The 72,089-nt window shown below is 37.3% G+C and overlaps 5 protein-coding genes and 1 pseudogene across 5 annotated transcripts; all 6 read left to right on the plus strand.

The window, feature by feature from the left end:
• The first annotated feature begins 5,774 nt into the window (after nucleotides 1–5,774).
• Nucleotides 5,775–6,719, plus strand: LOC100026991 (olfactory receptor 5B12-like). The gene has a single exon (XM_001377388.3). The coding sequence runs from the start codon at nucleotides 5,775–5,777 to the stop codon at nucleotides 6,717–6,719; it is 945 nt and encodes a 314-aa protein (XP_001377425.2).
• An 8,679-nt stretch (nucleotides 6,720–15,398) lies between these two features.
• LOC100618816 (olfactory receptor 5B12-like) lies at nucleotides 15,399–16,440 on the plus strand. The gene has a single exon (XM_007497688.2). It carries the CDS (start codon nucleotides 15,399–15,401, stop codon nucleotides 16,341–16,343), a length of 945 nt encoding a protein of 314 aa, XP_007497750.1. The 3' UTR covers nucleotides 16,344–16,440.
• Nucleotides 16,441–28,948: 12,508 nt separating this feature from the next.
• LOC100618433 (olfactory receptor 5B12-like) lies at nucleotides 28,949–29,908 on the plus strand. The gene has a single exon (XM_016423551.2). It carries the CDS (start codon nucleotides 28,976–28,978, stop codon nucleotides 29,906–29,908), a length of 933 nt encoding a protein of 310 aa, XP_016279037.2. The 5' UTR covers nucleotides 28,949–28,975.
• Nucleotides 29,909–37,457: 7,549 nt separating this feature from the next.
• On the plus strand, nucleotides 37,458–38,393 carry LOC100026938 (olfactory receptor 5B12-like). The gene has a single exon (XM_001377354.3). It carries the CDS (start codon nucleotides 37,464–37,466, stop codon nucleotides 38,391–38,393), a length of 930 nt encoding a protein of 309 aa, XP_001377391.2. The 5' UTR covers nucleotides 37,458–37,463.
• Nucleotides 38,394–50,031: 11,638 nt separating this feature from the next.
• On the plus strand, nucleotides 50,032–50,961 carry LOC100026919 (olfactory receptor 5B12-like). Its single transcript, XM_001377341.3, has one exon. The coding sequence runs from the start codon at nucleotides 50,032–50,034 to the stop codon at nucleotides 50,959–50,961; it is 930 nt and encodes a 309-aa protein (XP_001377378.3).
• An 11,782-nt stretch (nucleotides 50,962–62,743) lies between these two features.
• Nucleotides 62,744–69,153, plus strand: LOC130455204 (olfactory receptor 5B12-like; annotated as a pseudogene).
• The last annotated feature ends 2,936 nt before the right edge of the window (nucleotides 69,154–72,089 follow it).

Here is a 72,089-nt window from a genome sequence, read left to right on the forward strand (position 1 = left end):
AAATTCAAGGGATCAGCCTCTTTCAGCGGCAGTTGTTCTTTTGCTTTCTTGTATTGATCATCTAAAGCTGTCAGGCTTCTTCTATTTTTAGGGCAAGGGAAATGTAGGAAAGACTTTGTCCCCACAGGTTGGCATCCGGAGCTTGGTTCCTACCTCCTGACTCTCCAGAGATCGCAGGGTAAAAGATCCCTTTCTCAGCTTTTTCTCCCACAAGCCTTTTCTCCTGCTTCATCTGCTGCTCCCCCTTCCATCAACATTCTAAATGATGGTTCCTCAGTCTCCGTTTTCCTTTCCACACATCTCCCTGGCACAAAACTAGTTTATTTGGAACACGGTTAGATGGCATCTAGGGAGTGTGGTGAATAGAGGACTTGACTTGAATTCCCAAGAAAGGTTGATTTACAATCTGGCTTCAGATACTAGTTATAGGACCCAGCACATTCCTTAACTCCCAAGTTTGTTAAAATGAGGAAAATAATAATACCTATCTCCCAGGCTTATTGTGAGGACCAAATGATATAATACTTGAAAAGCATATAGGACACTGTCTGGCACATAGTAGGCACTTAATAATAAATATTTTTCTCTTTTTCCCTATGGAATTTATGTGAGCAAACATTTATTCATTCTGTTATTTAAAATTTTATTTTATATGATGGATTCAAGAAGCATGAATAATTTAAAATACAAAGAAAAGAGTAAAAGATTGCAAAGGAAGTTGTTAATTAATATTATCTATATCTTTTAAATGTTTATTACTTTTAATCAATAGTAAAATTGCCTTGCTTATCTGTGTCTCTTTCTAAAGTTTCCTTTGTTCTTTTTAAATGGTTCATTAGTTCTATTTCATTTCTTTTATCACAAAGATTTCATTGTTTTAGAATTCACCAAACTCCCTTCATTATCAGTCCACCTCTTGAAATCTGATGCTACTTTTCAAAATGGCAGATGAATTCAAGACGCATTATTGGAAGCCAGTGTGCCTGAGGCTTAGGATTTGGCTCATCTGCCATCTATTGATTTGTTTTCTATCTTGTTCTTCCAACCAGTCTCTGCCTCTGAGCTCAAGGCCTTGACTCTCTTGATTTCTGAGAGCCATCAGGTCTTCAGAGTATTGGGGAGAATTCCTGACAACAGCTGAGAATCCTTGTGACTTCCCTTAGTGAGGTGGCATGAGTCCCCACAGACCCTGGGGTGTTTACATGTTTTACAGAGAAGAGCTCTGGTGGTCCTCAGAGGACTCTGGGTCCCTTAATGCCACTGATGCTCCAGTGGTTATAAGACCCCTCCAGGCCTTGGCCACAAGACACAGAAAGCCTTTTTGGACCTCCTTGGTCCTAGAGTACTTGTGACAAGCTTGAAATCAAGGGCCATCAGTCACTTATTGATTTGCTCATTAATAGTTCTCCTGGGCTTTAGTTCATCTAGTTACTGAGATGTAGGCAGCAATAGAGACGAAAGAGAACCATCCATGTCCTGAAGGACTCTCTGAATTTGGTGTCAGACACTGGGAAAGGTTTCTTCAAAAATGCTCTTCCCAATTTTCTGGCTTGGGTATAACTGAAGATCTCTGAGGGAATGTTCTTGGTCAGTCTTCCTCCTCTGCGTCTTGTGACAGAACTAAAGGATTCAGGTAGGTGTCATATCTGGTATCTCGGTTGTGTGTGGACAGAAGGCTGGGCCTGACTTGTCTGATTGAGTTCAGATCTGTTCTCAGACACTTAGAAGGTGTTTGACCCTGGGCAAGTCACTTAATGCTTTTGCCTCAGTTTCCTCAACTGTATAATGGTTGAAGCATGAAATGGGAAACCACTCTAGTAGGTTTGCCATGAAAAGTCCACCAGGGGTTATGAAGAGATGGACATGGCTGAAATGACTGAAGAACAACAGCAAAGTCTCCTATATTAGAATACTTGTAACAGGTCCTACTTAGATCTACAATATGAGTATCTTGGGGAAAAGAAGGGAATCTGTCTCTTCAAGGAAAGGGGAGATACAGCATTCCAAAAGAAAGTACTGTAGCTGCCATTTTCACAATGCAACGTGTTTATAGTAAAAACAATGATATTAATAACTAACATTTATTTGACAATTTAAAGTTTACTAAGCACTTTACATTATTATTTTTTCAAGTCCTTACCTTCCATCTTAGAAACATTCTGGGTATGGGTTCCAAGGCAGAAGATCAGGAAGGGTTAGGCAATGGGGGTTAAGTGACTTGCCCAGGGACACACAGCTGAGAAGTGTCTGAGGCCAGATTTGAACTGAAACCCTCCCATCTTTGGGCTCTCAATCCACTGAGCCACCTAGCTGTCCTCTTTACATTATTTTTTTCTTATTTATCCATAATATAAGCTTGTGAGACAGGGTGACTATTGTCCCCATTTTACAGATCAGAAAACTAGGAATGTGAGAGGTTAAGTAATACCTGGAGTAGACTTCGAACCCAAGTCTTCCTACCTCCATATCCTTTGCTCTTTTTACCTTGATGCCAGGATTTAAGTATATTGCATTAGAGAAAATTACATTTGAAGAATAGGCAGTTTTGCAGATGTGGAATGGAGAGCCTGAGAGAGTATTTTATCATATTGTTACATGTAGTAAATTGGAAAACCAGAATTGGGACCCAGGTCTTCTCCCCATAATTTGAATTGTGTCACTACTCCACCAGCAGACCTTTGTGAATATACTTGGTGCTTCATGTATTTCTAAGCACCAGATTGAGGGTTGTTCTCGATGGATTTTCAAAATGTTCTGCAGACTTCTCTAACTTTTGCCTGAGATGTTTTCAGTTTTATTGTTAGGAATCCTCCTGACCGATAACTCCATGATGAAATAGTTGTAACTATATGGCTCCAAGTATACAGTTTTTCACATGGTGAAGATTATTTCTGCTCCTTCATTTTACAGCTATTGTAACAGAGGCTCTGGGGTGACTTGGCTGATGTCCCAGAGTAATTTATGAGAAGAGGGAAGAGTAGTAATTCAGTAGTAGGACCCTCCTTCATAAAAGTCTATGAGATAGTCCAACAGATTGACTAAATTCCATGTAAGCTACATTCAAAGCATTTTCCTCTTCTATGAAAAACAAAACAAAACAAAATATCCCTTACATCCTATCCTAGAATTGATACTAAATATTGGTTCAAAGGCAGAAGAATCATAAGGACCAGACAAGGGGACATAGAGTTGGGGGTTAAGCGACTCTCCCAGGGTCATTCAGGAAGTGTCTGAGGCCAGATTTGAACTTAAGACTTCCCATCTCCAGCCTTGGCTCCTTCTCCTCTGATCTACCTAGTTGGCCCTCTCCTCTCTTATTTTTGTATCCCTGGCAAAACGAGGAAATTATCTGAATCCAGCATAACTTCTTGATATATTTTTTTACATATTGCTTTCCTTTCCCTATATTTGCTACCCATCTCTCAAGTGATCTTTTCAAGAATATCCCTAGAAGTTATCATGCTTACTGGCTTGTAGTCTTCACATTTTGTTCTCTTCTGTTTTTTGAAAATAAAAAAAAAATTGCTCTTTTCCACTCTTGTGGTACGTCTCCCAGTTTCCATGATGTTTCAGACATCACTGGCAGTGACTCAGACATGACATTTGCCAGTTCTTTCAGAAGCCAAGGATGTAGATCAGTGGGGCCAGCTGACTTGGATTTATCGAGGTCAGCCAAATGTTCCCTTAAAGTTTGCTTTCTTATCTTAGGTCTCAAGCCTTTCCATTGTCGTATTTGTTTCATCATTTCCACTGTAAATTCTCTTTTGCTGAGAAAACAGAAAAATCCTAGAAATTGAGCAGCTTTGCCTGAACTCCTCCTGCTTGTCATTTCTTATAGAATAATAGTGTTCTGTCATGATTATATAGCACAGCTTGTTCAACCGTTCCCCAAGTGATGGAAATCCCTTCAATGTCCAAATCTTTGCTACCACAAAGACCTGCAATGAGGATTCTTGATTCTTTTAAACCCTTACCTTCCATCTTGGAGTCAATACTGTGTATTGGCTCCAAGGCAGAAGAGTTGTAAGGGCTAGGAAATGGGGGTCAAGTGATTTGCCCAGGGTCACACAGGTGGGAATTGTCTGAGGCCAGATTTGAACCTAGGACCTCCCATCTCTAGGGCTAGCTCTCAATCCACTGAGCAACCCAGCTGCCCCCGAGGATTCTTGATTCTTAAAGAACCACACCTTCTGTTAAATTATATGACCTTGTTCCCATATTCCACACATTTCTGCTTAAAAATCTAAGTTAGTGAGAGTCTTGTGTATACATATTGGTCTCTTCATGTAATCATATATTTCCTTTTTAATTATTTGCCTTTGTGTCTTCTGATAGCACTCATCTCTCCAGGAATGATTTCTTCTTATTTATTTTTATTTTAAAAATTTTATTTAATTAGTTAATTTTGAACATTATTACTTGATTACAGGAATCATATTCTTTCCCTCACCCCTTCCCATAGCCAGTGCAAAGTTCCATTGTGTTTTATATGTGTCCTTGAGCAGAACCTATTTCCATATTATTTATATTTTAACTAAAATGATCATTTAGAGTCTACATTCCCAAACACACCCCATCAGCCCATGTAATCAAGCAGTTGTTTTTCTTCTGTTTTTCTACTCCTCTGGATGTGGATAGCATCTTTCTCATAGATCCCTCTGAGTTGTTCAAGATCACTGCATTGCCACAAATGGAGAAGTCCATTACATATGATTGTACCACAGTGTATCAGTCTCTGTGTGCAATGTTCTCAGGGATGATTTCTTCTAAAATATTTTAATCTATAGCATACCACTTTTCTTTTCTTCGAACCCACAGATACTAGCTTTTCAAAAAAAACCCTAAAGTATATGTCAACTATGCTATGTTTTCTCTCTCCTCAATTATATATTCTAGGATGGAGTGATTTACAGGTTTCCATTATTCCTTCCCAGAAATAAATACATCTCTCTTAGTGAGTGAGAATCAGATCCAGAATCAAACTTCTTATTGGTTCCTACTTTTTTTGAAGGATGAAACATCCTTAAGGTAAATTAAAATATCAGAGAGGATTTGCCTTTGGAAGAGGGTCTAACAAGTTTCAGGATAACTGAATCCCCTTATATAATTTTACATGTTCTGCCAGGCTTGTGATCCATTTTTCAATTCTAAAAATAAATCACTTCTAATTCTCCTGTATTTCAGTCAAAATCTAACTATTTTCTACACTGCTCTGTTTTTTTTGAAGCTGTGTATATAGACTTATTAATGATAATTGGACTGCTAGAAATTGATGACTACCAAAAGGGAACTCATAACACTCAAAAAGAGAACCCAGGCTTAGGGCCACGTAAAATTAGCCAGCTCAAGAGAAGGCGAAGTGAGAATATAACATAGGTAGAAAAACTAGGAGAGAGTAGTGCCAGAAAAACCCATCGAGCAGGGATAGTCAATGACCTTTGCCTTGTGTGGCTGAGTAGGAAGAAAGATGAAGTTCCCTGAGGTGGAAGAATGTTGACAAACCATTCAGAAATGTGAGTTCATTAATGAGTTTAATAATGTATAATGATATTTTGCATCTTAGTATATGTGTTGAAAATTCAAAATTGTAGTCTTGATATTATATTTAGTTTAAACTACATGAAAAGCAATTTTTATGTCATAGAAGTTCAATTTCCTAATTCAACAGGATTCTATACATTTCACAAAATATTACCATCAGCTATAATGTATTTTGCTCTCTGTTTTTCTCTTGACACAGGTGATGTTTATAAAGTCCCTTAAGATACATATCTATGGAGAATAGCTCAGAGGTGAAAGAATTCATCCTTGTGGGATTAACAGATGCCCCAGAGCTCCAAGTGCCCCTCTTCATAATGTTCACGGTCATCTATGTCATCACTGTGGTGGGGAACCTGGGAATGGTGGTGATTATCTCTTGGGACTCTCGTCTCCACACCCCCATGTACTTTTTCCTCAGTAACCTCTCTCTGGTGGACTTTGGCTATTCTACAGCTATTACTCCTAAAGTGATGGCTGGCTTCCTCACAGGCAACAAAATCATCTCTTTCAATGAATGTGCTGTACAAATATTTTTTTTTGGTGCATTTGCCACAGTTGAAAATTATCTCTTGGCTGTTATGGCCTATGATCGCCATGCAGCTGTGTGTAAGCCCCTCCATTACACCACCACCATGACGTCCAGTGTGTGTGCCAGTCTGGTCATTGGCTCCTATGTCTGTGGTTTTGTGAATTCCTCCATCCACACAGGGGACATATTCAGCCTCCACTTTTGTAATTCCAATGTCATTCCTCACTTTTTCTGTGATATTCCACCCCTTTTAGCTCTTTCTTGCTCTGACACACACATTACTGAATTAGTTATTTTCTTTGTTGTGGGATTTAATGTCTTTTTTGCCATTTTCACCATTTTGGTATCCTATTTATTCATCTTTGTAGCTATCCTGAGAATGCGCTCAGCTGAGGGTCGCCAGAAAGCCTTCTCTACCTGTGCTTCCCACCTCACAGCAGTGTCCATATTCTATGGGACTGTAATATTTATGTACTTACAACCCAGTTCTAGTCATTCCATGGACACAGACAAAATGGCTTCAGTTTTCTACACTATGGTCATCCCCATGTTGAACCCTCTTGTCTATAGCCTGAGGAATAAAGATGTCAAGAGTGCTTTTACTAAAATTTTTCAGGGTGCAAAGTCTTCCTTAGGCTTATCCTTTTAATTAGGGCATAAACTAATGCATCTTTTGTATTCATACCTTTTTTGTACCAACTCTCTCTTCATTGTTCATGGAATAGACAATCTGGATTCCTTTTTCTTCTTGAATCTGGGAAGTAACTACCTGGAAGGTTTCTAACTTCTAAATGTCTACTCTGCCATTTATTGAATTTAGGAGAATTGGCCCCTTTTATCTCAATTCCAATCCTCATTCCAAGACAATTTCTGAAATTCAGAAAATTTCGCTTTAAATTTGTATACAACTCTAGCATAATTCTTGCTGTTGAGCAGGATGTGATGCCAAGTAATGAAAATAGTCCCTGTGAATATATCATTTGTCCAGTGGGTTCCTTAGTCCAAATAATTAATGAATGTGTTGAGGATTTCCACCCACAGTGAGCTATTGCAGTTATGAGAAAATGCTACAGAAAAGTTAGTTACTATTATTCTCAATCTGAATTTTTGTCTATAATATTATTTTTTTGGCATGAGGTGCTTCCATTTGTAAGGATAATTTTAGGTTTGTGACCTAATCTTAATTAATTTTTGGTCGCCAGAGATATCCCAATAAAGTACCCACATTAGCTTGCAAATTTATGATGGTTTATTTATTAAAGATGAAAGGAATTAAGGAGAGGAGAGAGGGAAGGTTATAGGATTACTCCCTTCTGGCCTATGCCAGGGGGAGTTCAAAGTTCTTGGCCAAAGAGGAAGACCAGAGCTTGCTAGAGAAGAATGTTGGAAGGTATGAAGGAAAACTCACAGCTAACCTTGGACAAATAGCAGACATGCTAAGATGCCAACACACTCAGCAAGCTGCTGCCAACCACTTATATGCTGTCACAGAGGACAGAGAGAGGAAGTGAATAGATATATAGATGGTTTTAAATTAGTTTCCTGCATCTCACATGTACCAATGGTATCTTAGTCTTGACTTTGGACAGCCCAGGGATCTGTCAGTTGTTTCTGATTTGTCATTTGCTATCACATGTCTGTCATAGGCCATATTTCTCAACACTTAATCCTTAAGTATGGGGTTAGACATTCCTGATTTTGGTAGGCTAAGTAGGGTGGAGTAATCTAAAGTTCACAATTTCCTGATTTTGTTAGACTAAAGTTCACACAGTGTGACATTTTCTTTTACCCAGACAAATCTACCACTCATTTATAATCTTCACTGATATAGAGGGTTGTCTAGGGCACTGACAGGTTAAGTGAATATTTCATGATCATACAACCAGTCAGAAGCAAGAATTATCTTAAAATTTCCTCATTCCAAGATCACTGTTCTGCATTGTTCCATGCTGTTATCAACATGTTTTATTTTAAACAGTTGAAATAAATGATCTAGTTAGCTGGGTGATCCTTCAGAGGCCACAACAATGAATTAGAAACTCAGGGGATGCCCATCAACTGGGGAATGGTTGAGCAAGTTGTGGTATATGATTGTGATTGAGTACTATTGTACTAGAAAAAATGATGACCAAGAGGCTTTCAGAGAAACCTGGGGAACTTACATGAACTAATGCAAAATGAAATGAGCAGAACCAGGAGAACATAGTACACAGTAAGAGCAACATTATATGTGGATTAACTGAAAAATTTAGCTATTCTCAGCAATACAATGATCTGAGACAATTCTGAAGGACTTGTGATGACAAATGCTATGCGCCTGCAGACAAAGAACTGATGGAGTCTGAATGGTGATCAAAGCATACATTAAAAATATTATTCATGTTTTCATGTGGATTTTTCTTTGAAATATGGAACATATGAAAATATTGTGGATTATGGCAAATGTGTAATCTATATCAAATTGTTTGCAATCTCAAAGGAACAAAAGGGAAAGAGAAAGAAAGAATTTGAAACTCAAAGTTTTAAAAAATTGTGTAAAGGATGCTTACATGGAATTAGAAAAACAAAAATACACTAAAAATAAGGCCACAAGTCTTTTTGGTGGATTTCTATTCTTCTGTTTTCCGTAACAAAGAATTAAAATGATTTCCTTTGTCTTAAAGATCTTTCCTCATGTCTTTAATGCCAAACTTCTATTTTGGTTTATTTATTCATTCAGTTTAGCTGAAGTGGAGACAGCAGCCTCTTCTCACCACCCTGAGACAGGGCTGTCTCTGTGATCTCCTCCATATTGCAAAAGAGACTCTTGTTCAAGTACTGGCAGGATAGAGGGTCTCATAGGTCTTTTACACCTCTTAAAGGCTCTGTTTCTGGAGTTGAATGTTTGAACTTTCCTGTTTGCAGGAAGCTACAGAAGTCAAAGTAAACAGCTCTTCATCTCATCAGAATACAGACTGAACTGCTACAAATAGAGTCATTGGCCTTAAAATGGACTCACCAACTCTTGCAAGGCATAATTGGGGATTCTGGTGAATGTTTCTAAGTAGGGCAGAAGCTCTCCTTTAGGTTTGGTTGGCTGAATTAGGGAAACCTTGGAGAAATGTGTTGATGTGGATGAACAGAAGTATGCCATTGTGTCATCTTCTGTAAGGATTGGGTGAAAGGGAATATGAAAGGTTTGTAACAGGGAATGGAGGAGGTGAAAGGACAGAAGGGATAAGGAGGGTGGATGAGGTAAAAAGAGAGATAACCACTGGGGTTTAGAGACCATCTGTGAAATTCTCTCTTTCCCTCACCCTTCAATCCAAGGAGATGTACCACTGAGCTGATGTTAGGAAAGGATGAACAGGGGCTGTGTCTCAATGAGTAGGTTTCTGAGGAATGATCGAGTTTACTTCCCTCAATGCTTGGCTGGTACTTGAAATCCCAGAATTCCCACTTGTCTGGCAGGCTGGTTGTCCCTATTGACTTTATTGTTTAGCCAAGGCTAAATGGCTAGCCTAGCCCATCACCTTCTCTCTTTAGTCCTTCTATGATTTGAATCTGACTGAGAGTTATTCCAATATACGTTATTTAATAGTTTAAGTAATAAAATGGGCAGGGAAGTAGTACATTTGTGGTAATAGGAGACCCTCTCTACAGGTTGTCTTTGTCCTCTCTGAGCCAAATGGCTCAGGCTTCAACTTCTCTATCTTCTTTCTTTCTATTCACTGTCATTATCCTAAACTAAAGAGATATCAAGTATCCTTCTTGGGAAAGTCAAGAGTAGGAAGAGTCTTTGAGGGTGACCCCATGAAGTTCAAGGGATCAGCCTCTTTCTGCAGCAGTTGTTCTTTTGCTTTCTTGTATTGATCATCTAAAGCTGTCAGGCTTCTTCTATTTTTATGGCAAGGGAAATGGAAGGAAGGCTTTGTCACCACAGGCTGAGGCCTCAAGCTTGGGTCCCAGCTCATGACTCTTCAGAGTTCCCAGGGTAAAAGATACCTTTCTCAGTAAAAGATCCCACAAGCCTTTTCTCCTGCTCCAACTGCTGCTCCCCCTCCTGGCCACATTCTAAATGATGGTTCCTCAGTCTCAGTTTTCCTTTCCACACATCTCCCTGGCACAAAACTAGTTTATTTGGAGCATGGTTAGATGGTATCTAGGGAGTGTGGTGAATAGAAGACTTGACTTGGATTCCCAAGAAAGGCTAAGTTAAAATCTGGCCTCAGATACTAGTTATAGGACCCAACACATCCCTTAACTCCTAAGTTTGTTAAAATGAGAAAAATAATAGCACCTATCTCCCAGGGTTATTGTAAGGATCAAATGATATAATATTTTAAAAGCATTTAGCACACTGTCTGGCACATTGTAGGCACTTACTAATGAATAATTTTCTCTTTCTCCCCTATGTCAATTCATGTGAGCAAACATTTATTAATTCTATTATTTAAAATTTTATTATATATGATGGATTCAACAAGCATTAATATTATGAATATTTTAAAACACAAAGAAAAGAGGAAAAGATTGCATAGGAAACTCTTAATTAATATTACTTATAGATTTTAATTTTTTATTGCTTTTAACCAATAATAAAATTGATCTGCTTATATGTGTCTCTTTCTAAAATTTCCCTTGTTCTTTTTAAATGGCTCTTTAGTTCTCTTTTATTTCTTATATCACAAAGATTTCATTGTCAAAGAATTCACAAACTCCCTTCATCATCAGCCCACCTCTTCAAATCAGATGCTACTTTTCAAAATGGCAGATGAATTCAAGCTGCATTATTGGAAGCCACTGTGCCTGAGGCTTAGGATTTGACTCAATTCCCAGCTATTGTTCTGTTTTCTTCCATCAGGTCTCTGCATTTGACCTCATGGTCTTGCCTCTCTTCATTTCTGAGAGCCATCAGGTCTTCAGAGTATTGGGGAGAATCCCTCACAATAGCTGAGAATCCTTGTGACTTCCCTTAGTGAGGTGTCATGAGTCCCCACAGACCCTGGTGTGTTTACATGTTTTACAAAGAAGAGCTCTGGTGGTCCTCAGAGGACTCTGAGTCCCTTAATGCCACTGATGCTCCAGTGGTTAAAAGACCCCTCCAGGTCTTGGCCACAAGCCACAGAAAGCCTTTTTGGACCTCCTTGGTCCTACTGTACTTGAGACAAGCTTGAAATCAAGGGCCATCAGTCACTTATTGATTTGCTCATTAATAGTTCTCCTGGGCTTTAGTTCATCTAGTTACTGAGATGTAGGCAGCAATAGAGACGAAAGAGAACCATCCATGTCCTGAAGGACTCTCTGAATTTGGTGTCAGACACTGGGAAAGGTTTCTTCAAAAATGTTCTTCCCACTTCTCTGGTTTGGCTTTATAATTGAAGACCTCTAAGGGAATGTTCTTGGTCAGTCTTCCTCCTCTGAGTCTTGTGACAGAACTAAAGGATTCAGGTAGGTGTCATGTCTAGTATCTCAGTGGTGTGTGGACAGAGGGCTGGGCTTGACTTGTCTTCTTGAGTTCAAATCTGTTCTCAGACACTTAGAAGGTGTGTGACCCTGAGTAAGTCACTTAACCCTGTTTGCCTCAGTTTCCATGGGAAACCACTCTAGTAGCTTTGCCAAGAAAACTGCACCAGGGTTTATGAAGAGATGGACATGATTGAAATGACTGAAGAACAACAGTAAAGTCTCCTATATTAGAACTCTTGTGACAGGTCCTACTTAGGTCTACAATATGAATATCTTGGGGAAAAGAAGGGAATCTCTCTTCAAGGAATGGGAAGATACAAGACTCTGAAAGAAAGGTCTGTAGCTGCCATTTTCACAATGCGAAACATGTTTATAGTAAAAACAATGATATTAATAACTAATATTTATTTGACAATTTAAAGTTTACTAAGCACTTTACATTATTATTTTTTCAATTCTTTACCTTCCATCTTAGAAACAATACTGGGTATGGGTTCCAAGGCAGAAGATCAGGAAGGGTTAGGCAATGGGGGTTAAGTGACTTGCCCAGGGACACAGAGTAAGGAAGTGTCTGAGGCCAGATTTGAACTCAAACCCTCCCATCTCTGGGCCTGTCTCTCTATCCACTGAGCCACCCAGCTTCCCTCTTTACATTATTTTTCTCTCATTTTTACTCTCAGTATAACCTTTTGAGACAGGGTGTCTATTGTCCCCATTTGACAGATCAGAAAACTAAGGATGAGAGAGGTTAAATAATACCTAGAGTAGACTTCGAACCCAAGTCTTCCTACCTCCATATCCTTTGTTCTTTCTACCTTGATGCCAGGATTTCAATACATTGAATTAGGAGAAAAATACGTTTGGAGAATAGGTAATTTTGCAGATGTGGAATGGAGAGCCTGAGAGAGTATTTTATCATATTGTTTCATCTAGTAAATTGGAAAACCAGAATTGGAACCCAGGTCTTCTCCCCATAATTTGAATTGTGTCACTACTCCACCAGCAGACCTTTGTGAATATACTTGGTGCTTCATGTATTTCAAAGCACCAGATTGAGGGTTGTTTCCCATGGATTTATCAAAATGTTCTGCAGACTTCTCTAAATTTTGCCTGAGATGTTTTCAGTTTTATTGTTAGGAATCCTCCTGACTGATAACTCCATGATTAAATATTGTAACTATATGGCTCCAAGTATACAGTTTTTCACATGGTGAAGACTATTTCTGCTCCCTCATTTTACAGCTGTTGTAAAGGAGGCTCTGGGGTGACTTGGCTGATGTCCTGGAGTAATTTATGAGAAGAGGGAAGAGTAGTAATTCAGTAGTAGGACCCTTCTTCATAAGAAGTCTATGAGATAGTCCAACAGATTGACTAAATTCCATGTAAGCTACATTCAAAACATTTTCCTCTTCTATGAAAAACAAAACAACACAAAAAATCCCTTACATTCTATCCTAGAAGTGATACTAAGTACTGGTTCCAAGGCAAAAGCATCATAAGGACCAGACAAAGGGATATGGAGTTGGGGCTTAAGCCATTCTCCCAGGGTCATTCAGGAAGTGTCTGAGGCCAAATTTGAACTCAAGACCTGCCATCCCCAGCCTTGGCTCTTTCTCCTCTGATCCACCTGGTTGGCCCTCTCCTCTCTTTTTTTTGAATTCCTGTTAAAAAGAGGAAACTGTCTGAATCCAGGATAACTTCTTGATATATTATTTACTATAATACTTGATATATTATTGCTTTCCTTTCCCTATATTTGCTACCCATCTCTCAAGTGATCTTTTCAAGAATATCCCTAGAAGGTATCATGTTTACTGGCTTGTAGTCTTCACATTTTGTTCTCTTCTGTTTTTTGAAAATAAAAAAAAATTGCTTTTTTCCACTCTTGTGGTACATCTCCCAGTTTCCATGATGTTTCAGACATCACTGGCAGTGACTCAGACATGACATTTGCCAGTTCTTTCAGAAGCCAAGGATGTAGATCAGTGGGGCCAGCTGACTTGAATTTATCGAGGTCAGCCAAATGTTCCCTTAAAGTTTGCTTTCTTATCTTAGGTCTCAAGCCTTTCCATTGTCGTATTTGTTTCATCATTTCCACTGTAAATTCTCTTTTCCTGAGAAAACAAAAAAAATCCTAGAAATTGATCAGCTTTGCCTGAACTCCTCCTGCTTGTCATTTCTTATAGAATATTAGTGTTCTGTCATGATTATATAGCACAGCTTGTTCAACCATTCCCCAAGTGATGGAGATCCCTTCAATGTCCAATTCTTTGGTACCACAAAGACCTGCAATAAGGATTCTTGATTCTTGAAGAACCACACCTTCTATTGTGCTATATGCCTTTGTTCCAGTATTCCACACATTTCTGCTTAAAAATCTAAGTTAGTGAGAGTCCTGTGTAGAAATATTGGTCTCTTCATCTAATCACATCTTTCCTTCTTTAATTATTTGCCTTTGTTTTTTCTGATAGCTCTTATCTCTCCAGGAATGATTTCTTCTTATTTATTTTTATTTTTCAAAATTTTATTTAATTAGTTAATTTTGAACATTATTACTTGATTACAAGAATCATATTCTTTCCCTCACCTCCCCCACCCCATCCCATAGCCACTGCAAAATTCCACTGGGTGTTACATATGTCCTTGATCAGAATCTATTTCCATATTATTTATATTTGAACTAAAATGATCATTTAGAGTCTACATTCCCAAACATATCCCCATTGACCCAGGAAATCAAGCAATTGTTTTTCTTCTGTGTTTCTGCTCTTCTGAATGTGGATAGTAGATAACTGCATTGCCACAAATGGAGAAGTCTATTACATACGATTGTACCACAGTGTATCAGTCTCTGTGTATAATGTTCTCAGGGATGATGTCTTCTAAAGTATTTTCATCTATAGGATACCTCTTTTCTTTTCTTTGAACCCATGGACACTATCTTTTCAAAAAAACCCTAGAGTATATGTCAACTATGCTATGTTTTCTCTCTCCTCAACTATACATTCTAGGATGGAGTGATCCATAGGTTTCCATTATTCCTTCTCAGAAATAAATACATCTCTCTTAGTGAGTGAGAATCAGATCCAGAATCAAACTTCGTCTTATTGGTTCCTACATTTTTTGAAGGATGAAACATCCCTAAATAAATTAAAATATCAGAGGGGATTTGCCTTTGGAAGAGGAGTCTAACAAGTTTCTGGGTAACTGAATCCCCTTATATAACTTTACATGTTTGTGCCAAGGTTGTGATCCATTTTTCAATTCTAAACAGTAAATCACTTCTAATTCTCCCATATTTCACTCAAATTCTCACTATTTTCTCCACTGCTCTCTTTTCTGAGGCTGTGTATATAGACTTATTAATGATAATTGAACTGCTAGAAATTGATGACTACCAAAAGTGAACTCATAACACTCAAAAGAGAACCCAGGCATAGGGCCACGTAAAATTATCCAGCTCAATAGAATGTGAAGGGAGAATATACGGTAGGTATAAGAACCAGGAGAGAGTAGTGCCAGAAAAATCCATTGAGTCTTTGGTCATTGCCATGTATGGCTGAGGAGGAAGAAAGATGAAGTTCACTGCGTTGGAAGAATGTTGAGAAACCATTTAGAAATGTGAGTTCATTAATGAGTTTCTTAAAGTATAATGATATTTTGCATCTTAGTATATGTATTGAAAATTCAAAATTGTAGCCTTCATATTATTGTATTTAGTTTAACCTAATTAAAACAATTTTAGGTCATCAAAATTCAATTTCCTAATTCAAAAGGATTCTATACATTTCACAAAATATTGTCATCAGCTATAATGTATTTTGCTCTGTTTTTCTCTTGACACAGGTGATGTTTACAAAGTCCCTTAAAATACATATCTATGGAGAATAGCTCAGAGGTGAAAGAGTTCATCCTTGTGGGATTAACAGATGCCCCAGAGCTTCAAGTGCCTCTCTTCCTGATGTTCATGGTCATCTATGTCATCACTGTGGTGGGGAACCTGGGAATGGTGGTGATTATCTCTTGGGACTCTCCTCTCCACACCCCCATGTACTTTTTCCTCAGTAACCTCTCTCTGGTGGACTTTGGCTATTCTACAGCTATTACTCCTAAAGTGATGGCTGGCTTCCTCACAGGCAACAAAATCATCTCTTTCAACGAATGTGCTGTACAAGTATTCTTTTTTGGTGCATTTGCCACTGTTGAAAGTTATCTCCTGGCTGCTATGGCCTTTGATCGCCATGCAGCTGTGTGTAAGCCCCTCCATTACACCACCACCATGACGTCCAGTGTGTGTGCCAGTCTGGTCATTGGCTCCTATGTCTGTGGTTTTCTGAATTCCTCCATCCACACAGGAGACACATTCAGCCTCCACTTTTGCAATTCCAATGTCATTCCTCACTTTTTCTGTGATATTCCACCCCTTTTAGCTCTTTCTTGCTCTGACACACACATTACTGAATTAGTTATTTTCTTTGCTGTGGGATTCAATGTCTTTTTTGCCATTTTCACCATATTGGTATCCTATTTATTCATCTTTGTAGCTATCCTGAGAATGCGCTCAGCTGAGGGTCGCCAGAAAGCTTTCTCTACCTGTGCTTCCCACCTCACAGCAGTGTCTATATTCTATGGGACCATCATCTTCATGTACTTACAACCCAGTGCTAGTCATTCTATGGACACAGACAAAATGGCCTCAGTTTTCTACACTATGGTCATTCCCATGTTGAACCCTCTGGTCTATAGCTTGAGGAATAAAGATGTCAAGAGTGCTTTTATTAAACTTTCTCAGGGTGCAAAGTCTTCCTTAGGCTTATCCTTTTAATTAGGGCATCACCTAATGCATCTTTTGTATTCATACCTTCTTTGTACCAACACTCTCTTCATCTTAGACAGTCTGGATTCCTTTTTCTTCTTGAACCTGGGAAGTACCTTCCTGGAAGGTTTCTAACTACTACATGTCTACTCTGCCATTTATTGAATTTAGGAGAATTGGCCCCTTTTATCTCAATTCCAATCCTCATTCCAAGACAATTTCTGAAATTAAGAAAATTTCCCTTCAAATTTGTATAGAACTCTAGCTTTAACTCTTGCTGTTGAGCAGGATGTGATGCCAAGTAATGAAAATAGTCCCTGTGAATAATTCATTTGTTCAGTGGGTTCCTTAGCCTTAATTATTATTAAGTGTGTTGAGGATTTCCACCCAGAGTGACTTATTGTAGTTATGAGAAAATGCTACAGAAAAGTTAGTTATTATTATCCTCAATCTGAATTTTTGTCTGTAATACTATTTCTTTGGCATGAGGTGCTTCCAGTTGTAAGGATAATTTTAGGGTTGTGACCTAATCTTAATTAATTTTTGGTCGCCAGGTATATCCCAATAAAATACCCAAGTCAGCTTGCAAATTTATGATGGTTATTTATTATAGATGAAAGGAATTGAGGAGAATACATAGAGAATTGTTTAGCATTCCTCCCATTTGGCCTGTGCCAGGGGGAGTTCAATGTCCTATGCTGAAGTGGTCTCTGAGAAAGACCAGGGGCTTTCTTGAGAATAATGTTCGAAGGTATCAAGGAAAACTCACTGTTAAACTTGGACAAATAGCACCCATGCCTGAGGCCAACATGCTCAGCCACTTCACTGTCAAAGAGGTCAGAGAGAGAAGTGATGGGAAATATATAGATGGTTTTACATCACTTTCCTGCATCTCACATGTACCAATGGTATCTTAGGCTCTACTTAGGACAGCCCAGGGATCTGTCAGTTGTTTCTGATTTGTCATTTGCTATCACATGTCTGTCATAGGCCATCCTCCTCAACACTTAATCCTTAAGTATGGGGTTAGACATTCTTGATTTTGTTAGGCTAAGTTGGGTGGAGTAATCTAAAGTTCACAATTTCCTGATTTTGTTAGACTAAAGTTCACACAGTGTGACATTTTCTTTTACCCAGACAAATCTACCACTCATTTATAATCTTCACTGATATAGAGGGTTGTCTAGGGCACTGACAGGTTAAGTGAATATTTCATGATCATACAACCAGTCAGAAGCAAGAATTATCTTAAAATTTCCTCATTCCAAGATCACTGTTCTGCATTGTTCCATGTTGTTATCAACATGTTTTATTTTAAACAGTTGAAATAAATGATCTAGTTTAGCTGGGTGATCCTTCAGAGGACACAACAATGAATTAGAAACTCAGGGGATGCCCATCAACTGGGGAATGGCTGAGCAAGTTGTGGTATATGATTGTGATTGAGTACTATTTTACTAGAAAAAATGATGACCAAGAGGCTTTCAGAGAAACCTGGGGAACTTACATGAACTAATGCAAAATGAAATGAGCAGAACCAGGACAACATAGTACACAGTAAGAGCAACATTATATATGGATTAACTAAAAAATTTAGCTATTCTCAGCAATAGAATGATCTGAGACAATTCTGAAACACTTGTGATGACAAATGCTATCTGCCTGCAGACAAAGAATTGATGGTGTCTGAATGGCGATCGAAGCATACATTAAAATAACTTTATTATTAACGTTTTCATATGAGTTTTTGTTTGCAATGTGGAACATATGGAAATATTGTGCATTGTTGCACATATGTAATCTATATCAAATTGTTTGCCTTCTACTGAAACAAAAAGGAAAGAGAAAGAAAGAAAGAATTTGAAACTCAAAGTTCTATATAATAGTGTAAAGGATGCTTACATGTAATTAGAAAAATAAAAATACAAAATACAAAAATAAAAAATAAGGCTATAATTCTCTTTGGTGGGTTTTCTATTCTTCTGTTTTCAGTAACAAAGAATTAAAATGATCTCATTTGTCTTAAAGTTCTTTCCTCATATCTTTAATGCCAAACTTCTATTTTGGTTTATTTATTCAGTCAGTTTAACTGAAGTGGAGACAGCAGCCTCTTCTCACTACACTGAGACAGGACTATCTCTGTTATCTCCTCCATATTGCAAAGGAGATTCTTGTTCAAGTACTGGCAGGTTAGAGGGTCTCTTAGGTCTTTTACATCTCTTAAAGGCTCTGTTTCTGGAGTTGAATGTTTGAACTTTCCTGTTTGCAGGAAGCTACAGAAGTCAAAGTAAACAGCTCTTCATCTCATCAGAATACAGACTGAACTGCTACAAATAGAGTCATTGGTCTTAAAATGGACTCACCAACTCTTCCAAGGCATAACTGGAGAATCTGGTGAATGTGTCTAACAAGGGCAGAGGCTCTCCTTTAGGTTTGGTTGGCTGAATTAGGGAAACCTTGGAGAAATGTGTTGATGTGGATGAACAGAAGTATGCCATTGTCTCATCTTCTGTGAGGATTGGGTAAAAGGGAATATGAAAGGGATGTAACAGGGAATGGAATAAGGAGGGTGGATGAGGTAAAAAGTGAGATAACCACTGGGGTTGAGAGACCATCTGTGAAATTCTCTCTTTCCCTCCCCATTCAAACTCAAGAGTGAGGTACCCGTAAAATGATGTTGAGGCAAGGATGAACAGGGACTGTGTCTCAATGAGTAGGTTTCTGGGTAATCATGGAGTTTACTTCTCTCAAGGCTTAGCTGGTACTTGAAATCCCAGAATTCCCAATTTTTTGGCAGGCTGGCTGTCCCTGTTGGCTTTGTTGTTTAGTGAAGGCTAAATGGCTAGCCTAGTCCAATACCCTCTCTTTCTTCAGTTCTTCTATGATTTGAATATGACAGAGTTATTCCAATATAGTTTGTTTAATAGTTCAAGTAATAAAGGGGTGGGGGAGGAATAGATTTGTGGGAATAGGAGACCCTCCCTACAGAATATCTTTGTCCTCCTTCTTTAGCTGAGCCAAGTGGCTCAGGCTTCAGCTTCTCTTTCTCCTTTCTCTCCAATCACGGTCACTATCCTCAACTAAAGAGATATCAAGTATCCTTCTTGGGAAAGTCAATGGATAGGAAGGATCTTTGGGGTGACCCCATGAAGTTCAAGGGATCAGCCTCTTTCAGCAGCAGTTGTTCTTTTGCTTTCTTGTATTGATCATCTAAAGATGTTAGCCTTCTTCTTTCTTTAGGGCAATGTAAGTGGAGGAAAGACTTTTTCGCCCCTGGCTGGGATCTCAAGCTTGGTTCCTAGCTCCTGACTCTCCAGAGTTCACAGGGCAAAAGATCCCTTTCTCAGCTTTTTCTCCCACAAGCCTCTTCTCCTGCTCCATTTGCTGCTACCCCCCCTCCCCCAGCAACATTCTAAACGATGCTTCCTTAATCTCAGTTTTCCTTTCCAGACATCTCCCTGGCATAAAAGTAGCTTATTTGGAGTATGGTTAGATGGCATCTAGGGAGTGTGGTGAATAGAGGACTTGACTTGGATTTCCAAGAAAGGCTGAGTTAAAATCTGGCCTCAGATACTAGTTATAGGTCTCAACACATCCCTTAACCCCCAGGTTTGTTAAAATGAGGGAAATAACAGCACCTATCTCCCAGGGTTATTGTGAGGATCAAATGATATAATATTTGTTCTTTGTTTCTTTTATTCTTTTTTCTTTTTTTTGAATTAATTAATTTAGTCAATTTAGAACATTATTACTTGGTTTCAAGAATCATATTATTTCTGACTCTCCCCTTCACCCACCCTATCCACAGCTGACACGCAATTTCATTGGTTATTATTTGTGTCCTTTCCATGTTGTTGGTATTTGTACTAGGATGTTCATTTAGAGTGTACATTCTCAATTATATGCTCTTCAACCCATGTCATCAAGCAGTTGTTTTTCTTCTGTGTTTCTACTCCCACAGTTTTTCCTCTGAATGTGGATAGAGGTTTTTCTTGTAGATTCCTCCAAGTTGTTCAGGATCACTGCTTTGCCACTAATGGAGAAGTCCATTACATTTGATTTTATTGCAGTATATCAGTCTCTGTGTACAATGTTCTCCTGGTTCTGCTCCTCTCACTTTGCATCAATTCCTGGAGTTTGTTCCAGTCCCCATGCAAGTCCTCTACTTTATTATTCCTTTGAGCATCACCAACATATACCACAATTTTTTTCAGCCATTCTCCAATTGAAGGGCATCCCATAATTTTCCAATTTTTTTCCACTACAAACAGCGCATCTATGAATATTCTTGTACGAGTCTTTTTCCTTATTATCTCTTTGTGGTACAAACCCAGAAGTTCTATGGCTGGATCAAAGGGCAGACAGTCTTTTGGTGCCCTTTGGGCATAATTCCAAATTGCCCTCCAGAATGGTTGAATCAATTCACAACTCAACCAGCAATACATTAATGTCCTGACTTTGCCACATCCCTTCCAGCATTTATTACTTTCCATAGCTGTCATGTTAGCCAATCTGCTAGGTGTGAGGTGATACCTCAGAGTTGTTTTGATTTGCATCGCTCTGATTATAAGAGATTTAGAACACTTTTTCATGTGCTTATCAATAGTTTTGATTTCTTTAACTGAAAATTTCCATTTCATGTCCTTTGCCCATTTATCAATTGGAAAATTGCTTGATTTTTTGTACAATTGATTTAGCTCTTTGTAAATTTGAGTAATTAGATCTTTGTCAGAGGTTTTTGTTATGAAGATTGTTTCCCAATTTGTTGCTTCCCTTCTAATTTGGGATGCATTAGTTTTGTTTGTACAAAAAACTTTTTAATTCGATATGATTAAAATTATTGATTTTACATTTTGTGATTTTTTTCTAACTTTTGCTTAGTTTTAAAGTATTTAATTTCCCAAAGATCTGACATGTATACTATTCTGTGTTCACCTAATTTACTTATAGTTTCCTTCTTTATATTCAGGTCATTCACCCATTCTGAGTTTTTCTTGGTGTCGGGTGTGAGATTTTGATCCAAACCTAATCTTTCCTATACTGTCTTCCAATTTTCCCAGCAGTTTTATAAAATAGTGGATTTTGGTCCCAAAAGCTGGGATCTTTGGGCCTATCATAGACTGTCTTACTGAGGTCATTTACCCAAAGTCTATTCTAATGATCCTCCTTTCTGTCTCTTAACCAGTACTAAATTGCTTTGATGACCACTGCTTTATATTATAGTTTGAGATCTGGGACTGCAAGGCCTCTTCCCTTCACATTTATTTTCATGACTTCCCTGGATATCCTTGATCTTTTGTTCTTCCATATGAACATTTTAATGTTTTTTTCTAATTCAATAAAAAAGTTTTTTGGTACTTCAATGAATATGGCACTAAATAAATAAATTAATTTGGGTAGGATTGTCATTTTAATTATGTTAGCTTGTCCTACCCATGAGCAATCAATGTTTTTCCAATTGTTTAGTTCTAGTTTTAATTGTGCGGAGAGCATTTTGTAGTTATGTTCATAGAGTTCCTGTGTTTGTCTCAGCAGATATATTCCTAAGTATTTTATATTGTCAAGAGTAATTTTAAATGGAATTTTTCTTTCTAATTCTTGCTGCTGAGATGTGTTGGAAATATATAGAAATACTGATGACTTAAGTGAGTTTATTTTGTATCCTGCAACTTTGCTAAAGTTGTTGATTATTTCGAGTAACTTTTTGGTTGATTCTCTAGGATTCTTTAAGTAGACCATCATATCATCTGGAAAGAGGGATAGCTTAGTCTCCTCATTGCCAATTTTAATTCCTTCAATTTCTTTTTCTTCTCTAATTGCTACTGATAGTGTTTCTAGTACAATGTTACATAATAGAGGTGATAATGGGCATCCTTATTTCACTCCTGATCTTCTTGGGAAGGCTTCTAGTTTATCCCCATTGCAGATGATGTTGGCTGATGGTTTTAGATATATACTGTTTATTATTATTATTATTTAAATTAAATTAAATGAATTATTATTAACATATATTTAGATATATAGATATATACTGTTTATTATTTTTAGGAAAGGTCCTTCTATTCCTATGATTTCTAGTGTTTTTAATAGGAATGAGTGTTGTATTTTTTCAAAGGATTTTTCTGCATCTATTGAGATAATCATGTGGTTTTTTTTGATTTGCATGTGGTTATTAAGGTCAATTATGTGGATGGTTTTCCTAATATTGAACCATTCATGCATCCCTGGTATGAATCCTACTTGGTCATAGTGAATAACCCTCGTGATCACTTGCTGGAATCTTTTAGTATTTTTGCATCTATATTCATTAAGGAGATTGGTCTGTAGTTTTCTTTCTCTGTTTTTGACCTGCCTGGCTTTGGAATCAGTACCATATTTGTGTCATAAAATGAATTTGGTAGAACTCCTTCTTTTGTTATTCTGCCAAATTGTTTGTGTAATATTGGGATTAGTTGTTCTTTGAATGTTTGATAAAATTCATTTGTGGATCTATCTGGAACTGGGGATATTTTCTTAGGGAGTTCTTTGATGGCTTGTTCAATTTCTTTTTCTGATATGGGGTTGTTTATGTAATCCATTTTTTCCTCTGTTAGTCTAGGCAATTTGTATTTTTTTAAATATACATCCATATCCCCTAGGTCACCATATTTGTTGCCATACAATTGGGCATAATAGTTTTTAATGATTGCTTAATTTCCTCTTCATTAGAGGTCAGGTCTCCATTTTCATCATGGATACTAATTGATATATTTGCAAAGCATTTAGGACACTGTCTGGCACATAGTAGGCACTTAATAATAAATATTTTTCTCTTTCTCCCCTATATGAATTCTTGTGAGAAAATATTTATTCATTCTATTATTTAACATTTTATTTTATATGATGATTCAACAAGCATTAATATCATGAATATTTTAAGATACAAAAAAAGTAAAAGATTGCAAAGGAAGCTCTTAATTAATATTATCTATAGCTTTTAAATGTTTATTGCTTTTAACCAATAATAAAATTGCTCTGCTTATCTGTGTCTCTTTTAAAAATTTCTTTTTAGAAGATTTAGAAGATTTTAGAAGATTTAAAAATGTTCCTTTTAAATGGATCATTAGTTCTCTTTTATTTCTTTTATCACAAATATTTCATTGTCTAAAATGTAACCAAACTCCCTCTATCATCAGCCCACCTTTTGAAATCAGACGCTACTTTTCAAAATGGCAGATGAATTCAAGCTGCATTATTGGAAGCCAGTGTTCCTGAGGCTTAGGATTTGGCTCATCTGCCATCTATTGATGTGTTTTCTATCTGTTTTATTTTTCCCATCAGGTCTCTGTCTCTGAGCTCATGGTCTTGACTCTCTTGATTTTTGAGAACCTTCACATCTTCAGAGTACCAGGGAGAATTCCTGACAACAGCTGAGAATCCTTGTGACTTCCCTTACTGAGGTGTCATGAGTCCCCACAGACTCTGGCTTGTTTACATGTTTTACAGAGAAGAGCTCTGGCAGTCCTCAGAGGACTCTGAGTCCCTTAATGCCACTGATGCTCCAGTGGTTATAAGACCCCTCCAGGTCATGGCCACAAGCCACAGAAAGCCTTTTTGGACCTCCTTAGTCCTACTGTACTTGAGACAAGCTTGAAATCAAGGGCCATCAGTCACTTATTGATTTGCTCATTAATAATTCTCCTGGGCTTTAGTTCATCTTGTTACTGAGATCTAGGCAGCAATAAGAGTCTAAAGAGAACCATCCATATCTTGAAGGACTCTGAATTTGGTGTCAGACACTGTGAAAGGTTTCTCCAAAAAATGCTCTTCCCATGTCTCTGGCTTGGGCTTATAATTGAAGACCTCTAAGGGAAGGTTCTTGGTCAGTCTTCCTCCTCTGCGTCTTGTGACAGAACTAAAGGATTCAGGTAGGTGTCATGTCTAGTATCTCAATGGTGTGTGGACAGAGGGCTGGGCTTGACTTGTCTTTTTGAGTTCAAATCTGTTCTCAGACACTTAGAAGGTATGTGACCCTGGGCAAGTCATTTAACCCTGTTTGCCTCAGTTTCCTCAACTGTATAATTGTTGAAGCATGAAATGGGAAACCACTCTTGTAGCTTTGCCAGGAAAACCCACCAGGGATTATGAAGAGATGGACATGACTGAAATGACTGAAGAAGAACAGCAGAGTCTCCAGGGTTAGTACACTTGTGACAGGTCCTACTAAGATGTACAATGAGTGTCATGAGGAAAAGCAAGGGAATCTCTCTTCAAGGAAAGGGGAGATGCAGCGTTCCAAAAGAAAGGTCTGCAGCTGTTATTTTCGCAATGCGGAATGTGTTTATGTAAAAACAATGATATAAATAACTAATATTTATTTGACAATTTAAAGTTTACTAAGCACTTTACATTATTATTTTTTCAAGTCTTTACCTTCCATCTTAGAAACAATACTGGTATGGGTTCCAAGGCAGAAGAGTGGTAAGTGTCAGGCTATGGGGGTCAAGTGACTTGCCCAGGGTCACACAGGTGGGAAGTGTCTGAGGCCAGATTTGAACTCAAACCCTCCCATCTCCGGGCATGACTCTCAATCCACTGAGCCACCCAGCTGCCTTCTTTACATTATTTTTCTCTCATTTTTACCCTTAGCATAACCTTTTGAGACAGGGTGACTATTGTCCCCATTTTACAGATCAGAAAACTAAGAATGCAAGAGGTTAAGTAATACCTTGAGTAGACTTCGAACCCAAGTCTTCCTACCTCCATATCCTTTGCTCTTTCTACCTTGATGCCAGGATTTAAGTATATTGCATTAGAGAAAAATACATTTGGAGAATAGGCAGTTTTGCAGATGTGGAATGGAGGACCTGAGAGATTATTTTATCATATTGTTACATGTAGTAAATTGGAAAACCAGAATTGGGACCCAGGTCTTCTCCCCATAATTTGAATTGTATAACTACTCCATATATAACTATACTCCATGTATAACTATAAAACAGACATTTGTGAATGCACTTGGTTCTTTATGTATTTCTAAGCACCAGATTGAGGGTTGTTCCTGATGGGTTTTCAAAATGTTCTGCAGACTTCTCTAACTTTTGCCTGATCTGTTTTCAGTTTTATTGTTAGGAATCGTCCTGACCGATAACTCCATGATTAAATGGTTGTAACTATATGGTTCTAAGTATACAGTTTTTCACATGGTGAAGACTATTTCTGCTCCCTCATTTTACAGCTGCTGTAATGGAGGCTCTGGGGTGACTTGGTAATGTCCTGGAGTAATTTATGAGAAGAGGGAAGAGTAGTAATTCAGTAGTAGGATCCTATTTCATAAGAAGCCTATGAGATACTCCAACAGAATGGCTAAATTCCATGTAACTATATTCAAAGCATTTTCCTCTTCTATTAAAAAGAAAACAAAACAACCCTCCCCCCCCTTAAATTCTGTCCTAGAATTGATACTGAGGATTGGTTCCAAGGCAGAAGAATCATAAGGACCAGACAAGGGGAGGTTAAGTGACTCTTCCAGGGTCACTCAGGAAGTGTCTGAGGTCAGATTTGAACTGAAGACTTCCCATCTCCTGCCTTGGCTCCTTCTCCTCTGATCTACCTGGTTGTCTCTCTCCTCTCTTATTTTCGCATTCCTGTCAAGAAGAGGAAATTATCTGAATCGACATAACTTCTTGATATATGTTTTTACTTATTGCTTTCCTTTCCCTATTTGCTACCCATCTCTCAAGTGATCTTTTCAAGAATATCCCTAGAAGGTATCATGTTTACTGGCTTGTAGTCTTCACACTTTGTTCTCTTCTGTTTTTTGAAAATAAAAAAAAATTGCTCTTTTCCAGTCTTGTGGTACGTCTCCCAGTTTCCATGATGTTTCAGACATCACTGGCAGTGACTCAGACATGACATTTGCCAGTTCTTTCAGAACCAAAGGATGTAGATCAGTGGGGCCAGCTGACTTGGATTTATCGAGGTCAGCCAAATGTTCCCTTAAAGTTTGCTTTCTTAGGTCTCAAGCCTTTCCATTGTCATATTTGTTTCATCATTTCCACTGTAAATTCTCTTTTGCTGAGAAAACAGAAAAATCCTAGAAATTAAGAAGCTTTGCCTGAACTCCTCCTGCTTGTCATTTCTTATAGAATATTAGTGTTCTGTCATGATTATATAGCACAGCTTGTTCAACCGTTCCCCAACTGATGGAGATCCCTTCAATGTCCAAATCTTTGGTACCACAAAGACCTGCAATGAGGATCCTTGATTCTTAAAGAACCACACCTTCTGTTGTGCTATATGCCTTTGTTCCCATATTCCACACATTTCTGCTTAAAAATCTAAGTTAATGAATGTCCTGTGTATAAATATTGGTCTTTTCATGTAATCACATCTTTACTTATTTATTTAATTATTTCCCTTTGTTTCTCCTATCCCTCCAGGGATGATTTCTTCTTTTTTATTTTTTTTTGAAAATTTTATTTAATCAGTCAATTTAGAACATTATTCCTTGGTTACAAGAATCATATACTCTCCCTCACCTCCCCCATCCCTTCATGTAGCTGACATATTTCAACTGGGTGTTACATATGTCCTTGATCAGAACCTATTTTCATATTATTGATATTTGCGCTATGGTGATCATTGGAGTCTATATCCCCAATCATATCCCCATTGAACCATGGGATCAAGCAGTTGTTTTTCTTCTGTGTTTCTACTCCCACAGTTTTTCCTCTGGATGAGGATAGTGTTCTTTCTCATAGATCCCTCTGGGTTGTTTACAATCACTGCTTCGCCACTAATGGAGAAAACCATTACATTTGATTGTACCACAGTGTATCAGTCTCTGTTTATAATTGCCACGGTCAGGGTCCAGCCTCACTCGTGACTCCAGGGTTTCCAACAGGTGACGAATGATCAGTCAAAATAAATAAAATAAAATAAATAACAAACAGAACACAGCTTAATTATAACAGCCATGGGATTGCTTTGCATCTCAGCTGCCCCACATTCCCAGTGTCTGATATTTATTTTTATATCCATTCTCTTGTCATGCAGATACACAAAATCAAAGAGAGATAATTGGAAAAGTGATACATTAACTTTTAACAAATCACTTGATTAACATTCTATATTTTTCTATTGTGATTACAGACAGAATACAAGATGATTGATTTCATCACAGGTGGCTTACTATGGAGTCTGAGTTACTGATTTGTGTAATTGAGCCACTGAGGCATATTGAAACTTAGAGTATCTGTACTGTACCTGTACATATTGTATGGTCCTCTATGATTGATTTGTGTGCTGGCTTCATGAGAAAGTTTTGGGTTTGGCCTGTAGCTGTGGTTTTGCTGGGAATTATGTACCTAAGTAAAAGTTGCCCCATGATAGTCTTTTGGGATTGCGTTTGAGGGTCTGATCTTTTGGTGATGGTTTGGAGAATTAGGGTACAGCTGTTTTGCTCTTGCATTATTTCTTTTGAGACTAGGGGAATTAAAATCATGTCAATTCATAGGTAAAGGGCAATGATGAAAGAAGTCATGCAAGGGGGATAGAGTGGGCAGTCACATCTCACCAAGGACCACTCTGTGGTCTCCCCAGCTACCATGCATGACTCTGTCAAGGCATCATGGACTGATGGCCCCCAGCATATAATGTTCTCAGGGATGATGTCTTCTAATGTATTTTATTCTATAGGATACCACTTATATTTTCTTTAAACCTATTGCCACTAGCTTTCCAAAACAACCCTAGAGTATATGTCAACTCTGCTATGTTTTCTCTTTCCTCAATTATATATTCTAGGATGGAGTGATCCACAGGTTTCCATTATTGCTTCCCAGAATGAAATTCATCTCTCTTAGTGAGTGAAAATCAGATCCAGAATAAAACTTCTTATTGGTTACTATATTTTTTGAAGGATGAAACATCCCTAAGATAAATTACAATGTCAGAGGGGATTTGCCTTTGGAAGAGGGGTGTAACAAGTTTCTGGGTAACTGAATCCCCTTATATAACTTTACATGTTTGTGCCAGGCTTGTGATCCATTTTTCAATTCTGAAAAGTAAATCACTTCTAATTCTCCCATATTTCATTCAAAATCTCGTTATTTTCTCCATTGCTCTGTTTTCTGAGGCTGTGTATATAGACTTAACAATGAAAATTGACCTGCTAGAAATTGATGACTCAAAAGAGAACCCAGGCATAGGGCCATGTAAAATTATCCAGCTCAAGAGAATCCGACGTGAGAATATACCCATAGGTAGAAGAACTAGGAGAGAGTACTGTCAGAAAAACCCATTGAGAAGGGACAGTCAATGACCTTTTCCATTTATGGCTGAGGAGGAAGAAAGATGAAGTTCACTGAGGTAGAAGAATGTTGACAAACTATTCAGAAATGTGAGTTCATTAATGAGTTTCATAAAGTATAATGATATTTTGCATCTTAGTATATGTGTTGAAAATTCAAAATTTTAGTCTTGATATTATTATATTTAGTTTAACCTAATTAAAAACAATTTTTATGTCATAGAAATTCAATTTCCTAATTCAAAAGGATTCTATACATTTCACAAAATGTTATCATCAGCTATAATGTATTTTGCTCTCTGTTTTTCTCTTGACACAGGTGATGTTTACAAAGTCCCTTAAGATATAAATGGAGAATAGCTCAGAGGTGAAAGAGTTCATCCTTGTGGGATTAACAGATGCCCCAGAGCTTCAAGTGCCCCTCTTCATGATGTTCATGGTCATCTATGTCATCACTGTGGTGGGGAACCTGGGAATGGTGGTGATTATCTCTTGGGACTCTCGTCTCCACACCCCCATGTACTTTTTCCTCAGTAACCTCTCTCTGGTGGATTTTGGCTATTCTACAACTGTTACACCTAAAGTGATGACTGGCTTCCTCACAGGCAACAAAATCATCTCCTACAATGGATGTGCTGCACAAATGTTCTTCTTTGTGGCATTTGCCACTGTTGAAAGTTATCTTCTGGCTGCTATGGCCTATGATCGCCATGCAGCTGTGTGTAAGCCCCTCCATTACACCACCACCATGACATCCAGTGTGTGTGCCCGTCTGGTCATTGGCTCCTATGTCTGTGGCTTTGTGAATTCCTCCATTCACACAGGGGACACATTCAGTCTTCAGTTTTGCAATTCCAATGTCGTTCCTCACTTTTTCTGTGATATTCCACCCCTTTTAGCTCTTTCTTGTTCTGACACACACATCAGTGAATTAGTTGTTTTCTTTGTTGTGGGATTCAATGTCTTTTTTGCCATTTTCACCATATTGGTATCCTATTTATTCATCTTTGTAGCTATCCTGAGAATGCGCTCAGCTGAGGGTCGCCAGAAAGCCTTCTCTACCTGTGCTTCCCACCTCACAGCAGTGTCCATATTCTATGGGACCATCATCTTCATGTACTTACAACCCAGTTCTAGTCATTCCATGGACACAGACAAAATGGCCTCAGTATTCTACACCATGGTCATCCCCATGTTGAACCCTCTCATCTACAGCTTGAGGAACAAGGAGGTTAAGAGTGCTTTTAGGAAAATTGTCGAGGTTACAAAATCTTCAGTTTAATTAATATTTTTTATTTCACATTTCACAATTAATTTAATTCATATAACTAAAGAGAGAACCTCATTTGTATTTTTCTTCTTCACTTTTATTTTAAAAGTACAACCTTTCCAATTTCTGTACTTTAATTATCTCTCATGGGTCAGGTGACCTAAATTCTTTCTTTCCTTCATAAACAGGGGGACATCTGCTTGAATTGGTTTCCAACACCTTATTCCATCTTCTGCCACTTTTAGAAATTTGAGGAATCTGTATATCTCCTCACAATTAGTCTTCACTTGATGATATTTTTTTGAAATTTCAATAGTCAATCTTTTTAAAGGAACTTTAACAAAATTCCTTGAGCAGCAAGAGGTATGACATGGTGTCATGAAAAATGCCTTGTGAGTCTGCCATTTTCTTGGGAAAGACACTGTTATGTCCCACATAGATTATTATCTGTCATCCTTGCAATAACTAACTCAAAAGGTTGTTGAGAATTTGGTAGAAAATAAATCTATTGTTCTCTCTGAGTTTTCGCATTTTCAGATGGTGATGAGGTTGTGACTTGGGATATAGCTAATACATAGAATTATCAGAGGAGTAACTCCTTTGATTCTGATTGGAAACTTGAGTAATTTTTAATTTCTTTCTTATCCATTATTCTATTCAGGCTCAAACCTTTGCAAAATGAAACTAAATTCCTAAATATATTTCTATGCAAACGCACCTCTATTTGGGGTGGGGTAAGATCTCTTCCATATTTTTATTAATAGAAAATCACTATTATTTAGAATTAAGACAATAGAATCAACAAATTTGAGAGTTGAAAATTACCTCAGTCACTATGTAGTCCATTCCAAATGGAATCAGTACTATAACAGTTCTAACAAGGAATCATCTTGCCTCTGCTTTATGATTTCCCAGTAGAGAGAAGTAACAGATTCTCTAGGTCACCCACTCTATTTTGGTTCAGCTTGGGTTTTTTTTTTTACCTTATTATCATTTTACCTTATTATCACTTCTAGTCAGTGTTCCTATTTCATTATCCTGATTTCTTTCCTTTGGTTGCTCTTCAACCTTTCAATTTCCTTCTTAGACTATAGTACCATACACTAAATACAATTTTGTCCTATGTGGAAATTCTTCCTCCATGCCATTCTTCTTCTTCTCTTTTTAAAGTTAGTCTTATTGAAGGATATAAAGTAGATTCCTTTCACCTTCCAGATATCAGTTTGACAATTTGTGCCCAAATTAAATCCCCCTCTTCTCTACAAGAATCTATAAACTTTTATTAAAAAACACACACATAGTGTTGAACTTGTGTGTATTAATACTCTCAGCACCTAACACAATTCTTGAAAAAAGTACGTACTTAATAAATGCTTTTTGCTTGATTTGATTTGTTTGATGTTTTGAGATTTTGATTCTTTTATGGGATGAATTTCATATTTTCAAGAGAATTTTGCCATATTTGTTTTAACAGACACATTATTGTTGCATGGGAGAAAATAACATAAATTATCATTGAATCTTCAATATGTTTGCAAGTTAATTAGTTTGTCTATTTATCACAAATGGAACATAGCATATGGTAACCATACATGTTCTCTAAGATCAGGTTGGATCATGGGCAGGGAAAGCAATTTATTAATACAACAACCCACCTACTAATGACTTGTTACCTTTCTGCTTTGGACACTTCTTGTGGTAAGTCATCAAGCCCATGCTGTCTGACATAGTCACGCGTGAGTTTCAGAGTTCCAAAGTGACTCTCTGGAAAAACAAGGCACCCACAGAACCTGCCTATGTGTGACTTCTCTCTCTAATAGAATTATTATGATTATTGTTCTCTCCCCAATACAGGAGAAATTATATGAGAGCAAATATTTTTAGGGTTAACACACACATATCGCACCTTAATTCCCCCAGATTATTACCCTAAAATATTACATTCACAGAATTAAAACCTAAAGATCATTACCCATTATCCCCCTCCTTTTCCTCTCCACAGAGTTACATTCACTCCAATTACAAGCCAGGCAAGCCAAAAACATCAGTCACCTTCAAGTCCAGGTCTACAGGACACTTCATTGAATCTGTTTGTGGACAGAAATCAGGCAACATTGCCAGGTGCTTTAAAATAACAGAAGAAAAATAGAACTTGTAAATTGAGGAAAATCCCAAATCTGGTCTCTCATTAAATTACCCTCTAACCCTGTACCTAGCTACAAAATGTTTTGTTACCCATCTCCTAAGAATTGTGATTGATTGTGAAAGCTGACCAAAAGTAACAATGATTCTCCTAACTAGTCATCCCATAGGTCAGGGAGAACTAACCTCCAGATCACCCTGTTTATGTCATTCATATATTTCTGTCATAGCAACAATGTTTCTTGACTATCTACTTTGGCTTTGTTTCTGTTGTTATGTTTTATGGAAACATGTATGTTGAGAAATGATTATGTGCCAAGAAAGTATGCACTCATTGAACCTATAAAATAAACCAACCCCTGTGCCATGGCAGAGCACTGTGTGATGGCTGCCATGGGACTGAGCATGCAGTGCCTCTCATCCATTATTCGACTGAATTGTCACACTTAGACAGAAGGATCCTCCCTTCTGAGACACTGCTGGCTCCCCTCTCAAAGCCTTTTGATCTATGATTTACTCCATTTTCCTGCCCAATTATACCATCTACTTGGTCAGAGATTTTCCTTTCTTTCCCTCAGGTGTTGGGTCAATCCAAACATCATTAACTTGTGAGATGTATATTTTTGTTATAATGAAATTAAGACCTTTGTTTCTAGACCTAAGACTATCAGGATTCAAGAGAGTTCAGTATTCAAGGACTGAGATGAGTAAATAGGAGCCAAAAATGGGACATAGAGACCAAATACAAGTTAGGAATGGGAGAAATTTTTATATTGGAAAGATATGTGTGTGTAGATCAAATACAGGGAGATGAAATAAAGTTTTTGAATGAAAAGTTGGTCTTTGGGGACTAGCAGGTTCAAGTATTAGAAGGGGCAGGGTTATGATACTATTAGAGAAGAGAGAAAAATTCTAAGTGGTAAGCTCATGGCAACAGCAATAGTAAGTTTTCTATTAATATAAGGTTTTATATACACTCTTCATTTAGTCTTCACAATGTCCCTGTTAGTCAAATACTAGAGATATTAACTTCTTTTTACAGCTCAGCTCACTTAGACTTGGAGAGGTGAAAAAACTTGTTCATGATCACCCATCTAGAGCCACTAGCATTATCTCCTGATGCCAGAGGAATATTCATTCTTTTAAACTGTGATTTATCTTGTAGTAGTAGTAGTAGTAGTAGTAGTAGTAGTAGTAGTAGTAGTAGTAGTAGTAGTGTAAAGGGTGAAATTATGGCTGAGACTGAATGTATAATTATTTTTGGTTGCCAAGGATTTTATTTATAAATTCCTAATGAAAAACCCAAGTCAGCTGGAAATTTCATGTTGATTTTAATTGATAGTGGAGGAGATTTAGGAGGAGGAAGAAGGAAAGGAGTAGGTTTTCTTCCTCCCTTCCCTGGCTAGTACGAGGGGGGAGATTAGGAGATAAGAGTTTGGAATATGAAGGAGGGAGTCAGGATTGAACTCTAAAAAAAGGAAAAAGGCTAAGCCAAGATGCAGGAACCTGAAATCAGCTCCAGGGAAAAACTCACCACCAACCCAGACAATAGCTGTCACCATGCCAAGATGTTGGGATGCTTAGCATGCTGCCAGCCAGAGTCGTCTCTCCAGGGAAAGAGGAGAGAGGAAGTTATGTGCCTTTTATAGACACTTTTACATCACTTTCCTGTGTCTCATCTGTACCAATGATGACTTAGCTTGACTTAGGACAGCCCAGAGGTCTGTCCTTTTTTTCTGCACATGTCTGTTGAAAGTCATTTCCTCAGATAATTAAATCTTTTTTTTTTAGCACCTAGAAGGTGATCATAAGTCTCAGAATGCCTTTTCTGTCCCAATTTAGTTCAATGTCCATAGAGTAAGCCTGAAGTTCAGGTGTTGTCCGGAATTCATTTATGTATTAGATCAGAAATAGCTCTTCACTGCCCTAGTTCATCTACTAACATCACCATCTCCTACAATAGATAGGTGCATAATACTAATTGAATGATTGATTTGATTAAAAAATTTATGAAGGGAAATTCTTCATTTCAAGGCAACACATATTTATTTATGCAAAAGGAGTAGAGGAAAGCAGTCTAAATTATCAATAGGACCTTAATAAGCAAAATCTTTAAGCACATTTATTTGTTATAACTGGGGCAGAGCATCTGATAACAGTATCTGTCCTTTATGAATAGTCAGGGTCATGGACAAGAGATTCATCAGCAATATTCATCAGGGCAACAGTCCACCAACAAGTTGGTTTTTATCTTCCTCCCTACTGATATAGAAAAAAAGGATTTATTCTTTATTTTTGCATGATTGCTCCACCTCTTTAGCCAAAACCTTTTCTTTCCTTTATGGTCTGTTGTGTTAATTCAAATCCTCTACACTTCCATAGTTAACTTGTAAGTTAACCTATTAATTGCAAATGAAATTAAAACCATGAATTGCAGGGATGATTATAATCCCAGGGAACTCAAGATTCAAAAACTTAATATGGAAGTAGAATCCAATAGTGGTAGATACAAACTAAATGCAAATTGTTAACAAGAGTCTTTTCTACTTGGGAAGGTTAAATGGTTATACAAATCAGATAAGGGGAAGAAGAGTTAATTTTTTTTTAAACCCTTACCTTCCGTCTTGGAGTCAATACTGTGTATTGGCTCCAAGGCAGAAGAGTGGTAAGGGCTAGGCAATGGGGGTCAAGTGACTTGCCCAGGGTCACACAGCTGGGAAGTGTCTGAGGTCAGATTTGAACCTAGGACCTCCCGTCTCTAGGGCTAGCTCTTAACACACTGAGCTACCCAGCTGCCCCCTAAGAGTTAATTTTTTAAGTCAAAAATTAATCTTTGGTAACTGGGATATTAGGCAGACATAATTGGCATAATTAGGCAGACATCAAACTTTGCCATTAGTGAGTAAGTTTGAACTCTTTGTCATATGACTATGATTTTGAGAATCAATCCTTTGCAAGTTGACAGGAATCTTATAAATGGGTACAGAAGATAAATTTGTAGATTTAAAACTGGAAGAGACTAAAGAGTTCAGTATGTGCAACCTACTCATTTCATTCATTCATCTATCTATCTATCTATCTATCTATCTATCTATCTATCTATCTATCTATCTACCTATCTATTAAAAAACCATATCTTTCATGTTAGAATTAATACTGTGTATTGGTTGTAAGCCAGAAGAGTGGTAAGGGCTAGGCAATGGGGGGGGGGGTCAAGTGACACAGCTAGGAAGTGTCTGAGGTCAAATTTGAACCCAGGACCTCCTATCTCTGGGCCTGGCTCTCAATCCACTGACCCCAGCTGCCCCCCAATCTACTCATTTTAAAATGGATTCAGAGGAGTAAAGTGATTTGTGCCAAGTTATATGGGCAAATAGTGGTACAGTCATGATTCGATCACTGGTTACCTTTCTTTTGTGTTGTTTTTTCATAACCTGTTGTCTATAAATTATAAGGCAAAGGCTGAAATCCTCATAGGAGCTAAGATAATTTCCTACAATGGATGTGCTGAATAGTTTTATATCTTTGTTGTCTGTACTACTGTTGAAAGTGATCTGGCTGCTAGGGCTACTGCTCAACAGGCAGCTTGGTGTGAGCTCCATTATATTTCCAACATGACTTCCAAAGTATGTGCCATTCTTTTCACTGGTTCCTGAGAAGATGGTTTTAATTTAATTTTGACTTCTGTAGTTCATCAGTTTTGATGTGATTTTCCATCATTTATGGCACTCTCTTGTTTTGGCTCAGGCATTAATGAATGGCTTGTCTTCTCTGCTATGGGATTTGATCTTTTACTCATCTTAATGTCTTACTTATTCACTCTTATTGTCATTCTTCACAATTTATTTATTCTGTTGGAGAGCAATCAGGAAGCCTTTGCCATCTGTTAATCCTTCCCAATAATGTACATGGTTGGTGTATCATGAACTTAATGAGCATTAATAAACATAATCATTTTAATACACAAATAATAGAAGAAAATAATACATGATGCTGTTAAATTTCATTTTATAGAGTTTTTAAGTGTTTGTTACACTTAATCAATATTAAAACTGTCCTGCTTGTCTGTGTCCCCTTCTGAAAGATCTTCTACTATTTTTTGTGTATGTTTAAAATGATTCACTGATTCTCTTTTATTTCTTTTCTCCTTTCTTGCTTCACTGCTATTAGTCTACCAAAGTTCTGCATCCCTCATCCATCCCCTGTCAGATACTTTTATTCAAAGAGGCAAATTAATGGAAAGCTGTATTATTAGAAGGTACTATGTCTAGGGCCAAAGGGACTTGACTCGCCCCCTACCTGTTTTCCTATTGCCTATGAGGTAGCTCCATCAGGTCTATACCTAGCAAGCTCATGGCCCTACTTCCTTGTCTCTTCTGAGAGCAGCCATATTCTCTGTGTACCATGGAGCAACCCTAACAACCACATCTGAATACACCCATGACTTCCCTTAGTAATAATTATGATTGGGTCCCCAGAGACCAGGGCATGCTATTATGTGCTTTTCAGAGGTTCCTGTTAAGTAACTCTGGATGTCCTCAGAGGAGTCTTTATTCTTTAAGAGCACCAACATTCCCATTCTTGTAAAACTCTACTGCAAGTTTGTGACAAAGAGCCATAACAATCCTTTTCTATTTCAATTTGGACCTATGTCCATTAGGCAAGCCTGATGTTTACTTGAGATCAACATTCATTTCTTAATTAGATCAGAAAGAGTTCTCCTTTACCTTAGTTCATTTGGTGGTCTTACTTGTCACCCAAATCCAAGGAACAACAGTGACTGTCACAAAGAGAACTAGAACTGACACCAACTGGAAAATTTTCAGTTTTTAGCACAAGAAACCAAGAAAAATTCCTACAAATCCTTTCCCCTTGTCTTTGGATTAAGCCTCTAACTGAATACTTATCCTTAGGTGAAGATACTCAGTTCCTCTTCCACCGTGGAGACTTGTCACCATTCTAAAAGGGTCCAGGTAGGTCTCAGATATTAGAATACTGGTGTCAGGTCCTTCTCAATTCTACAATGAGTGCTACTTGAAAGAAAAAAAGTATCCTTTTCTTCAAGGTATGGAGAGGTAGGGGGTTCCAAATCACAAATCTGGAACTGCTATTTCATAAGGTTTCATGTTATATTCAGATAGATGAAAATGAGAGCTTGCATTTATTTGGCACTTCAAGGCTCACATAACAATGTATATTTTAAAAATATTGTTTGATTTTTATGATAGCCCAGAAAGAGTAGGTGTTATTATTATGTCTATTTTAGAGATGAGAAACTGTGGCTGATATATTAGGTCATTTGTCCAGGTCCATTATACAAAATATGATTCTATCACTCTCACAAAATCATGATAACTGCCATAGTTTATTCTGCTGATTGTTGTTCTCTTTCCCAGGAGAATCACCCAAATCAGTACACCCATTCATGGAGAATGGCTCAGAGGTGAAGGAGTTCATCCTTGTGGGATTGACAGATGCTCCTGAACTTCAGGTCCCCCTCTTCATAATATTTACTGTCATCTACCTCATCACCCTAGTAGGGAATCTGGGCATGATAGTCCTGATATTATGGGACTCCCGTCTCCACACACCCATGTACCTTTTCCTCAGTAACCTCTCTCTGTCAGATCTGGGCTACTCTTCTGCCATTACTCCCAAAGTGATGGCTGGATTCTTCCCAGGAGACAAAACCATCTCCTATAATGGATGTGCTGCACAAATGTTCTTCTTTCTGTATTTTGCTGTTATTGAAAGTTATCTCCTGGCTGCTATGGCCTATGATCGCCAGGTAGCTGTATGTAAGCCTCTTCATTATGCCACCACTATGACACCCAATGTATGTGCCCGTCTGGTTATTGGATCCTATATCTGTGGTTTTCTTTTTTCTTCCCTTTACACAGGAAACACCTTTAGTCTCTATTTTTGTAATTCCAATGTGATTCGTCACTTTTTCTGTGATATTCCACCCCTCTTTGCTATCTCCTGCTCTCTCACATACATCCATGAATTGATTGTCTTTTTTGCTGTTACTTTCAATACATCTTTTGCCCTTTTTTTCATTGTGAAATCCTATTTTTCCATTTTCATGGCCATTTTGAGGATGCGTTCAGCTGAGGGCCGCCAGAAAGCGTTCTCTACGTGTGCTTCCCATCTCACAGCTGTATCCCTATTTTATGGAACAGTACTTTTCATGTACTTACAACCTAGCTCTAGCCATTCCATGGACACAGACAAAGTGGCGTCAGTGTTCTACACCATGGTCATCCCCATGTTGAATCCTCTGGTCTATAGTCTGAGGAATAAGGAAGTCAGCAGTGCTTTTAGAAAAATCATGGGGAGACAAAGCCTTCGCTAGCCATCCCGTATTAATTATAGAGTAAATTACTCAAGTATTTGTCTTCTATTCTATTTTCTTTAATATACAATATCTTCTGGGCTCACACACCTTTCATTTTTCAGAGATCGTGTGCAGTAAATTCTATTTTTCCATCTTGAATTTCAAAAACATTTTGCCTTATTGATTTCTAGTACCTGATTTAGTACTGTATAATTTTCAGGAATTTGGGTAATCTCGTTGTTTTTTTACTTCATCTATCAATTGATGAGATTTTTGAAGTTTAATGTCTGTTCACTTTTTCAGAAGAACTTTAATGGAATACCTATATCACAGAAAGTTATGCTGTTTGTAAACATCAGCCCTTATGTGTCTGCTATTAACTCTTCATGTGAATCTGGGCAGACTATGGTTGAGTGATTTGGAAATGTGAGTTAACATCTCTGTATTATTTTTGCAGAAAAGACGAGTGGAATATCACTTATTCTCTTCATTCTTTTGATCATGGTGGAGGGTACCAAAATGGGAGAGTTGCTGTATATAACTTGTAATATGGAAACTCCCTGTTCTGCTGCGGATTGGCAACCCTTGGCCAACACATATTCTTAGAAGTGGGAGTACTTAAATTTTAAATTCATTATCCTTGTTCACACAAGCAGTCACAAACATGACCTTGCAGAGTGGATGGCACATAGTAAGAAGTTAATACTTTTTTTTTTTCACTGTTTGACTGACTTGAGTGTAGGCCAATCTTTTGTACATGCTGGCATGAAGCCTAAACCTTTTATAAAATAACAATAAAGATCCTAATTCATTTGGATTGGCCTGAATATAGAAATTCCTAGGGTTTGGTTTTTCTTCTTGATGTTTTCTTTTTTAGTTATCTTTAATAAATAAATTTATATCATCAGAATTAGAACCAATGAATAAGAATTTGAAATTTGTGACCTCGGTGGTCTGATAATCTATCTAATGTCTGAAAGAAGTCTCTATTCCCAGAAAGAAATCCAGCCCCTGTTTAAAGACCTTCAAGGAGGGGCAAGCCACTGCCTTTTATTGATTGATTGATTTTTCCATAGTTACATGATTATGCTCTTTCTCCCTTCTTCTATTCCCCTTCCCAGAGCTGACAAGCAATTCCACTGGGTTTTATGTGTATTATTACTCAAAATCCATTTCCAGGGGGGCAGCTAGGTGGCTCAGTGGATTGAGAGTCAGGCCCAGAGATGGGAGGTCCTGGGTTCAAATCTGACCTCAGAAATTTCCCAGCTATGTGACCCTGGGCAATTCACTTAATGCCTATTGCTTAGCCCTTATTACTCTTCTGCCTTAGAACCAATACCCAATATTGATTCTAAAGTGGAAGGTTAAGGGTTTAAAAAACCCATTTCCATATTATTCATAATAGAATGTAATAGGGACTATTGTAATAGAGTAATCTTTTAAAAACCAAACCCCCATTATATACCCATATAACTACATAATAAATCATATGTTTTTCTTCTGTGTTTGTACTCCTATAGCTATTTCTCTGGATGTAGAAAGTGGTTTTTTTCATAAATCCCTCAAGATTGTCCTGGATCATTAAATTTCTATTAGTAGAAAAACCCATAACATTTGATTATGCCATATTATTTCACTTTCTGTGTACAATGTTCTCCTGGTTCTGCTCATTTCACTCTGTGTTAGTTCATGGAGGTTCTTCTGTTCATATGAAAATCCTCCAGTTCATCATTCCTTATAGCACAATAGTATTCCATTACCATCAGATACCACAATTTTCTCAGCCATTCCCCAATAAAGGGTTGTCCCCTCATTTTCCATTCTTGGCCACCCACCACAAAAAGCACAGCCATAAATATTTTTGTACATTTAAAAAATCTATTTGGGGTACCAGTATAGCAGTGGTATGTCTGGATCAAAGGTCATGCATTCTTTTAAAGCCCTTTGGGAATAATTCCAAATTTCCCTCCAGAATAGTTGGATCAATTCACAACTCCACCCCCAATGTATTATTAGTGTCATAATTTTGCCACGTCCCCTCTAACATTTATTATTATCCTTTATTGTTATATTGGTCAATCTTCTAGGGATGAGGTGGTACCTTAGAGCTGTTTTGATTTGTATTTCTCTAATCAGGAGAGATTTAGAACACTTTTTGATGTTATTATTAATAGATTTTATTTCTTTATCTGAAAATTGCCTATTCATGTCCCTTAACCATTTGTTAACTGGGGAATAAGTCACTGCCTTTTTAAGGTATCCATTTTAGTTTTGTTCAGCAGTAATGGCTTAGAAACTTTCCCCTAATATCAATTATAAAGTTACCAACTCATAATTTCTCACCATTGTATTCTCTAGCCATCAAATAGAGCATTTTGTATGGCACAGCAATGTTCCTTTGAATTAAAGCACCACAATTCTCTTAGCCACTCCTGAGTTGATGGGCATCTACTTTGTTTCCAGTTTTTACTATCTTTGGAATCATTGTTCTATCTATTTTCTTATGTCTATGGACTTTTTTCTTATCAATGGATTCCTTGGGATATAAGCTAGTAAAGAAATCTCTGGTTCAGAAAGCATGGGAATTTTAGTCATTTTAATTCCATAATTCCAAATCCCTTTCCAAAATTATTGTAGCATTTCATTGCTCGACTACCAAAGAATTCGTGTGTCTATCATGTCACACATTTCTCAACACTGACTATTGACATATTTTGGTTATCTTCTCCATATATACATATATATTGTAAAATGAAGCCTCCAGGTTATTTTAATTTAAACATTTTTTGTTCGGGGGAATGATAATTTAATATATATGTACAAATTTACAATATACATGCCTATATGTGCATATGTACATACACATATACACACAAATAAGTAGCTTGGAAAGCAATCTTATCAGTGCAATTTGATATAAGGGTTTTTCTCCATTCAATTGATTTCCTTTTTGTCATAGTTGCATTAATTTTATCTTTGCAGAAGTTTCTCAGCTTTTTATAATCAAAGTAATTTACTTTATATTTTCTTATTATCTACTATATCTTATTTGCTTAGGAATACATCTCTTACCTGTTGCTGTGAGAAATATATGCTCCACTTATCTTCTAATATTTTTCAACATAATCAGATTAACTCTATACTTATAAATTATTGGGGAATATGATATAATGTATTGGTCTAAACCCAAATGATGCAAGACTAGTTTTCCCAGCAGTTTTTTCTTTTTAGACAAATGCAGTAATTTAGGGAATTAGGATTGCATGTGGTTAATTGTGTGATTTGAGTGTACCACACTGAATCTATCTTGTGACTCAATTCTGAAGTTAACTCAGTTCCCTTTCTATTCAATTATGGGCCTAGTCCCAATTCTTTCTTGTTAGAAAAGTTTATTCAGTTGTGGGAATTAGGAAAAATCCTTATTACAATGCATCAACCTCCCCCTCTCCCCATATGGCTGGGAAACTGAACTACCTGTACTAGCTGTTTAGAGGATCTTAATCAAGGCCCTAGTGTATGTTGACCAGAAACACAGTCAGATCCTCTGATTGATGCAAAGAATTTCCCCATAATTGTACATCTCAAGCAACCCATATATCTTATCTGAAAACTGGCCCCATGATGATCTGTCAGTCATTGATTCTACATTCTTTTGATTGTATTCAAATGATTGGGAGGAGAGGGACAACCCTTTTCCTGAATTCAGGGAAATTTTTATGCTCTCCCTCCCAACTTGGAAAGTCCCTAATTCTTCCTCTAATTAGAAATCTAATTACATAATGTGATGTTTCCCTTTCATTAACAGACTTTATTTGATTGTTTTTAATGCATAAAATTCTGTCTCACCCTGGATTCAATGTCCAGCCCCAAAGTGAGGAAATAGCTTGGTCCTAATTTATTGGCCATTGTCACGAATGGCTTAATAAATTGATATTATCAAAAGATTAAACCTTTGTTTCCTCATTCATTTCATCTTTTGTTTGTTATGCAGAGGTGTTTTTCTCTCTGTAATTTATGTTTTCTTCTTTGCCAATAAATTAACCAATAAACATTTATTTTGTGCCTGTCTTATTCCAGTCACTGTGCTAAGTATTAATGATACAAATAGAAGCAAAAGACAGAATGTGACCTTAAAAAGATTACCATGTAATGCTAGAGAAAAGTAACAAATATATACAAATAAGCCATAGACAGGATAATTGGCAAATACCTAATAGATGAAGGCACTCAAATGAAAGAGGTCTAAAAAGCATTCCAGTACAAGATGAGATTTTAGTTGGGACTTCCCAGAAGCCATCAGGGAGAAATGAAGAAAGAGACTATTTAAGCCATGGGGGATAGTCAGAGAAAATGCCCAGAGACCAAGCATTATTGGTTTGTATTGTTTGTGATTCTTCCTTTTCTTGACGTTCAAATGATCTGTCTATCTAGATTTTATCCCATTCCCAAAGGTTTCTATTTACATATTTATAATATTTATTCATACAATGAACTTAATGTTTTCAGAATCCCTCTTTTGTATTTGTTTTTAGCAAAAAGTTATTCTGGCATGATAGAAAGTTTTTGTGTGGTTTTATGAAAATCTCAACATCTAAACCAACTCATTTAGCTTGTGTACTTACTACAAATGGAACAACAAATGTGGTAATAGTGTCTTTCCTTTACTTGTTGTCAGGACCATGGCTAAGTGAAGCTATTCATCAATAAAACCATCCACAAAGGCTTCTTTGTTATTTTTTCTTTAACATTCTGGCCAAGTCCTTTCTTATCTAGGAGAAGGATTCATCCAATTTTTGCTGTCTACTGTAACTGTTGTGGGAATTTGCAAGGTGTACCCCTTGGGTTCAGAAAGATACCTTTTGCAAGCATGAAAGACTCTGAAAACCCCACTTAAAGATCAAGAGAGAGATTTATTAGTAACATTAAATCCTTTGCCAGCAAGAGAGCATAAGCTGAACAACCTGGAGGTTGCCCCCTCAATGTCTCCATTCTGGGATTTTTATATTCTTCTATCTCAATTCAATGGGGCAATCAAAAGAGGGTAATCTCCAAGGTCAGGTATTTTAGGTTAAGAGTCAAGAGGACCTAAGAAAGCAGAGGAATTTCCCTGATAATGGCTTGCTTGAGTTTCTGGGGATACAATGCCCATGCCAGTACCACCTATTAGGGTACACACTTTTCTTCTCACAACATTTTATCAATTCAAAGCTTCTATCCCCCAAATCAAATAAATCTTTTGGAAGAGCAGGCTCCCAATTTATTTCAGTTCCTACATATCATTGGTCCCATTATGTTCATGTCAAGCTTGTGTGATGAAGTGTGACATGGAATTTTGCTTCTCATCTCCTCTTAAGATGTACTCCTAGAGGTCATTTTCAGAAGTTGTTCCTTGTCTCTCAGAATATTAGTACTCAAATGATGCCACAATTTGGAATGTACTTCAAGTACTTTGGTTCCTATATCTCATTTTCCTGACCTTTTGAAACTTTCAAGATCAAACATTTCACTCCCTGGAAAAAGAAAGGAATTAAAAAAAAAATCAAATGTAGACTTCCATAGAAGATATCTTCCTTAGGACTACATGGTCTCATGTAAAAGGAAATTCTTTGCTCTCTCTGAGTTTACACTTGTGAAAGGGAATCCTTTATTCCCTTTATCTCTTTTGAGTTAACACTTTGGTTAACAATAAGGTAAGTACCCCTAGTTAGTACCTTCATTAGATTGTATTCATTCTCCTTTGTCTGCTTTTGAATTGAATCAACAAAAGCTTGAACACTCTACTTAGTACTAGGTGGAGGAGCTCTCTACCCTTTCAACTCAATCAGCCAGGAAATGAGAATTCACACCTTAGTCAACCAGGTATCTCTCAACTCTTTTGATGAGTATTCACCTCTCCAGAAGATGAGAAATGGTTCCCACAAACACTGCCTCCTGGGCAGTTGAAAAAATAGCTAATTTGACACATATAATTATGTAGGTTTAAGGGTGGTATTATAGGGCCAGTAATCTGATTTGGGAAGGGTATACCAGCCCAGGGCAGACAGAGTCAGACCCTGAGCTAATAAACAGAGACATTATAATAGCAGGATAGTTTGGTTTTATAACTAAGGGAAAGGTGAAAAGGGCTTGGGATGTCTCAAGAGTATAAATAAACCTCCCCTCAAAATAAGCTGGTAACTTCAGAGAGATGGTATCTACACTTGGATCACAAGGAAAGGCACAGAAGAGAGAATATCTAGTTCTCTAGGTCCACCCTAGAAGACTGGACAGAAACTCAACCTCCTGCCTGCTTAACTGTCTCATAGAAGAAGCAACAGTCTTGTCACTTCTCTAGAATTTTGGAACCTTCCTGCTTCTGCCTTGTAGCATTGCTCCTTTCCTTATAACACAGTGCTAGGCAATTTGGAAGCTGTGAAGCCATATTGGCCCTTGTAAAAAGGGTAAGGAACAAGAAACCACTACAAAATACCCTGAATTTCTGGGACTGAAAGAGTCGACTTCAAGAAGGAAATTGGCTTATAGAAGGAGTTGGACTTCAAGAAGGAAATCAGTTTCAAGAAGGTCAGATCAAGGAAGAGAGTTGGTCTCAGGAGGCACCTTCAGCTGGAGTCATTATCTTGACCTGCCTCTTGGAGGGAACTTGGGTGAGCGGACAGCTGGCTTTCCCTTCCTGTCTTCTGGAGAGAGCTTAATTCTGGTTGAAGGTCAACAAGTCCTGACTGAGCTGAGCACCAGAGCATTATAGCATTATTTGGCTAGATAGGCTAATGTTTTCTCTAGTCCTTTGTATTTCTCTACTTTCATTCTTCCCACCCCTTTTGTAAATAAAAGCTATTAAAGTCATTCCAACTTTGAGCAATAATACTTTGAATCAGTGACCACCATTATTATTTATAATTTTTATATATTTTAGTCAAACCATTAAAATTTAATTCTAATCCTCAGAAAGGAAAACATCTCTAGACCTTTCCACTTAGGTTATTGACTTTCACCAGACAATGTCACAATACTAGAATTCAACTGAAATAAGGCTTGTCAAAAAGCCAGGCCTAGGTTGCTAGGTAGTCTTGAATGCTTTTGCTGTTAATCAAAGTGTTTCTCCTTTTCCATGTGGTAAACTGTGTTTACTCTTTAGGTGATTCTCTCAATCTGATGACTGGGCTTCACATGATCATCTCTTGTAATGGATGGGTTATTTGTATTTTTTAATTTAAGATTTTTACTAATGTGGACTGTTTCCTCTAGTCAGAGACGAGAGGATGGAATTTTTTTATTTTAATTTTAAAGGTTCTTTTTTTCGTGTCTTGCAAAGTACATTTTCATATTGGTCATTTTTGTAAGGGTATTCTCATACATAACCCAAATGCCAAGTAAAGCAAAGATTCACTGAAGTGAAAGATGACTTCAACATTTCTTTCTTTCAAGATGGATAGCATTCATCATCATAAATAGTTTAGGATTGTCCTAGGTCAGTGCATTGATAAGAGTAGCCATGTTTTCACAGAAAATCATCATTCAATATTGCCGTTATTATGTATAGTGTTCTCCCAGTTCTGTTTATTTCACTCTGCATCTTTTCCTTAAGTTCTTTCCAGCTGCTTCTGAAATCATCCTGCCTATCATTTCTTTTGCACATTAGTATTCCATTATCAACATGTACCACAATTTGTTCAGTCATTGCCCAATTGATGGACATACCCTTAGTTTCCAATTTCATGCCACCACAAAAAGAGGTGCTATAAATATTTTTGTACAAATAGATCCTTTCCCTGCTTTTTAATTATATCTTTGGGATGCAGACCCAGTAATGACATGCCAGATCAAAGGGTATCTACAGCTTTAGAACCCTTCATGTATAGTTTCAAATTGCTAATAGGATGGAATTTGAAAGTGTATATATAGAAGGATTTGCTTTGACAGAGAAAAGGGACATCCATTCATCAAAATTAGAAAGGAACTAAAGAAATGATAGTAGGAGGCACCTGGGTGATATGGAATGAGAGAAGAGGTAGCTATCAGTGAATTTAAAACACAAATACTAGAAAGAAATAATAAATAAAACTTAATTTTCACTATGTAGAATTTTAAAGTGTTTATTACATTTATTTGTTTTTAATTTTAAAATATTTTCCCATGGTTCCATGATTAATTTCCAATCAGGAGGAATTTAGAACACTTTTTCATGTTATTATTAGTAATTTTGTTTTATTTATCTGAAAATTGCTTTTTCATATCCTTTGACCATTTGTAAATTGGGAAATGGCTTAATTTCTCATACATTTGACTTAGTTCTTATATATTTGAGAAATTAGACCTTTGTCAGAGAATTTTGTTTTAAATTTTTTTCTTAGTTTGTTGCTTTCCTTCTAATTGTGGTTTCATTGCTTTTGTTTCTATAAAATCTTTTAAATTTAATATTATCAAAATTATTCATTTTTCATCTCATAATGTTTTCTATCTCTTGCTTGGTCTTAAATTCTTTCCTTTCCCAAAGATGCAATAGGTATACTATTCTATGTTCACTTCTAGTTTACTTATAAGTTCCCTCTTTATATTTAAGTCATTCACCCATTCTGAATTTATCTTGGTGTAGGGTGTGAGATGTTGATCTACACCTAATCTCTTTCATACTGTTTTCCAATTTTTCCCAGCAGTTTTTGTCAAATAGTGAATTCTTGTCTCAAAAGCTGGGATCTTTGGGTTTATTGAACACTATCTTGCTGAGGTCTTTTACTGCAAGTCTATTCCATTGATCTGCCCTTATGTCTCTTAGTCAGTACCATATTGTTTCGATGACCATTGCTTTATAGTTCAATTTCAGATCTGTTACTTGCAGGCCTCCATCCATCACATTTTTTATTAGTTCCCTTGATATTATTAATCTTTTGTTCATCCAAATGAACTTTGTTATAATTTTTCTAATTCTATAAATGTCTATTACATTTAAATAATTTTAAAATTTCCTGTTTATCTGTATCCCCTTTAGAAATGCCTTCTACTAATTCTGTATGTTTTTAGAATGGTTCACTGGTTCTCTTTTATTTCCTCTTACTTTCATCACTGACATTATTCTAACAAAATTCTGCATATTTCTCCCATGTCCTATCAGATATTTTTACACAAAGAAGCAAATAAATTGAAGCTACATTATTAGAAGGCACTATGCCTGGGGCCAAAGGGACTTATCACATTCCTATTGTCTATAATGTTACTCCATCAAATCTATACCTAGTGAGCTCATGGCCCTAATTTTTTGTCTCTTTTGAGAGCAGTCATATTCTCTGTATACCATGGAGCAACCCTGACAAAAACATCTGAATATATCCATGATTTCCCTTACTAATAATTATGATGAGTCCCCACAGACCTGAGTATGCTATTATGTATTTTTCAGAGGTGTAGATTTAGTAATTGTGGATGTTCTCAGAGCAACTTTTGTCCCTTAAGAGCACCATCATTTCCCTTTTTATAAAAGTCTACTACAAGTTTATGAACAAAAACTACAGAAAGTCCTTTATGTCTCAATTTGGACCAACATCCATTGGACAAGCTTGATGTTTGGTCATCATTATTCATATACTAATTAGATTAAAATAAATTTTCCCTTGGCTTTGTTTATCTGGGATCTTACTGTCACTAAGATCAAGAAGAATAATGATAGAGGACAGTAGAACTTGATCTGAAAATTCTCAATATTTAGCACCAGACATCAAGAAGATTTCAGTTTCTTATTGAAGACTTATCCTTAGGTGAAGCTACTTACTCCTTCCACCTGGCATCTTGTCATCATCTTAAAGGATCCAGGTAGGTATAAGATATTAGTGTGACAGATTCACTCAGTTCTTTAATATGTGTACTATGTGAAAGAAAAGAATTAATCTTTATCTTTGAGGTATGGGGAGATAATGGGTTCAAAGTTCAAGATTTGGAACTTCCATTTTCATAATGTTTTGTGTTAATCTATTCAGATAGATAAGAATGCTAGCTAGCATTTATTTAGCATTTCAAGGTTCTTAAAACACTGTTCATTTGTAAAATTTCAATTGATACTCATAATAACCCTGTGATGGCAGATGTTATTTTAGAGATGAAGAAACTGAGGCTGAGAGATATTAGGTGACTTGTTTAGGTTCATACAGAGAATAAATGTTTTAGAAAGAGTTTGAAGTCAGTTCCTCCTGATTCCACATCCTTCACTCCATCTTCTATGCCATTGAAGACCCTTGTAAATCTTAAGCTTGAATGGGAAAAGATCTAAGGGAAGATCTAATTTTATAACTAAAGAAAGTGAGACTCAGATGCTAATTGGTCTTGAGTAATATTAATGTTATTATAGTATATATTATATATACATATATATAATAAAGGCTTAAATGTAAGCCTTCACCCCTATTTATTATTATTTTTATTTTTAAAAACCCTTACTTTTCATCTTGGAGTCAATACTGTGTACTGGCTCCAAGGTAGAAGAGTGGTAAGGGATAGGCAATGGGGGTTAATTGACTTGTTCAGGGTCACACAGCTGGGAAGAGTCTGAGGTCAGATTTGAACTTAGAACCTCCCATCTCTAGGCCTGGCTCTCAATCCACTAAGCTACCCAACTGCCCCCTCATCTCATAATTATAACAGTCTTGTCACACCATCAATTGCCATTATTTCAAATACTGATCATTTGTTCTCCCATGGATTTCAAAGCTCTGCATAAGGAACTGTGAACTCTGAAAAGCTAAAAATCTCTTCCAGTTATTATAAATCATATTTTCTTGTTAGCAAATGTCTTAAAGTGTTGTCATTGCACATGTAACACTGTACATTTTGGATGCAAAAATGCTATGTAGTTTTATTCACTCATCCTGCAGGTATTGTAATGGAGACACAGGTTGGGGAGGTGACCTGCCTAAAGTTCCAGAGTAAGTTAGTGGTAATGACAGGAGTAGTACCCTGCACTGTGAACTCTAATATTTTCCCCAAATCTGTTTTCCTTAAAGGGGTAAATATTTGCATCCAGAGTATGATCATTCAAATATTGGCTCCGTCATGTAGACTTTGGGCAAATCACTTATTCATGAAGTAGATAACTTAAAGGGCTCTTCTCAATTTTAAATGAACAAATGTTTAAGACTTTATGGAGAAATTATTGATCATAATGTGTTCAATTCTAGTCATGCAATTAATTCAACAAGTATTTATTTTTTTACTATATTCTAGAGATTGTCACAGAGAACACCTACATATTTATATCTTCAATGATGTCATATCCTACTTATAGCAAACACTATATAGAAAATACATAATTGAAAGATAGCAGGCTGTGCTCAAAAGGAGAAATTCATGATTTTCAGTAATATATCAAGAGTATGACCACAATATTTGTGGCTCATGCATAGTAAAAATAGAGGTCAAGGGTACTGTGGAATTTCAGCAAAGTGTCCAGTAATGATCTTAATGAGTATGGGGCATGAGTTATGATGTGTGCTGAAAAGTTACCACTACAATATTTGCATGACCTTATAAAAACTCGATTTTTATGTAACATAATTTTGTAGTATAATATTTTACAATATATGATTCACAAGAGATGGATAATTGCCTATGACTAATCTGATGATTGTTTTTCTCTTTCCCAAGGGAATCACCCAAATCACTACAAGTATTTATGGAGAATGGCTCAGAGGTGAAGGAGTTCATCCTTGTGGGATTGACAGATGCCCCAGAGCTTCAGGTTCCCCTCTTCATAATATTCACTATCATCTACCTCATCACCCTGGTGGGAAACCTGGGTATGATAGTCCTGATATTGTGGGACTCCCGTCTCCACACACCCATGTACTTTTTCCTCAGTAACCTCTCTCTGACTGATCTTGGCTATTCTTCTGCCATTACCCCTAAAGTTATAGCCGGATTCCTCCCAGGGAACAAAACTATCTCCTATAGTGAGTGTGTTGCACAAATGTTCTTCTTTGTGCACTTTGTCACCATTGAAAGTTATCTCCTGGCTGTTATGGCTTATGATCGTCAGGTAGCTGTGTGTAAGCCCCTCCATTACACCACCACCATGACGTCCAGTGTGTGTGTCCGTCTGGTTATTGGATGCTGTATCTTTGGTTTTCTTTGTTCTTCCCTTCACACAGGAAACACTTTCACCCTATACTTTTGTAATTCCAATGTGATCCATCACTTTTTCTGTGATGTCCCACCCCTCTTTGTTCTCTCCTGCTCTCTCACATATGTCCATGAATTGGTTCTCTTCTTTGGTGTTAGTTTCAATGCTTCTCTTACCCTTTTTTTCATTGTGAAATCCTATTTTTCCATTTTCATTGCCATTTTGAGAATGAGTTCAGCTGAGGGCCGCCAGAAAGCGTTTTCTACTTGTGCTTCCCATCTCATAGCTGTATCCTTGTTTTATGGAACAATAATCTTCATGTACTTACAACCTAGCTCTAGCCATTCCATGGACACAGACAAAGTGGCTTCAGTGTTCTACACCATGGTCATCCCCATGTTGAATCCTCTGGTCTACAGTCTGAGGAATAAGGAAGTCAGCAATGCTTTTAGGAAAATCATGGGAAGACAAAATCTTAGTTAGGCATCTCCTTTTAATTAAGGAATAAAGTACCCAAATATTTGTCTTCTATTCTATTTTCTTTAATATGCAATATCTTCTGGGCTCACACACACCTTATTTTTCATTGATTATGCAATAAACTCTCTCTTTCTCTTACATTTTATAATATCTTTTCTAACTATCTTCTTGCATCTGATTTCATAATCAATAATTTATAAAACTTTGGGTATTTGGAAAATTTTTTAAACTTCATCTCTCAGTAAATGGGACCTTTAAAGTTTGTGTCTCTTCATTTTTTCACAGGAGCTTTCACAGAATTCCGATATCACAGAAAATTATGATTTGTTGTGCACATCAGCCCTTATGGGTCTGCTGTATTTACTCATCATGTGATTCTGGGCAGACTATGGTTGAGTGAGTTGAAGAAATGGGCCATCATCACTGCATTACTGATCTCAAAGTTTTTCTAAAAAGACTAGTAGAAGATCAGCCATTATTGTCCCCATTCTTTTGTACTTGACAAGAGTTGTCATATGGGAGAGAAGTGATGTATATATCTCCCAGTGCAGCAACTCCCTGTTCTTCTGTGGACTGGCAACCTTTGCCCAACATATATTCTTGAAGAGTTTGTTGGGAGATCTTAGAATTTAAATTAATTATATATATTCACACAAGCAGTCACAGACAGGACCTTGCAAGTGATTGGCACATAGTAAGTACTCAGTACGTTTTGTTCCCTGATTTGACTGACTTAATTGTAGGCCAATCTTTTGTACATAATTTTGTGAATTTTAAGCCTTTTTTTTTTTTTGAGGTGAAAAAGTACCTAACTTATCTGGATTGGCCTGCATGTAAAAACTACTGAGGTTTGTTTTTTCTTCATGATGTTTTCTCCTCTATGTTATCATTAATAAATAAATTCACATTATTAAAATTAGAATCAATGAATAAAAGAATTGGAGAATTGGAAGAGACCTCAGTAATCCTATAATCTACCTTATAACCCAAAAAAGTCTCCACTCCACATTTTCAGGAAGAAATCCAGTTTCTGTTTAAAGACCTATAAGGAGGGATGAGCCACTGCCTTTTGAAAGTATCCATTTCAGTTTTGTACAGCAGTAATGGCTTAGCAACTTTTCCCTAATATCTATTCTAAAGTTACTTCCTCCTAACCTCCCACTATTCTATTCTTTATTCATCCAATACAGCATTTCTTACAGCACAGCAATATTCCAATGCATTGAGGTACAACAATTCTTTTAGTCATTCTCCATTGATGGGCATCCAATTTGTACTATTTTCAGAATCATTGTTTTACCTGTTTTCTTGTATATGGGGACTTCCATCTCAGTAGTGCCTTCCTTGGGGCATAAGGCTAGCGGTGAGTCTCTGGTTCAAAGTGTATGGGAATTTTATTCACTTTATTGGCAGAATTTCATGTTTCTTTCCAAGATTATGTTACTATTTCACAGCCCTCTCACAATATATTAGTGTGTCTATCCCCCACAGTCCCTCCAGCATTGATTATTGACATTTTTGCATTATTTTTGTCATTTATATGGTGAGAGCTGAAGTCTCAGGGTTGTTTTGTTTTATATTTTTCTTATTTTAGGGAATTGTCATCAAATATTTTTATATATTTCTATCTCTTTATCTACACATATATAATTACATGTATATACACACACCCACATGAATACACAAATACATAATCTTAGACATCAATCTATCAGTGCAATTTGACACAAAGATTTTTCCCCCGTTCTACTTAACTCCTTATTTTACATGTTTTATTTTTATCTGTGTAGGAGCTTTTTATATTTAATAAAAATCTATTTTATCTTTTTGTCTCCTATTCCTTATTTGCTTTAAAATACATCTCCCACCTATAGCTGTAAGAAGTATATGATCCATTTCTAATATTTTTTGATATGTGCTATGTAATGTTCTTGAAGGTTAATTCTTCACTTATAATGTATTATAGAATATAGTGTAATGTATTGTTCTAAACCCAGTTGCTATCAGACTACTATCTAGTTTTCCCAGAAGTTTTTTTTTAAACAAATGAAGGAATTGTGGGAATTAGGACAGCAAGTGGTTGATTGTGGAAACTGAGTGAACCACACTGACTCCATCTTGTGACTCAATTCTGGAACTAGCTCAGTTCCTTTTCTATTCAATTATGGGTCCAGTTCTGTCTTGTGAGAAAAGCTTATTCAAATGTGAGAATACCTTATTGCATTGTTTTAACTTAGCGCTATATGGTCTGTAGGAACCACCTGTCCAAGCTGTTTAGAGAACTTTACTTAAGGACCTAGTTTCTGTTGACCAGAAGTACAGTCAGATCCTCAGATTGATGCAAAGAGTTTCCCCATAATTGTACATCTCAAGCAACCCATATGTCTTAGCTGAAAACTGGCCCCATACTGATCAGCCAGTTCTTTTGATTGTTTACAAAATCTTGGGAGGAAAGGAACAATTCTTTTCCTGAATTCAGAAAACTGGACCTTTTCCCTTTCTCCTTCCCAACTTGGAATGACCCCAATCTTTCCTCCAATGAAAACTATGATTGCTTAGAGTATTGATTACTTGTAACTAATTGACTTTATTTGATTATTATTATAATTTTTTTTTTATTAAACCCTTACCTTCCGTCTTGGAGTCAATACTGTGTATTGGCTCCAAGGCAGAAGAGTGGTAAGGGCTAGGCAATAGGGGTCAAGTGACTTGCCCAGGGTCACACAGCTAGGAAGTGGCTGAGGCCAGATTTGAACCTAGGACCTCCCATCTCTAGGCCTGGTTCTCAATCCACTGAGCTACCCAGCTGCCCCCTTGCTACCCAGCTGCCCCCTTGATTATTTTTAATGCCCAAAAGTCTGGCTTCCCTGTATTTAATATTTAGCTCTAAGCTGAGGAATGAGGTTGGTCCTACTTTTGTTGGCAATTGTCATGAATTATTTAATAAATTGATATACTCAGAAGATTAAACCTTTGTTTCCTCATTTTTTTCATCTTTCATTTGTTACACAGATGTGTTCTTTACCTAGGAGATTTATATTTTCCACTTTATCAATCAATTAACCAATAAACCTTCATTTTGTGTCTATCATATTCTAGTCACTTTGCTAAGCACTGAAGATAGAAAAAGAAGCAAAAGACAGAGTTTGACTTTAAAGAGATTATCATGTAATGGTAGGAAAAAAACCCAAATATATACAAAGAAGCCATAGACAGGATAATTAGCAAATACTTAACAGGTAGAATGAAAGAAGCCTGAAAAGCATTCCTTTAGAAGAGATTTCAGTTGAGATTTCCTAGAAGTCATCAGAGAGATTAGTTCAGGTAATGGGGACAGCTAGAGAAAAATGCCTCAGGGCCAAATATAATTATTGATTTACACTGTGATTCTTCCTCTTCTGATCTTTTCAAGTGATCTATCTCAATTTTATCTCATTCACAAAGGTTTGTATGTATATATTTTTAAATTCTTTTATAAAATGAACTCTATATTTTCAAAATACCTCTTAGTATTTGTTTTTAGCAAAACAAAAATCACTGTGGCATTGACAGGAACTGGCCCTGTCAATGTCTGGGGACTGTCAAAGGGATAAGAAGAATGACATGCTATAAGAACAATGAGAGGAATATTGTGGGGTCAGGAGGGCCAAGCTGCTCATGGCAAGCAAGGCAACTTTATTGAAAGTTATGTTTTCTTTTATACAGGGAGAAAAACAAGCTGGGGCTCCAGTACAAATTTTCCACACCCATAGTAACAGGTAATGCTTAACAGAAAGATCTTAAGTGAGCACAATGCAATCTCCCATACATCAGTGATTTATAGGAAACATGTTGTGCAGGGGCTTGAGAAACAGGGGGAGTTTCCATAGGTTGCTTGATACATACAAGAGTTTCCCTGGGTTACATGATACATACACAATCAGGGGTTTCTAGGGGTTTTAGACCCAAACATTACCTAGAAGAGGAAAGGAGAGAAGGGAGGGGAAGTGTGGTTGGGGACCCTCTGCTATATGTCCTAGAGCCATGCTTGAGGATCTCAGGCTATACCTCCTACATGGCATAATAGAAAGTTTTTGAATGTTATTATGAAAATCTCAACATCTAAACCAACTCATTACGCTTGTGGGCATATTATAAATCAAACAGCAAATGTGGTAATAGTATCTTTCCTTTACTAAGGCTAGGTGAAGCTATTTAACAAGGAAACCATCCACCCAAGGTGCTTTGTTACCTTTTCTTTGTTACCTTTCTGGCCCGGGTCTTTCTTATCTAGGAGAAAGATTCAAACAATTTTTATGCCCAATTGTACCAATTATTAGGTATCTTTTCTTCTCCAAAGATTTTTTCAGTTTAAGCTCCTGTCCCCAACATCAACCTGTAAGATTATCTATTAATTATGAATGATATTAAAACCACCAAATCTTATTATGCAACAATGACTAATTCCTCATTTCCATTCAACATTGATTAAATTTTACAAAAGGATATTTGCTCTTTAGATATGGCAAGAAAAATAATGTGTGAACATGTGCCCAAGCATCTTAGTGGCATCATCCACTCTGTATCATCTCAGTGTCTTGGGAGAGCAGGATCCCAATTTATCTTAGTTTCTACATATTATTGGTCCCATCAAGTTCATGTCTAGTTTGTGTGATAAAGTGTGAGTTTGATTTTTGCTTCTCATCTCATATGAGATGTCCTCTTGGAGGTCATTCTCAAGAGGTGGTTCCTTGACCCTCAGAATATTAATACTCGTGACCACAAAATTTGGAATGAACTTCAAGTACTTGGGTTCTGGTAGCTCACTTTCTTGACCTTTTAAAACTTCACTGGTCAAACATTTCACTTCCTGGAAAAAGAAAGGGATAAAAAATTTCAAATGCAGAGTTTCATAGAAGGTACCTTTCTTGGGACTACATGGCCTCAGAAAGAGGAAAATCTCTGAAACCTTTACAATTAGATTACTGACTTTCACCAGACAATGTGAAGTAAGGGGCCACAATAGTAGAGTTCAACTGAAATAAGGTTTGTTAAAACATTCAGGTCTAGGTTGCTAGGTATTCTTTTTTTTTTTAGGCCTGAAAAAATTAATTAATTAATTAATTAAGAATATTTTCCTATGGTTACATGATTCATGTTCTTTCCCTCCCTTCTCCCACTCTCCTTTTGAAGCCAACGAGCAATTCCAATGGGTTTTACATGTGTCATTGATCAAGGCCTTTTCCATATTATTAATATTTGCATTGAAGTGATCACTGAGAGTCTACATCCCCAATCATATACCCATTGACCCATGTGATCAGGCAGTTGTTTTTCTTCTGTGTTTCTACTCCCACAGTTCTTTCTCTGGAGGTGAATAGTGTTCTTTTTCATAAATCTCTCAGAATTGTCCTGGATCATTGCATTGCTGCTAGTAGAGAAGTCCATTACATTTGATTGTGCCACAGTGTATCCATCTCTGTGTATAATGTTCTCCTGGTTCTGCTCCTTTTGCTTTGCATCAATTCCTGGAGGTCATTTCAGCTCACATGGAATTCATCCAGTTCATTATTCCTTTTAGCACAATAGTATTCCATCAACAACAGATACCACAATTTGTTCAGCCATTCCCCAATTGAAGGGCATCCTCTCACTTTCCCCTTTTTTTTGCCACCACAAATAGTGTAGCTATAAATACTGTTGTGCAAGTATTTTTCCTTATTATTTCTTTGGGGGGTATAAACCCAGTTGCTAGGTATTTTTGAATGCCTTTGCTGATAATCAAAGTACTTACCCTTTTACATGTGGCAAACTGTGTTTACTCGTTAGGTATTGCTCTCAAACTCATGATCACTTTCAGTGAATGGCTTCAAGTTTTTTTCAATAAAATATGAGGCCATACACTGAGCTTTGAAGGTTAGGGGATGGTGAGTCATTAGAGTTTTGAGGAATATTGAAAATTTAGAAAGACCTGCTTTGGTGAAAGGGATAGTGAGTAATTAGGGAGGGATATGGATGGTCATCCAATTATTGTTCTATGAGAGATTTTTAGTGTTCTCAGTCAGCAATCTTTCATGACTTTTTTTCCAGCTTCAACCAGGAACACAGGTATAGGAGCAAAAACATCTACCAGATGTTCTTCTTTGTATTGTCTCCTACATTTATCATCATCCTACTCCTTGCTCTTACCTAGGATAAGCTCATCACCAGGTAAACTGATCATCATGAGGTTGAGTTTTGAATCAACTCATGGCATCCCCAATTCATTCCATTCTTCTAATAGAGGGCTTCAGTGAAGAGATGCATTCAACATTTCCACCATGTTATGAATAGATTGTCATCATCCAATGCTGAAATCATTCCATGACTATAGAGAAAGTGGTATCAGGGCTCTACTTCATGGTCCTCTCAATGATGAGTCCTTTCATCTAAAGCTTAAGGAATACAGATATCAAGAATGCTTTCATTAAAATTTCTAGAAGCAAAAGCCATCACTAGGCTTATCTCTTTCATTAAGAAGCATATCTAGAAAACTACATTTTCTACATTTATATTTTTCTTGTGCATAAATTCTCCAATGCCCACATTCTATTTAACCTTCAAATTGCACAGGAGCTGGATCTTCACTTTCCTTGCTGACCTTAGAAGGATCTTCCCTGTAGTTTTAAAATAACAGACTCTATAGTTCTGAACTCTAATGTGCAGTTCATAGGAGTGTAGGGAATTTGAACCATTACTCATAACAACCCTCACTTCATGATCATTTCTGAAGTTCAGAAAATTTAAGTTCATCTTGTTGAGGAACCTTCATATCACCTCTCACAGTAGAAAGGGACATGATTTTGAGTAAAGGAAATTGTTCGTGGGCCTATTTACCATGCTTATTGGTATGTCTAACCTTTCTATTAAGTGTCTTGGGAATGATAATACTTCAATGCTAAAGGAATCATTGTTAATATCCAACCTCCCTGCACACCCACATTTTTTGGTTTGAAAGTGTCTTCTCACCACACTATGACTAGACTAATATTTGACAACTTATTCCATCTCCATTATATCCTCCACATTGTAATGGGAAACCTTGTTCAAGAATGTAGCAGGCTTCATGGCATCTATGATTGCTTCCACCTCTGAGTGTTTGGTTTTGAAGTGTAATGTTTGGACTTAGTTCTTATGAAGTATCTATAGAAGCTAGGTAGGTTGGTGGCATAAGAGAGAATAAAGAAAATTGAATGGCCCTTGCTTTGATCAAAATACAACATGGCACTCCTAGAATTAGGAGTTCTTGACTGTAGAATAAGATCTCATTTCAAGGCATGATGGGAGAACTCAGAAAATGTTTTCAACAGAGAAAATAACTCTCTGAGGTTTGAGATTTTGATTGGAAAACAGTTGGAGAAAAGCACTTGGCTGGATAAAGGAAACTGTGCTATGCTGTCTCCTTCCAACAGGCACATAAATGGGTTACTTGGGGAATGACTACTTGGAGTATATACAGGCAAATGCTTCCTGATTGCCTTTATTTAAAATTACAATAAGGATTAGGGAATTTAGGTGGCACAGTAGACAAAAAGCACTGTAAATGGAATCAGGAAGATCCCTCTTCATTAGTTGGAGCCTGGTCTCAGACATTTCTTAGCAGTAAAATTTTGGGAAAGTCAATTAATCCTTTGTACTTAAGTTCCTCATCAATAAAATGAGCTGGGAAGAAAATGACAAATGAATCAATTTCTGCCAAGATATTCCTGAATAGGTTCACAGAGTCAAGCATTCCTGAAAAATGACTGAAAAAGAGCAAAAATAAGCACTTAGATACACAATCATTTAATACACAAATAATAGATGAAAATAATGAATAAAGCTGTTAATTCTCATTATGTAGATTTTAAGTTATTATATTTAGTCAATATTAAAATTTTATTGCTTGTCTATGCTTTCTACTCTTTTCTGTATGTTTTTAGAATGATTCACTGGTTCTCTTTTATTTCCTCTTTCATTCATCACTGTCATCATTCTAACAAAATTATGCATACTTCACTGGTGTCCCATCATATATTTTTGCTCAAAGAAGTAAGTAAATAGAAGCTGTATTATTGGAAGACACTATGCCTGAGTCCAGAGGGACAAATCATTTTCCACTAACTATTTTCCTATAGCTCCATCAGGTCTATACCTCGTGAGCTCATGGCCCTGCTTTCTTGTCTCTTCTGAGAGTAGCCATATTCTCTGTGTACCATGGAGCACTCCTGACAAAACATCTGAATACACCCATGACTCCCTTTAGTCATAATTATGATTGAGTCCCCACAGACCTAGGTATGCCATTATGTGTTTTTCAGAGATGCATGCAAAGTAACTGTGGATATCCTCAGAGTAACTTTTGTCCCTTAAGAGCACCAACATTCTCTTTTTTATAAAAATCTATTACAAGTTTGTGACCAAAAGGTAAAGAAAGTCCCTTTTGCCTTAATTTAGACTAAAGTCCACTGGAAAAGATTTGATGCTTGCTTGTCATCATTTATGTATTAATTAGATCAGAAACAGTTTTAATTTGCCTTAGTTCATCTAGTGATCTAACTCAATAAGATCCAAGAACTGAGGACAGCAGACCATAACCTGGAAAATTCTCAATTTTTAACACCAGGTACTGAGAAGACTTTCTATAAATCCTCTCGTCTTTGACTTAAGTTTCTAATTGAAGACTTATCTTTATGTGAAGGAACGTAGTCTTTCCCCTTGGAATTTTATTACCATTTGAAAGGACCCAGGTAGGTGTCAGATATTAGAATACTAATGACAGGTTTATTCATTTCTATAATGTGTGTGCTATGTGAAAAAAATATCCTTGCCTTCAAGATATGGGGAGATAGAGGGTTTAAAGTCACAGATTTGAAACTGCCATTTCCATAATGATTTATGTTATTATATTTAGATAGAAAGAATGCTAGCTAGCATTTATCTAGCACTTCAAGGTTCTTAAAACACTGCTCATTTGAAAAAAATTCAATTAGTACTCATGTGTAAGGCTCATCGCCAGGGTCGGCCAGCCCTGTGTGACCTCACTTGGGGTAACGAAATGAAGAGTAATGAATGGACGCTATATGAAAATGCATAGTGACAAAGCTTTATTGGTTTCACACAAAGCATATATAGGTTAAGACACACAGGAAGATATGATGTTACCGCCCAGCAACAGCAGGAACCAATAATTGGGCAGATTCATGGGAATTCATGATGTTACCTGCCAGGCACAGGGAAGAACCGAGAGGATTCCAAACAAGCAACTTTCCCACAGTCTCTCACAATTTCTCACAAACCTTACCAATCCTCCCTTTGCTGGCTACTCCAACCTTGCAGTTTCTTTCTCACAAACCTTATTAGTCCTCCCTCTGATGCTACTCCAACCTTGAGCACACAGCTGGGCAGGTTGTACACAGTTCAACCCACAACCCTGACTATGCACCCCAAGCAGGGAGAAGATGAGGGCTTTAACCCTTACGGTTCTGCCTCAACTACACTCATGATAGCCTTGTAATGGCAGATGCTGTTTTAGAGATGAAGAAACTCAGGCTGAGAGATATTAGGTGACGTGTCCAGGTTCATACACAGAGAACAAATGTCTCAGAGAGAGTTTGAAGTCAATTCTTCCTGATTCAACATCCTTCACTCTATCTTCCATACCATATAGATCCCTTATAGATCTTTGGATGGAATGTCAAAAGTCCTTAGGGTTTATCCAGTTTTATAATTGATGAGACTGAGGCTCTGAGTTGCTAATGGGCCTTGGCTAAGGTAAGACATGTAGTAAATAGCATAACTGGAATTCAAATTTTAGCCTTTACATCCTAAATTAAACAGTCTTTCCACACCATCAATTGCTATTGTTTCAAATACTGATCATTTGTTCTCCTATGGATTTCAAAGCCCTACATAAGAAACTGTGAACTCTGAATATTAAACATCACTTCCAGTTATTAGAAATCATATTTTTATATTAATGTCTTAGTGTTTTAATTTCACAGATCAAACTGCACATTTGAGATGCAAAAAAGGCCATCTAGTCTTACTCCCTCATCCTGCAGGTGTTGTAATGGAGACAAATATTGGGGAGGTGATCTGCCTGATGTTCCAGAGTCAATTAGTGGTAATGATGGATCTAGTACCTATCGCTGTTAACTCTAATATTCACTCCAAACTAGGCTTCCCTAAAGAGATAAACATTTGCAACCAGAGTATCATGGTTCAAATCCTGACTCAGTTATGTAGACTTAGAGCAAATCACTAATACATGCAGGGATGGAGGATTTGACCTAAAAGGTTCCTCTCAGTTTTAAATGAAGAAATCTATGACTTTATGGAGAAATTCTTGATCTTCTGTGTTCAATTTTATTCATGCAATTAATTCAACAAGTATTTATTTATTTATGACTGTTCCAGGCATTGTGTGATCTCTGAGAATCTCATCCCCAATATGAGCACACACACATCCCAAATATTTCACCTTCAAAGATTTTATATCTTACTTGCAGAAAACCCTGTTTACATAGGAAAATTACTGGAAAATATTTACCAAGGAAAAATAATCTTTTAATCTTTTAATGGAAGACAATAACTATGAGAGGAACAGGAAATATTCTAACTATAAGAGTTGGCATTTGAGCTGAACATTTCATTGGGCCAGGGCTTCTTTTATTTTGGAAAATTTCATTTAATTAATTAATTTAGAATATTTTTCCATGGTTACAAGATTTTTGCTCTTTCCCTCCCCCCCCACCTCATTGCCACAGCCGAGTCACAATTTCACTGGACTTTACATGTGTCATTGATCAAGAATTATTTACATATTATTGATATTTGCAGGGTGTATGGGGTGGTATGGAGGTATGGTGGTATGGTATGGAGCTCTGGTATGGAGGGCTTGTCATGCCCTCTTAGGGCAGCTCTCCAGCCTCTGACCCTCACCTGACATCCAGCTCTCACTTGTGGCTCCCAGTAGCTGCTAGCATGTGGCAGCGGCCATACCCCAGGCAATGGCTTCGACAGGCCGGCTAAACCTTGTGAGGGTAGCCATTGGGTCGTCGTCGACCCCTGGTGAACCAAGGCTTTGCTCACCCAGCATGTGAAGACTGCTTCGGCTGAACAGATGGAAGAAACCAATAAGAAGGTTCAACGGCTGAGAGGGCAATGCAGCAAAGCACTGTGGAGTGCTTAGGGCGTGTTGGAGCACAAAGGACAACATGGCCATCCAATGCAGCTGAGGAAGTCTCCAGGTGTAACGACTTTTCTTGCCACCAGACCCAGGCTTCCAAAGCTGAGAGAGTGGGACTGTCTCTGTGCAACAACTTTTCCACTTAAATCTCCTTCACGCACAAGTGTCTTTGTGCACACTCATCTATCATAGATGAAAACGCACAAAGACAATCATCATCCTCTGTTACCAAGAGACTACTACAATTGATATTTGCAATAGCACGACCATTTAGAGTCTGGATCCTCAATCATTAAGAAATGATAATTGCCATGTTTTATGCTGCTGTTTGTTGTTCTCTTTCCTAGGGGAGTCATTAAAATCATTACATACATTTATGGAGAATGGCTCAGAGGTGAAGGAATTCATTCTGGTGGGATTGACAGATGCCCCTGAACTTCAGGTCCCCCTCTTCATAATATTCACTATCATTTACCTCATCACCCTGGTGGCAGTCTTAATATTGTGGGACTCCCGTCTTCATACACCCAGTACTTTTTCCTCAGTAACCTCTCTCTGACTGATCTGGGCTATTCTTCATGCACTACTTCTAAACTAATGGCTGGATTCATCCCAGGGGACAAAACTATCTCCTATAGTGGATGTGCTACACAAATGTTCTTCTTTGTGTACTTTGCCACTCTTGAAAGGTATCTTCTGGCTGTTATGGCCTATGATCATCAGGTAGCTATGTGTAAGCCCCTCCATTACACCACCACCATGACATCCAATGTGTGTTCTCATCTGGTCATTGGTTGTTATTTCTATAGTTTCTTTTTTTCCCTCCCTTCACACAGGAAACACTTTCAGCCTCTACTTTTGTAATTCCAACATGATCCATCATTTTTTCTGTGATATTCCACCTCTAATTGTTCTCTCATGCTCTGCCACATACATCCATGAGTTGGTTGTTTTCTGTGCTGTTAGTTTCAATGCATCTTTAACACTTTTTTTCATTTTGAAATCCTATTTTTTCAATTTCACAGCCATTTTGAGAATGCGTTCAACTGAGGGCTGCCAGAAAGCATTCTCTACCTGTGCTTCCCATCTCACAGCTGTATCCCTATTTTATGGAACAGTACTCTTCATGTACTTACAACCTAGCTCTAGCCATTCTATGGATGCAAACGAAGTGGCTTCAGTGTTCTATATGATGGTCATTCCCATGTTGAATCCTCTGGTCTATAGTCTGAGGAATAAGGAAGTTAGTAGTGCAGTTAAGAAAACCATGGGGAGACAAAGTCTTCATTAGCCGTCTCCTTTCAATTAGGTAGAAAAGTGTTAGAATATTTGTCTTCTCTTTTAGTCTCTATTAAAATACAATCTTTTGGTAATACACTCTCCTGGGTTCACACAACTTTTATTTTTCATAGGTTATAGGAAATAGATTCTCTTTTTCCCTTTTGAATTTTAAAATCTCTCATTTTCCTCCAGTGTAAGATTTTATAATCTATAATTTCTAGAAATTTGGGTATTCTGGATGTTTTTTCACTTCATCTCTCAGTTGTTGAGAATTTTGAAGTTGAAGTATCTGTTCATTTTTTCATAGGAGCTTTTATAAAATTCCTATATCATATAAAGTTATGATTTGTCACATAGATCAGCTCTTATGAGTCTGCCAAATTTACTTGTCATGTGAATCTTGGCAGATTATAGGTGAGAAAGTTGGAGAGATGAACCATCATTACTATAATACTGATTTCAAAGTTTTGCTAAAATGATCAGTAGAAAATCAACCATGATTCTTCCCACTATCTCACTTTGCAGGAACTGTCAAATGGGGAGAGAAGTGATATATATAACACCCAGTGTGGCAACCCCCTTTTCTGCTATGGGTTCCAATATATATTCTTAAAAGAGTTCTGTAGAAGAACTTAATGTTCAAATTAATTATATGTGTTCACACAAGGAGTCACAAACAGGATCTTGAAGAGTGGTTGGCACATAGTAAAATCTTGGTATACTTCCGTCCACTGATTTGACTGATTTGAGTCTAGGCCAGCATTTTGTACATTATATCATGAAGTCTAAGTCTTTTATATTATTGCAAAGAAAGTTTCTAATTTTTCTGAACTGACCTGCATATAAAAATTTACAGGGTGGTATTTCTTCTTGAAGTTTTCTTTTCTAAGTTATCATTAATAAATAAATTCACTTTATTAGAATTAGAATCAATGAGTAAAAGAATTTGAGAGTTGGAAGAGTCCTCAATGACCTTATAATTTTCCATTCTTCTAAAGAAGTCTCCACTGAACATTCCCAACAAGGAAATCAGCCTCTGTTTAAAGATCTACAAGAAAGGGGTAAACTGCTGCCTTTTGAAGGTATTCATTTCAGTTTTGTACAGAAGTAATGGGGCTTAGAAACTTTTTCCTAATATCAATTCTAAAGTCACCTCCTCCTCACTTCTTAACACAGTATTCTGTATTCATCAGAGCAATTGAAAAAAAAAAACATGTCTTCCACCATAGAATCAATACTACATATTGTTTCTAGGGCAGAAGAGTGGTAAGGGCCAGGAAATGGGGTTTATGTGATTTGCCCAGGTCACACAGTTAGGAAATGTCTGAGGTCAGATTTGAACCTAGGACCTCCCATCTTGAGGCTTGACTCTCAATCCACTGAGCCATCCAGCTACCCCTGATAAAGCCTTTCTTAAGCACAACAACATTCCATTGCATTCAAATGCCACAATTCTTTTAGTCATTTCCCAGTTGATGGACATCCAATTTTTACTATTTTCAGAATCATTATTCTACCTATTTTCTTGTATATAGGGTCTTTCTTCTCCTCACTGGTTTGCTTGGGGTATAAGCCTAGGGGTGAGTCTCCAGTTCAGTGTAGGGGAATTTTAGTCACTTTATTACTTGAATTTGAAATCACTTCTGAAAATTATAGTACCATTTCAAAGTTCTACTCACGATGTATTAGTGTGTCTATCACTCCACAGAACCTCCAATACTTCTATTAATATTTTGGGGTTATTTTTGTCATTTATATGGTGGGAGCTGAAGCCTCAGGGTTGTTTTAATTTATATTTTTCTTATTTTAGGAAATTTTCATCAAATATATCTATATATTTCTCTTTTCTTATACATAATTACATATATATATATATACACACACATATATATATATATATATACATACACATATACATGTAGTAGTAGTGGTAGTGGTAGTCTCTCGGTGACCGAGAATGACTATTGTCTTTGTGCAGTTTCATCTACGGTGTACCCTCATGTGGCTTTGGAGTCCAAAGACTGAGGCGCACAGTGTGTGGCACACGGGGCCTGGGACGCCAGGTGTTAGGGGAGGTGCGGTTGTGGCCTGGTGTCGGCATTCACGCGCAGCGGCAAGACGTCGACGTCGCTCATCCTCAAAGGTGGCGGCGGCATGGTTAATGTGGGTTCTCCAGCTACTTCTGACAGAGGCAGCGAGTTCTAGTTGCTTTGTGTCATGCCAGCCCACTTCAAGTTGGACTTTAGCTGATCCTTGAATCTTTTCTTTGGTCGGCCTTTTTTCCTGAGTCCAGCTGACAGTTCACCATAGAATACCTGTCTTGGTATTCGCTGTGGGTCCATGCAGATGACGTGTCCAGACCATCGTAGCTGGGCTTTGAGGACCAGGACTTCGATGCTGGTGGAGTCTGCTCTGTCTAGGACTTCCTGATTAGTGATTCGGTTCTGCCATCGGATCCTCATGATTGACCAGAGAGAGTGTCGGTGGAATTGCTCCAGCTGCTTCATGTGCTTCCGGCACAGTGTCCATGTCTCACAACCATACAGGAGTGAGCTGAGGACCACTGCGTTATACACTTTGAGCTTCATCGCAGTGCTTACACCTCTGTGTTGGAGGACTTTGGAGAGCAGCCGCCCAAGTGCCTGCCTGACCTTTTGGATCCTGCCATTGATCTCATGGTCTAGGGACTGCTCGTTGGCGATGGTGCTGCCCAGGTACTTGAAAGTGTTGACGTTAGAAAGCTGCGTGCCATCAATTGTAATGCACGGTTGGTTCATTGGCCTCCCTGGTGCAGGTTGGAACAGCACCTCTGTTTTGCTGAGGCTGATAGTCAGGCCAAACAGTTTTGTTGTGGTAGAGAACCTGTCCACAATGGTTTGAAGATGATTTTCTTGGTGGGCCATGAGAGCACAGTCATCTGCAAAGAGAGCTTCCAGGATGAGTCTCTCTTTTGTCTTTGTTTTTGCAATACATGAATACACAAATAAATATATAATTTTAGACATCAATCTCAGTTCAATTTGAAACAATACTTTTTTTCCAATTCTACTTATTTCCTTCTCATGATAGGTATTTTATTTTTATCTGTGTAGAAACTTTCAGTTATAATTAATCAAAGTTATCTAGTTTGTCTTTTGTAATTGTTTCCTATTCCTTATTTGCTTTAGAGTACATCTCCTCCCCCTAGCTGTGAGAAGTTTGTGGTCCACTTCAAATATTTTTGATGTATGTTACAAAATGTTCTTTAAGGTTAACTCTTCAGTTATAATGTAGTGTGGAATATGGTGTAATATATTGGTCTAAATCCAATTGCATCCAGACAACTTTCTAGTTTTCCCAGCAGTTTTCTTTAAACAAATGAAGGAATTTGGGGAATTAGGACAGCAAGTGATTGATTGTGGAAATTGAGGGAACCATACTGACACCATCTGGTGGCTCAATTCTAGAGCTAGCCAAGTTCCCTTTCCATTCATTTATAGGTCCAGTCCCAATTCTGTCTTGTGAGAAAAGTTTATTCAGTTTTGGGAAATGGAAGAAAATCTTATTGCATTGTTTTAACCTAGTCCTATATGGCCTGTATGACCCAATTGTACATGTTGTTTAGAGAACCTCAATCCAGGAAATTGTTTTTGTTGCTCAGAAACACAGTCAGATCCTCAGAGGGATTCAAAGTTTTTTTTTTCATTATTGTACATCTCAACCAAATCATGTCTTTTTTTAAAAAAACAATTATTTATTTAATTAACTTAGAATATTTTTTCCCATGATTACATGATTCATGTTATTCCCCTCCTGCCTCCTTCCCCCTCCCAAAGTCAAAGAGAAATTCCACTGGATTTTTCATGTATTATTGATCAAGACCTATTTCCATATTATTAACATTTGCAATAGAGTGATCATTTAGAGTCTACTTCCCTAATCATATTCCCATCAAACCATGTGATCAAGGCAATGGATTACTTCCTGTGCATCTACTCCCACAGTTCTTTTTCTGGATGTGAATAGAGTTCTTTCTCTTAAGTCCCCCAGGACTGTCCTGGATCATTGCATTGCTGCTTGTAGAGAAGTTCATTACATTAGATTGTACCACTGTGTATCAGTCTCTGTGTATAATATTCTCCTAGTTCTGCTCCTTTCACTCTCCATCAATTCCTGGAGGTCATTCCAGTTCACATGGAATTCCTCCAGTTCATTATTCCTTTTAGCACAATAGTATTCCATCATCAACAGATACTAAAATTTGTTCAGCCATTCTCCAATCAATGGACACCCCCTCATTTTCCAATTTTTTTGCCACCACAAAAGTGTTGCTATACATGTTTTTGTACAAGTATTTTCCCTTATTATCTCTTTGGGTTACAAATCCATTTAGCGCCATTTGGACATAGTTCCAAATTGCCTTCCAGAATGATTGAATCAATTTACAACTCTACCAGCAGTGCATTAGTGTCTCAATCTTGCCACATCCCCTCCAACATTTATTACTTTCCTCTGCTGTCATATTAGCCAGTCTGTTTGGTGTGAGGTGGTACCTCAGAGTTGTTTTGATTTGCATTTCTTTAATTATAAGAAATTTAGAACATCTTTTCGTGTGCATATTGATAGTTTTGATTTCTTTATTGAAAAACTGCCTATTCATGTCCCTTGTCCATTTATCAAATGGGGAACAGCTTGATATTTTGTATAATTGTTGCTTCCCTTCTAGTTTTGGGTGCATTAGTTTTGTTTGTACAAAACTTTTGAATATAATGTAATGAAAATTATTCATTTTATATTTTATATATTTTATATTATATTTTGTAATATTGTAATTCAGAGGTGAAGGAGTTCATCCTGGTGGGATTAACAGATGCTCCTGAGCTTCAGGTCCCCCTCTTCATAATATTCACTCTCATCTACCTCATCACACTGGTGGGGAACCTGGATATGATAGTCCTGATATTGTGGGACTCCCTTCTCCACACACCCATGTATTTTTTCCTCAGTAACCTTTCTCTGACTGATCTTGGCTATTCTTCCTCCATTACTCCTAAAGTGATGGTTGGATTCCTCCCAGGGGACAAAACCATTTCGTATTGTGAGTGTGCCACACAAATGTTCTTCTTTGTGTACTTTGCCACTGTTGAAAGTTACCTCCTGGCTGTTATGGCTTATGATTGTCAAGTAGCTGTATGTAAGCCCCTCCATTATACCACCACCATGACGTCCAGTGTGTGTGTCCGTCTGGTGATTGGATCCTGTATCCTTGGTTTTCTTTTTTCTTCCCTTCACACAGGAAACACTTTCAGCCTATATTTTTGTAATTCCAATGATCCATCACTTTTTCTATGATATTCCATCCTTCTTAGTTCTCTCTTGTTCTATCACATACATCAATGAATTAGTTGTCTTCTTTGCTGTAGGATTCAATGTATTTTTTGCCCTTTCATCATGAAATCTTTTTTTTTTTCATTTTCATTGCTATTTTGAGGATGCGTTCAGCTGAGTGCTGCCAGAAAGCATTCTCTACCTGTGCTTCCCATCTCACAGATGTATCCATATTTTATGGAACAGTAGTCTTCATGTACTTACAACCTAGCTCTAGCCATTCCATGGACACAGACAAAGTGGCTTCAGTGTTCTACACGATGGTCATCCCCATGTTGAATCCTCTGGTCTATAGTCTGAGGAATAAGGAGGTTAGTCGTGCTTTTAGGAAAATCATGGGAAGACAAAGTCTTCACTAGGCATCTCCTTTTAATTAAGGAAAAATGTATTCAAGTTATTTTCTTTCACTCTATGATCTTTATAGTACATATGCCCAAAGTCTCACAAACCCTTTATTATTTGTAGATCATAAATAGTAAATTCTCTCTTTATATCCTGCATTTGGAAAACTCCCTCATTTTCGACGTCTGATTCTATGTGTTTGATTCTATGATGTTTAATTTTTTTTAACAAATTGGGTAATATGAATTTGTTTCACTGCAGCTCTCAGTTGTGATGTTTGAAGTTCAAATATATGTTCATCTTTTCACAGGAACTTTAGAAAAATTCCCATGTCATAGAAAATAATAATATGCTGTATTCATCAGCCCCTATGGGTCTTCCATTTACTATTCATTTCAATCATCACTGTATTAATGAGCTCAATGTTTTGTGGGAAAATCCAGTCGAGAATTCCCTTTTATTCTATCCAATCTTTTGCATTTGGTAACGGTTCTGAATTAGGAAAGTTGTGGTGTGTTGAATTTCTAGGGTAGCAACTCTCTTTACAGATGGAGATTGGGAAACTATGCTCTGATATATTCTTTTAAAAAACCCAACCTACCTCCCATTTTAAAATTAATACTTTGTGTTAGTTGAAAGGCAGAATAGAGGTAAAGACTAGGCAATGGGGGTTAAGTGACTTGCCCAGGGTAACACAGGGAGGAAGTATAAAAGGCCAAATTTGAACCCAGGACTTCCTATCTCCAGGTATGGCTCCCAATCCACTGAGCCACTTCTCTGTTCTCACATATATTCTAGAGGATGGTGTGAGAGAACTAAGAGTTTAAATAATTATTCATGGTCATGCAGCTAGCTAATCACATATAGGACGTTGCATAGTGACTGACACTTAGTTCAAGGATAAGTGATAAGTGATAGGGAAAATTTCATAGATTGTTTTTAAGAGGAAAGGAGGAGAATTTAGATACAATCCCTGGGGAAAGATTCAGAAAGATTCAGAGAGGAAGATCTTGGGAGTTGACTTTTTTACCTGTCACTCCTGATTCTGGCTTCCCATTGAGCTGGAAGGAGTATTTTTGCTCTTGCATCCCCTGAGAAAACCTAATCTTGTGGAAAGATTTAGGGATTCCTGGGTTGGAGAATTGCCATTGGAGGAGATTGCCTTTTCCCTGGAGTACAGAGATCAACCTATCCAAGAGCTACCAGTCGAAGATTAACTTGGCTAAGATAACCCCAAGGGTTTTGTCACCTGGGACTCTGGGTTACCTTGAAGCCAACCCCAGGCCTAAGAGGGGATTCAGGCAGCCATTGAGTCCTGTCTTCTCTGCCTTCTTGGAGACAATATTGGTAGTTAGATTAGCAGACAGTCAGATAGCATTTAAGGTTTTAGGTAAGAGCAGGGAGTAGATAGGCAGGGTCTACAGAAAAAAATGAAGGGCGATCTCTTCTGAGGTGCATAGAAATTTGGTTGAGTCTAGATCTGTAGTATTAGGACACTACCTACCCTTTTCCCTTACCCTAATTGTCAAAATAAACTTAGTTTCTAAAGTCCAAGGGTTTTGTGCTTTACTGGCCCTGTGAAGTTCCCTAGGTGGGTGTTTCCAATCTTCCAGCCATCTAGGCCTTTCCCAAATAATCTACCTCCATTTGGAAGTAGCCATCTCTTTCAGTTGGTGAGCATGAAAAACAAGAGCCAAGGAAAATTTCAATTTTAGGAGAAGTTGCCATCTTGAGTCTTTTAGAATTCTGAGAGCTGCTTCTGGCAGAGCAAAAGCTGCTAATGGAATCTTGGTGCTGCTGGGAGGGGGAGTGGCTCTGACTGAGAGGTAGCCATTTTTGATTGGAATTCTCTGTCTCACATTCTCAGGGAACATTCTACTGGGAACTACCATTCTGCAGTTGGGCTGAGGGGAGTACTGGAAGATTCCATTTGACTTTTTTCACTCAGCTTTTTTTTCTAACAGCTGCTGCTTCATCTGAATACTTTTTCCGAGTGGTAGGAACCAATAGTTTTAAATTGTATTGATCTATATCTTTATCACAGCTGGTGTTATCTGAAATATATCCTATAAGCAATACCAATATGGATTTGGGATATTATCTTTCTCTCATTCCCTATATTTTTATGGAAGTAATACCTGACTTTTTCTATGCTTGGTCTAGGGTTGAAATATTACTACCTTTTACTGAAGTAACTATATGAAGAGCTATACCTTACATTCCATTTGTAATATTGATTTGTTATTTTATGTCTTTGCTGGCTAAAATTTTAAAATGTGTATTTAAGAGCAATCTATATGGCTGGCTAAGTTTTAGTACTGGTGAACTGAAGCAAATTCTTATTGCATTACAACTGAAATTGGATAAAATTGAAACAACTTGGTGAGGAATTGATGAAACTTACTGGCAAGGCACATGGTCTAAAGCAACAGGAACTAGTGAAGCTTGCAAGAGTTAATCAACAACAAGCTCCTACTAATCTGCAACTAGTCTGGGGCTTTAGAAAATAATCCAGTTACCAGGTGTCCTTTAAGATATGTCCCTTATGTTACACCTGACCAGGGTATTGCTCACATTAGACAGGACAAGATTTTTTCCCAAAGTGAACTGTAATCCTTAAAGAAATGGATTCCAAAATGTGAAGAAGAGCCTATGCAAGTTGTAAAAGAGTTAGACAGGGTTATCAGGATCCATAACCCAAGCTACCAAGATTTTGATCTTCTTTTGGACTATATTTTAACTAAGAGGAAAAAACAACATATTATGAATCAGATAAACAATAATACTGCTCTTACTCCATGGTCACCTGAATATAATGAGTTGGAGATAAATTCTGTAGAAAATTCTAGGCAACTAGGAATGACAAGAAAGCCAATCTTGGAAACAATGAAAGCTAATTCTAAGCACCCTGGGAAATGATCAAAATTTGAGAGGTTGAGGCAAGATAAAGGGG

This window comes from Monodelphis domestica, chromosome 6, assembly GCF_027887165.1.
Source record: "Monodelphis domestica isolate mMonDom1 chromosome 6, mMonDom1.pri, whole genome shotgun sequence".
Classification (NCBI taxonomy): Eukaryota; Metazoa; Chordata; class Mammalia; order Didelphimorphia; family Didelphidae; genus Monodelphis; species Monodelphis domestica.

Bases quoted from the DNA above. Each gene is read 5' to 3' on its own strand.
- LOC100026991 (XM_001377388.3), top strand. From the start codon at position 5,775: ATGGAGAATAGCTCAGAGGTGAAAGAATTCATCCTTGTGGGATTAACA.
- LOC100026919 (XM_001377341.3), top strand. From the start codon at position 50,032: ATGGAGAATGGCTCAGAGGTGAAGGAGTTCATCCTTGTGGGATTGACA.
- LOC100618816 (XM_007497688.2), top strand. From the start codon at position 15,399: ATGGAGAATAGCTCAGAGGTGAAAGAGTTCATCCTTGTGGGATTAACA.
- LOC100618433 (XM_016423551.2), top strand. From the start codon at position 28,976: ATGGAGAATAGCTCAGAGGTGAAAGAGTTCATCCTTGTGGGATTAACA.
- LOC100026938 (XM_001377354.3), top strand. From the start codon at position 37,464: ATGGAGAATGGCTCAGAGGTGAAGGAGTTCATCCTTGTGGGATTGACA.